Source organism: Trichosurus vulpecula, chromosome 2 (genome assembly GCF_011100635.1).
Source record: "Trichosurus vulpecula isolate mTriVul1 chromosome 2, mTriVul1.pri, whole genome shotgun sequence".
Classification (NCBI taxonomy): domain Eukaryota; kingdom Metazoa; phylum Chordata; class Mammalia; order Diprotodontia; family Phalangeridae; genus Trichosurus; species Trichosurus vulpecula.
Genome location: NC_050574.1, coordinates 6726841 through 6787788, shown reverse-complemented (window position 1 = coordinate 6787788; position 60948 = coordinate 6726841). Strand labels below are relative to the sequence as shown.

At 41.2% G+C, this 60948-nt stretch overlaps 1 protein-coding gene across 1 annotated transcript; it reads left to right on the top strand.

Annotated features, from left to right (window-relative positions):
• Nucleotides 1-4637: 4637 nt before the first annotated feature.
• Nucleotides 4638-27797, top strand: LOC118836170 (zinc finger protein 2 homolog). The gene is made up of 7 exons (XM_036743532.1): nt 4638-4682; nt 12755-12833; nt 13392-13549; nt 18074-18200; nt 19140-19235; nt 24764-26680; nt 27616-27797. The coding sequence occupies exons 3-7, from the start codon at nt 13517-13519 to the stop codon at nt 27795-27797; spliced, it is 2355 nt and encodes a 784-aa protein (XP_036599427.1). The 5' UTR covers nt 4638-4682; nt 12755-12833; nt 13392-13516.
• The last annotated feature ends 33151 nt before the right edge of the window (nt 27798-60948 follow it).

The window sequence follows — 60948 nt, the reverse complement described above, 5'->3', positions numbered from 1 at the left end:
CTATACTTTGTTGCATCTCAGCTTCAGAGGCTGCATTGAGTGTACAATTCTCTATGAATAAAAAAATCATACACCAACTCTCCCTCCACTTTAGTCTTGGTTTGTAGCCTTTTCAAATTAAATAATTTACCATCAGTGAGGTAGCTGATCTTGATGCCCTGTCCATCTTCATTGAATGCATCTGACAACATGGCGGAAAACATCATGCTAAAAAGCTTGGGAAAAAGCACACAGTCTTGTTTCATTCCACTGGTGACTGGGACAATGAACATTATCCATTATCCAGAAACCAGGAAAGCATGCTGTCATGAAATTGGTGAGCAATACTGATGAACTTCTCTGAACAACCAAATTTTGACATAATTTTACATGAGCCCTCATGACTAACAGTATCGAAAGCCTTGGTTGGATCGGCGTATATTGTGTATGGACCTCTGTTTTATTCCTGGCGTTTCTCCTAGAGTTGTCAGGCAGCAAACACCGTATCAACTGTACCATGGCCCTTCATGAAGCCACATTGGCTTTCAGGTAGATGACCATCTTCCAAATGAAGGATCAGGCTATTAAGGAGGACTCTGGCAAGAATCTTACTGAAAGCTGTCCACTCCTTTTCTGCTCCACTGTTGACAACCATATGTTGGCTCAACTTTCCCTCCAACTTAGCAAAGAACTATTCCTGCTCAAAGAAGTGCTCTAATTGGTTGACATTAAGTCTTCTGGTAGTCATCTTGCCTTGGGACTATGTTTTTGTTGGATAAGACTATTTAGCTTAGAGAGGATGTCTATAATCAGTACAGCCCTCCGCACCACACATTGCCTTCATCACTCTCACATCCTGTCTCTTCTCCTTTCAGTGACATAGTCTATTAAATGTGAATGTTTGCTGTGAGGGTGCCATCTGTGGAGTTTTATTGTATGTAGGTAAAGAAAAGACAGTGTTGGTGATGAGAAGGTAATGAGAAACACAAGTATTCAGTAACAAGTGACCGTTGCTGTTGCTGTTTTCAATTTCATTCTTCCCAAGGACTCCCTGCTGAGTCTGGCAGTCTGAGTCTACCATAGCATTAAAGTCATCCAGAATTATAAGCTAGTTCTCTTTTGGCACATTGATGATAAGGATCTCCAGGTCCTCATAACATTTTTCTTTGAGGTCATCAGAATTTGTTATGATGGGAGCATAGGCACTGATAATGGTGGCATGGCACTTTCCGGCAAGTGGCAATTACATGGTCATGAGGCTGGAGTTCACTCCTTTTGGCAGGCATACAAGCTTGTTGACTGGATTAGTTTTGATTGCAAAGTCTACATCAGCTTCAAGGCACTTCCCTTCACTGTGGCCACTCCAGAAAGACTTGTATCCAGCTCTGACTTTGGTAAGCTGGACTTCATTTGCCAGCCTTGTTTTAATCAGGGGTACTATTTGGATGCGACACCTACTGAGTTCTCTCACAACAAGAGCCATTTGTCTTTCAGGTCTACTAGATTTTGTGTTGTCTCTAAGTGTGTACAAATTCCATGCACCAATGGCAAGTGGAATAACCTTTGCAGAAGTTTTTGTACATTTTTTTTTTATTTTGACCACAGGGTGGGATCTCAACCTGCCATGGTAAACAGGCCAGGGTTGGGTAAGCAGAAAATTTTTAGGGTATTTTTTTCTAGCCTTGTCATCACACCAGGAGGTGACCAGCGTGGCCCTTAAAAGGTTGCTCAGACACCCAGGGGGGCTGCCAAATCCCACTGCTGCTTCCAGTGAGAAGATGACTCTGCGGCTTGGGCCACCTGTGTGCAGGGTTGTGACTACAGCTCCCAGTGCATTCACACCTGCTGCTTTATCACTTGTCTGTCCCAATAGGACTTTGAGGTAGGTATAATGGTAAAATGGTATAGGTGATGTCTTTTGATTGGTGCATAAAGTTGCGTGAAGTCATTGGCCTCACTCTCTATTCTAGAGTCATCATAATCCAGCGGCAGGACAGAATCAAGACAACTGGTGATGGCTCAGGATGCAGGGGATGCCCTTGGCATCTTTGATGTCTAACTAAGCTCTAAGTGCTCCACAGCACTTGCTTCAGCTGCGTTCATGGCCATTGAAACAAATTGTTCTCATCCATCCATCCCACCAGGGAAGTCTTCACACGCTTGGGGTAGATACCCCCAACTCACTGATGGATTTGAGACCCCTCAGTTACCCTCAACCTGGGTCAGCTGAAATAGTGTATGGGGGTGTGGCCACTTCGTATGCTATAGCTTCTTGGAGCCACAGGTGAGAGTTAGGTGGATCAGGTAGACACCAAAGATGGAAAGCAGCCCCAAAAAGGGTGGGCAGCCCTCACGCCAGAGTTACTGGTCTTCCCTGAACACAACCTACATGCCAATATAGGGACAGCTGCCGCTAATAAAGAGGAAATTACTGGTATTACAAAATTTTCTTCAATCCTCCCTGAATTTTCCTTTGTATTTGAAATTTTTGCTAAAAATCTAGTGGCGCAATCAATTTTAAGATCTTTTAACCACTTTTTGTTGCATTGTTTCAGTTCTGTCCAACTCTTCACATTCCCATTTGGGGGTTTTCTTGGCAGAGATACTGGAGCAATTTGTCATTTCCTTCTCCAGCTCATTTGACGGATGAGGAAACTGAGGCAAACATGGTTAAGTACTTACCCAGGGTCACACAGCTAAGAAGTGTCTGAGGTTGAATTCAAACCTATGAAGATGAGTCTTCCTGATTCCAAGCCTAATGCTCAAATCACTGTGCCACCTAGCAGCTCATTTCAATTGTATTTGTACAATAACTGTCTATGTGACCTAGATACTTTCCTAGTTGGTCTATTGATAAGGATCTCCCATTCAAGACTTACCTTGGCTCAAAGAAAATCTGGCTCAAGGAGGGAGTCCTCTGAGAAGAGCTCTTTGGAGAGGCAGTCCCAGGGGCTGGAGGCCCTCACTCAGGCCTCATCAGGGTTTGCCAATTGTTGAGGTAAAAATCTACAATAAAGAGAAATGGAAGCACCAAGTTCCAGCTCTGATCAATTTATTAGCAAGGCTGGCAATTGCCTATAAATGGGGTTCAAGGACCCTCAATAGCCAGGGACCCACCTGCCAGTCAGAATGTCTTTTCTTTCACACAGTTGGTTCCATGTGGTCCAGCGATGCAAATTAAATTAAGACTGTGATTGGTCTATAGCAGAGGTGAAGAGTGGGCTTATATTTTGCTTAACTCAGAGAAGGGATTTGCAAGACTCATGGCAATGGGAAAACCACAGAGTTGGCTAGCAACCTCTGGAAAGTCTTGTGGTGGACAAGCCTCCTATGATCAGGCTGAGTCACAACCCCTCATGGACAGCAAAAACTCACAAAGTCAAGTCTTTGTGGTGGGTTACTACCTACACTAGAGTGGTCCTGAGCTAGGCAAAACTAAGTCTGCTAACTTCCCCTTTTTTCTTGGCTCCCTTTCAGGGTGAGACAGATTGAGCCCAGGCTCTAGCCCAGAGAAGTAGGAAGTTCGGCTCTTACAAATTCTACTACTGAAGCCTACACAATTAAATCTAAATCTAATCAATAAGTGTTGATTCCAGTGATTACAGTTCTCAATAAATAATCCAAAATAAAGAAGAGTATCAATGTTCAATTTCACATCTAACAGGAGCAGGAAAAGCTGTTTTTGAGGTGAGATTTCACTGGAGATTTGAAGGAAGCCTGGAGACCCAGGCGAGGAGGGAGGACATTCCAAAGCCTTGGCAGTCCTTTGGTCCTTAGCCTTGGTCACGCTGCTGCACTTCCCCCATTTGGCAGGATGAAGTGAAGGGCGTGAGGTCCTGGAACCCTGCCAAGCCCTCCTTTGTAATATGGGCTGGGGGCGCTTCTGAAGGAGACATTCAGGGCCCCTCCAAAAGGCAATGGGTTATGAGTTCGAGTTTCCAAGAGACAAAATGGAGTCAAGTTGGTTATCCCCACTATGGACAGTCTTCACAACCAAGGAGGGGGTTGCGCTTATTATCTTTATTTTACAGTTGAGGAAACTGAGTCAACAGAGGTGAAGTGCCTTGCCCAGGATCACTCATGTACTGAGTGTCTGAGGCCACATTTGAACTCGGATCTTTCTGGTTCCAGGCTCATTCTGTCCCTGAGCCACCAGACTCCTCTGACTAGGGAGAGGTTTTCCCTCCTTGGGGGGGTTCCCCTACTCCCCCAAAAGAAAAGGGTCGTTGGAGTCTTTTCCCAAGAGCCCAGAAGGAAAGAACTGATCCCCCTTTCATCCACCAGTCAGCTGTTAGCTTCTGCCTCAGTTTCCCTCTGTGTAAGAAGGGGATGATTACAGCAGCACCTCTCAGGGTCCTCTGGGGATCACTGGGGCAGTAAGCACACATTGGGCGCCAACTGTGTGCAAAAGAACGGGCCTAGCCTCCAGGCACTTACACTCCAAGGAAGACCGCTCAGAACCGGAAGCAGAAAAGGTGGTGAGAGGAGAAATACGTCACAACTCCCACCCCCCACCCCCCAGAGGGGATTAAGGAAGGAGGCCTCCAGGTACCGGAATATCTGCGCCGTGACGTCATGGTCCTTGCGGACCCGCCCCCTGCGGCCTCAGCAGGGCCCCAGGGTATGCTGGGAACCTGGAGGTGCGCAGGCGCAGTTGCCCTGGAGGACCCGGCTGTTCGTTCGGCAATTTGTCCTTAGAGCTGGTGAGTGGGGGGAAGGGGCAAAGGGAGGAGGGTCGGAGGGACTCAGTGCGCAGGCGCGCCCGGCTCCGGGCATGGTCGGGGAGCCCCTCCTTCCTCCCCAACCCCCGGGGCGCCCTTAGGCTCGCGACCGGCTCGGGCTCGTGTGCGTGGGAGCGTCCGTGCAAGGGTGCGGGCTCCGAGTGTGCGAGTGCGTGTGCAAGAGGGGGAGGGGCCGGAGTATTCGCGAGGGATTGCGCGAGCACGTGTGTGTAAGCTGGGCCGGCCGTCCCGAGGGGGCAGAGAGAGGGGCGGGGCTCCTTTCCTGCCGCCCATCCCGCCCCCCGCCTTCTTCCGGTAACGGGAGGGGGAGCAGCCGCAGCCCGGCATCCCGCTGTCAGGGGAAGTCACCGGGCCCCGGAGTCACAGTGTGTCCTGGCTCTGTGGCCCCGTTTGCCTCAGTTTCCTCATCTGTGAAATGGAGGTGACAGCAGCCCCTCCCTCCCCCTCCCAAGGTGGTTGGGAGCATCCAGTGAGAAGATCACGAAGCTCTTAGCACAGCGCCTGTATACAGTAGGTGCTGCATAGATGTTAGCTCTTACTGTAAATAACCCCCTCATTTCCCTGGAGGAAGTGACGGCATCTGAAGGAGTGGGGGTCCTGGAGGGACCCCCCTGAGGAAGGAGGGGGTGGGGGAATAGCTGGAGAGCTCCTGGGGAGGGGTCAGGAGGGAAGCCCTCTCCCCCCAGGGTGCTGGTCGCTGTCTTGGCATCCGGTCCTTCCTGGCCAGCTCTGCCCGGGGTCTGGCCCTCCTCAGACCACCCAGCCCTTCTGTCCCTGGCCTCCTTGGGCCTCAGGCAGCATTGCTCTGTCCCTTATTCAGGAGGACAGCTGGCATTTCTGTGGCCCTTTGGGTGCACCTCGGACTTTACAAATCTCATGTGCCTGATTCCTTACAGCAGCCCTGTGAGGGAGGTGCCCATTTTACAGAAGGGAAACTTGAGGCAGCCAGAGATGAAGTGACTTGCCCAGGGTCACACAGCCAGCTGGTGTCTGAGGTCTGATTGGACCTCAGGTCTTCCTGCTTCCATCCATGTTCCCCTTCCAGGGATTCAGATAAAGGCCCTGTGATCTTGAACCCAGTCCTGCTGGGGCCCCAGGAGCTGGCCCACAGTGAATGTGCATGAAGCCATAGGGAAGGAATGTTAAATTAGCAAAGCTGGTCACATGCTTGGGGTCCTAGAAGGGCCTTCCTGCCACCCCAGCTGAGGCCCAGGCAGGGAGAGTGACTTCCTTCCAGTGACAGGTAATAAGTGGCAGGGACAGGATCTGAACCCAGGACTCAGCATTCTAAGGCCAGTGGGCAGTGGGTTTGCTTCCCATTGCTCCATGCTGGGTCCCACACATACAACATGTGTATGCCTGCAGACGTGTGTGTGTGCTGAGGGAAAGCACATGCCACCGTCTGAAGGTACAGGCCAGTTTTAGAGCCATTTTCATTCAGGAGGTTCTTCAGGCCCAAAGCTGCCTTTGTCTCAGGGATGCCCTTGGGGAGAAGCACCCAGGAGTTGGCCAGGACCAGCTGGGGGAGACCTTGGGCCGGGGCCTCAGGCTTGTCCACTGTGGCCCATGAGGAGGAAGAGGCCCCTGGGGGAGGGGTCCCCAAGGCCCCCCCTGCAGTCTGGGCAGGGAGGGCTCAGGATGACATCATTAGGACTCCTTTTCTGAGGGACCTTGGGGAGAGGCTTTTGTACTGGTAGAGAAGTACAGTCACTTTTACATTGCTGGCCGACTTCCAGAGGACCAAAGGGAGTGGCTTTGACCTCATTCTGAGTATTAAGTGCTTACTGTGTGCCAGTCACTGTGCTAAGCACTAAGGATGCATATGCCAGGAAAAAGAAATATAGTCTCTGTCCTTGAGGAAGATGCATTCTGAGGTGGAGGGAGAAGCTGGTGGGGAGTGGAGGGGTCGGGATAGGGGTGAGAACACCTGGAAGGACAGGTGAAAAGGGCGAGACAAGGAAGAGCCATTGTAAGGCCCGGTGGCTCTGTCTGGGGAATGAGGGGTGACTGGGCTGGGCCCTTCTCCAAATGAGAGAATGGGCCACCAGGACTGGGGTCAGGAGGCGCTGAGGGGTGCAGATGTAGTCAGAGGAGGGCTGGGCTAGGCCCTTCCCCAGAGTGGATGCTTGGGTCAGAAGCCACCAATGGGAGAAAGCAGCCACCTTGAGCAGTCAGGAGGCAGCTGTGGGACGCATGTGAACACATACCTTGTCACTAGCTCAGATCTTGGGCACAAAAGAAACATCATCACATTTCCCCAGCGCTGGCTTGATGCCCATCTCCGCCTCCACATTACTAGTGCACTCCTCCTGGGAGTTTCATTAGTCCACATTTTTCTTTCAATCCCATTTCTGGCAGCTGTGATCTGCTAACCTCTGTCATATGCTTCTTTCTTTCTGACTACTGTGCTAAGTCCAAAGTCTTTCTGTCTACCTGAACATACTTAGATATGCTCCCTCCAGAGTCCTAACTTTCCAGGTCCACACTCTCCTCACTTCCCGTCACCTGCTCCTCCACTTCACCAGATCTACTCAGAAACATGTTCATGCCCTTGATCTTGCCACCACCCACAAGTGGTCCACTTAAATCTTCATGGACTCTTAGGTTTCTTTATCTAATTACAATCTTATCACTTCTTTTACTCTACCTTGTAATCCTAACCATGTTCTTTGTCCTCAATATGATCACCAAACCTTCTACCTTTCATACATTCCCTGGCCACCCTTTCCGTCCCTTGACTACTTGGCCAATCATTTCCAGTTTATATCATCCTCTATGCTCTAGTCCCTTGTGCAGTCATCTGTCACCCATCATGCCTTGCCAGTGGCCAGTCTTGGATTACTCTCTTCATCTACCATCTAGACTCCCAGTTCCGTACGGCAGAACAGTGCTGGAGAATGTCACAAAAGTATAATATTTGGGTCATCTATAAATTTAGCTTACACAATCTCTCCTGGGTTGTCACTGAAAAAAGGCAAAGGATTCCCCGCTCCCATGTTCCACAGTATCTACTCCAAAAATTTTCATACCATCTTAGAGTCGTATAGCTCATACTCTTCTCAAATAGACTCATCAAATGGAAATGATTAGAAATTATGTTCTCTCAAAAATTCATTGTAACAGCCTTTCCCCACTTGCTATGAAAGCCTCGGTGATAAGTGTTGGGGAGTATGAGTGTGAGAGTTGTGATTGTCCTTCTCAGAGTTAAAAGAGGAGAGCAATTGGGAGGTCATGGCATAATGATGACCAGAAAGCAGCAGTCAGGGTATATTTGGGCTGGAGAGGAGACCTCTCCCCAATCAGTGCCTTTGGATGGGAGAGGAAGCATGCTGTGAAGATGGCATCAAGGACCACTTGTTCTTAGAAGACTCATCAGAGTGCAGCCTGGCTCACACCTACCTGACACCTGCAAGAACAGAATTTTTAGGAGACAGTGATCTCAGCTAAAAGGGCTGCTGCTTCCAGCCAGGGGCTCTGCCAGGAGGTGCCCGTGGTAGCTTGCCTAGAAAGGTGGGCCATGCGGGAAGCCAAAGAGGTAACAGGGGCTTCATGGAGCTAGGCCCTCTGTGGGAGGCTCCCTGAGGCCCTCAGGTCCCAGAATCATCCTCCTCAAGGCCAGGACTTTAGCTCCCCGCCTTCATCTCTGCCCCTAGCCCTGACCTTCATCAGCTGAAATGTTAGGGCCATGGGAATGACCCCCTTTTGCCTTGGCCTTCTAGTATACCACCTTCCACCCAAGGGCCTGAATTCCACATGGGGCATCCCAACAACCTGTTCATCCCTTGGAGTTCCTCTCCCTCGTCTGTCTATCCCCTCCTATTCTCCCTCCTTCAACCTGCTCTGGGTGTCAGACTCTGTTCCATCTGAGCAAAAAGACTGCTTTAATAAAATTTGGCTGTAGACTAACACAGAGTAGTGGGAATTATAATTTGAGATCCTGGCAGCGAATGACTCTTTGGGAAAATTGAGATTCTTCATGATCCTGTTTGTAAATATGAATCCAGTTTTGATGGTACTGAGTTTGTCCTAAACTAAATTACAAGATGGTCTTATTTAAAGTTATATGTGTTCTCATCTTAAGATAATTGTGGGAAGGCTAGGTGGCACAGTAGATAGAGCACCAGTCCTGGAATCAGGAGGTACTGAGTTTAAATCCAGCCTCAGACACTTGATACTTACCAGGTGTGTGACCCTGGGTTAGTCACTTTTCCCCAATTGCCTCACCAAAAAAAAAAAAAAAGATAATTGTGAGATTTGAGCCTCTATAGTCAGGTCACATCTTAATGCAAAATACACTTAAATTTTGGCATTAAGGCAATATGTTTAGAGATTACAGAGATAAGAAAAGCATCTTTGGATCAAAATTACTCTGTACTGATATCTGAATGTAATGTGGAATGTCAAATCAAGAAATGGAGTGTATGACAATTGAGAAATGCAGTCAACTGAATTGATGCTATCTTCTTGGCAATACGTTTGGTTTCAAATCCTTTTTGTCAGAGCACTAAGATTTGTTTTAAATGTGTATACTATTATGCTTGTAATTTTTTGTTGTGATTTTTGGGAAATCATAGTGTAAGAAATATTGTTTACTTGGGAAAAATTTTCCCAGAGGCTAATACACTTGTATCCTTGGGATATTAACTCCTCTTTTGAGCTAGATGCTGTGAAATGATGAATTAAGCTGTTAGAGAATGTGGTTACAATATTTTAAAAACTGTTTTGTACCTAATTGGGCATATTTTTCTGTATAAGTAATAATAATAACTTTCTCTCTGGGAAAAGTATAGAAGTAAATCCTCCCATCTGGGAAGTTTTGGGGTGACCTACTTAGTGCCTTGGAACCTTTTTTGGGCAAGGTCATAAAGTCTTATCAGCCTGGGCATGGAGTTGCTGAAAGCAATGAGGTGGTTTATGAAAATTACATGATTCCACCTAGAATATCATGTGTGGCAGTTATACCTATGAGCTAACTCAGGCTCAGCAGACCCCAGCCTTGATTTAAACTGGGACCCCTTCTTTGAATACAGTTGATCCTGCCAGATCTGAGAATGCAAAAAATAAAAGAGAATGGCTCCCATCTCCATGACCTGGGGACTCAAGATAATTCAACAAGTGGCTGCAGCCTGCTTTCTCTTCTCTCCCTCAGCCCCTGGTCCCAGCCCCTTCCTCAGTCCTGTGGGAAATGATGGGAGGAGTTTTGTTTCCACAGAGTTCAAAGTATCGCGCCCCCCCCTTTAGCAGAATATAAGTCAGATGACAGACCAGGCTTCTGGTCAGGTGGAAGGTCAGAGGCTTGTACACATGCTTGAATGGGACATTTGAGGAGGGTATGATGCAGGCAGTCAGGGGGTTGCATCTGGCCGATGAAGAGCCTGGCAGGAGATTCAAAGTGGGGGGTCAATAAGAGGACCGGTGTCCCTCTGAGTCCTTGTACTCCCCTTACTCTGTTCAGGGGATATATCCATTTATTCAGATCGAATAAATGTAAAATATAATTAAAACCTTCCTGGCTTCCCAACGAGTATTGTTTATTCCTAGACAATGTCTAGATAATAGTCCCTTGCTGTCAGGGCCATGGCTGCTAGGCCACTTGGGCCCCAGCCCCAGGAGCCCGGGGAGGGGCCTGAGCAGGAGTGGCCGACCTGCAGTCCAACCAGAATTGCAGAATTTCTGAAGCTGAAGAGACATAAGAGGATATCTAGGCCAATGCCTGCCTAAACAAGAATCCTCCCTATTGTAAACCTGAAAAATAATTATCCAGATTTTGCTTGGAGAAGTCCATCAAGAGGGAACCTACTACCTTCCCAGGTGGTGTGGTTAGAAAACCTTTATGGAAGTTCAGTGGGTAGTAATGGAAGATGCTGTTCCAATAAATAAGATCAACATGGATTCCTGGTTCTTTCTAATTTTGCTCAACAGTGGCCTGACATGCCTCAGTGCCAGCGATGCCACAATGTTTGCCGTGTCACCTTCAGTAGGAGTTACCTCATTCACATCTATAAGATCAGTTAGAGTCAGCCACAGAGCCCGATAAAGGGGAAACCATGCGCTCCAAGGATTTCAGTCCAAACTCTTCATTGACTGCTCTTTCTACAACACCAACAGTCAGCCCACCTGTAATCCTGGAACCTAATTCTATAACAACTATCTCCTCCTCAGACTCTATTATCAATGTGACTACAAGGACAGAGGTGGCAGAGCCAAGTGAAACTTGGCTTTCTGATCCTGGGTTTACAGAGGCCGAGACAGAAGCCTGGGAGCAGGATTTTAGCACTTCAGTAACAACACCAGACACCTTCACCGCTTCAGATAAGATGCCTATCATTGCAGTGATGGTGGCCCTGTCCTCCTTCTAGTGATAGTGTTTATCATCATTGCTCTGTAACTGTTAAGGTTCAAGAAGTACAAGCAGGCTGGGAGCCATTCCAATTCCTTTTCCTTGTCCAATGGATTCACTGGTGATGTGAGCCTCAAATCATACCACTTCTGGCCAGGTCTCCAAGCGCCAGTAAGAAGTAACCCCCCGCAGCCAGTGGACAAGCTGGAAGGGATTAACCGACACATGGCTGATGATGATAAGTTCTTCCAAGAAGAATTCAATGCTCTCCCAGCCTGTCCTATCCAGGCCACCTGTGAAGCTGCTTCTAAGGAAGAAAACAAGGAGAAAAACAGATATGTGAACATCTTGCCTTATGACTATTCCAGATTATACATGACACCAGTTGAAGGGGTTCCAGATTCCAACTATATCAATGCCTCATTCAGCTCCCTTCATCACTCACCTGAGTGGCTGCATGTCACCACAGCCTGCCTGCCCCTGCCCAGCTTGCCTGGGCATGATGTTTGTCCGTTTGCCTGTCTCTTACTTGTGGTACCTTTGCAGTGGCCAGTAGGGAAGTCACTGTTTCCCTGTAAATAGAGACTCTGGATAAGGATTGGTATCTAAAAAGACCTCATCAAAATGCAATGGTGCCCAAAACAATAAGACATCAATTGATTGATGAGGGGAGGAGCTGGGAAAATGCACCAGGAGAGCTTCTGAGCAAAGGAGTAGAATTCCTAATACCTCAGGGTTGCCCCCTAAAACCCTGAGGAAAGAAGTAGTCAGCCATTCTGACAGCTAAAATGTCTAAGAGTTAGGGTTTGAAACAAGACTCTTCTGACTCAGAGTCCAATGTTCTTTCCACTATGCCATCCTGCCTCACTTGTGACTCCTCCATCCTATGTATAGTAGATTATTTTAAACCTAAATCTACTTTACATTTATCCCAGCATTATGGCCTTTGCAAATTTGATAAGCGTATCCTCTATCCATTTGTATAAGTTATCACAGTCTGTTTCCAGATTTAAGGAAGAGACACAGCTCAAACTCAAAATAAACATGCCAAGTCACAAAAAAAAATTCAATAAGTGTTTGTGAAGCACTGATTTGTACCAGGCAGGGGTAACAGCAAGCTGAAGCAGTCCCTTAGTCACTTAAAGAAGTCAACAAGCTTTTATTAAGTACTGGTAGGAATCAAGCAACTCATAGACTCTTGGGATTCCTAGGGAGGAAAAAGAAAACGGGTGACAGTTTGCAAATAACTACATACATAATCAGAAGTTATGTGGTACAGTAGATAGAGTTCTGGGCTTGTCACTTGTCTTATTGTATTTACAACCTATTCACTTAAGAAATTCCTTTCTCATATCATGGTTAACTATATAGAGACTATAATTGTGGCTGACACAGGCATCCTGAGCCAGGAAGGGAGGGAGGGGGCCAAGGGAATTGCTCTGAAGATCTGAGGTCTGCCTTGTCTGTCCATCCTCGAGTTCATTGTCTTATGATGAGCCCCCATGCTTCTCTCTATGTGCATGTTCTGCAACCTTTGAGGGAAATAAACACTCATATTCAGACTAGTTTTGTTGGTCTTTCTGTAAACGAACTTAGTAAAGGTTGACAGAGGTGACATCTCTGCCTTCTCTGGAAGCCGATATCTCTCGCCTTCTTCCTTTTGAGCTGAGGACTCTCTGCCTTTTTTCCTCAGAGCTAAGATCTCTCAGCCATCCCTCGGAAACAAGATCTCTCTGCCTTCTGGAAGTCAGCGCTGCCTGTGCAGGTCCCAGGTAAGTCTCAGGGAGGACCCCTGCCTGCTCCCCCACCCCCTGTCCAGGCTTCTGCTGGCTGCCCTTTCCATTGACCTTGTCTCATCTGTCCAAACTTGGTAACTGTCCTCTGGTTTTGCCAGGAGCAGGCCCTCCTTCCCGGCCTGGCTCCCAGGGCAGTTCCCTGCCATTGCTACTTGTCCAGGCTCTGCAACTCATCTGAAAGGTCATGGGCACCATCCCTACCTTTACCATCGAACGGCTGCCCCACCTTCATGTCTTACCGGTAGTATCAGCGGGAGGCAGATCTTTGGGTTGGAAGCTGCTGAGGCTCTGCCTGGTCTTATTCCTCTGGGATCCCAAGTCCCTTTTACCTCCTGGGTCTGTGTAGGAGGATGGGGGAGGGGCCTGAGGCCCAAGAGAAGGCATTCCGGGGCTGGCAAGTAGTCTGTTTGCAGACCTTCTTTCCCCAGTCTGGCACTACCTGCTGCCCTCCTGTTGGTTGGAGTCTCTCCCCAGAGGCCAGGAAGAGGGCCTTTGGAACTCCTCTTTGATTTTACCTTCCGTAAATGCCTGTAGGCCAGCCTCCTGCCCAGGAAGAGAAGGGAAAGACATCTCTGCCCCTCTGGAATCCTTGTCCTTCCTCAGTCCAGTCTGCAGAGGAGAAAGGCCTGGCCCAAGCAGGGAGCCCAGATCCAAAAGGAATGGCCCCTGAGACTCAGAGACCCCCACCCCAGGTAAGTGTAGTCCATCCCTAGGCCTGACCAGGATCTGCCAATATGACTATTTCTATCAACATGGAGGATTGTCTTTGAGGCTGGCCATCTCTCTTACCTATGGATTGTTTCTTTACAAAAACTGATACAAAATTGAATACATTAGTAACCACACTGCCCTGCTCTTTTCTTCTCTGTTTTGAAGTGTATCAGTGGCACTAACCACCATCAGTATCCCCCCCCCCCAATTGCTGCCCTCTGTGTGTGTTTTTTAGGTTCTCCCACATTACAATTGACCGACAAGGGCAATCACTTCACTCATTAGTCCCTCTCTATAGGCATCATGTCTTTTCTCTCTTCTTGCCTGCCTAGCCCACCTCTCCATACACACACATCCTACCCCCTACTCTGTTTCTTGTGCCCAAGCTCTACCCTGTAGCAACTGAAGGTCAAGGAAGACCCATTCACACTGAGTCTTGTCCAGACAGGCCTGGAGCAGAGGCCTGAAGGCTTCCCCGCCCTTGTCTTTGACTGTGTTGTCTTCAGAGCCAAAATTGTCCTCCTGGTCCTGGACACAAACTCTGCCTGGGCTCACACAAGTCTTCCCAGGAATCTCTGAATCCCTCCATTTACCATTTCTTAGGTCAAGTCAATAAGCATTAGAAAGTGGCTTCTCTGTGCCTGGCCCTGTTTTAGGTCTTGAGAATCAGCCAGTGCCACAAGTCAAGGCTTGATTTTCTAGACACAAGAAAGTGACGACCATGATGAACACAAACCTTAGACATGTGTTGTTTTATAGTTGTTTCTTCTCAGAAAGCTGGGTGTTCAGCCTTTACTAGCACACTGCTGCCTGGCTCCATCCTACTTTGGAGGCACCTACCTTATGTTTGTGTGCTATAGGGATCCCAACAGACCCCCTTCCTCCCTCATGTGAGGCCATCAGGACAGCTGCTCCTCCCTCATTGTCTGGACAAGAGGAGATAGGAGGCAAAGCATGGAAGAAGTGGAGAGAAGGGCACTGGTAGCCCACTAGTGGAAACAAAAGGGGGAAGGGGCAAATGGCAGGGATGGGGAGAGAGAATGGCCACATACAGATCTAGGCCGCAGGCCCAAGGTCAGCTTTGGAGAATAATTGAGAATGAAAAATGAGGAAAAGGTCTGATGAAATGACCCAGTCCATCATCCAGTGTGTCTGATGGGACTCCTCTGTGCCAGCACCGGACTAATTGTGAGGGGGAAAGCTACAGATAATGGAATGATCCTTGCTTACATTCTAATGGAGGACACTACAAGAACCCCTAAAGACGAAGAGAGCGCACTCTCAGGAGAGTGAGGGGGAAAGCCAGTTTGTAATGGGTTAAGGACCAAATGCCAGACAGCAGTAGAGAGTTCAGACAGATTTTCAAGGAGTTTGGCCAAGACAAGGAGGTGAAATAGGATGATAGCTGGAGGGGTGGTGAGGGTTTAGGGAAGGTTTCCTTAAGAATGGGGGCATGGGTACGTTTGAAATCAGTAGGAAGGAGACCAGCTGATAGAGAAAGGTGGAAAATTTGAGACAAGGGGAGGGGAGGTAGGGGTGATTGAGGGAATATTGGAGAAGACAGGAAGGGGCAGAGACATCAAATGGCCTTGTAGAGGGTTGGCCTTTGTGAAGACAAGGCTCCCACTTTCTTACAAAATGGAGGAAAGAAGCCAATGTAAGGTCACATGAAGAGGTTTTGAGGAGAGAATGCAAGCTGTTATTCAATAAAAATTTATTAAGTACCTACTGTGTGCTGGGCACTGTGCTTAGTGGTAGGCATGCAAAAAAAGGCAAACAGCAGTGTCTGCCTTTGAGGGGCTCACAGTCTATTGGGGGAGACAAGAGGCACACAAATATGTACAGACAAGCTATAGATAGGTCAATGGGATAGAATGAATAAAAGGAAGGCACCAGAAGGAAGAGGAGCTGGGAAAGGCTTCCTGTTGAAGGTGAGATTTTAGTTGAGACTTGAAGGACCCCATGAGGCTGAAATGAGAAGGCAGAGAATTCCAGCCATTCTGGAGAGCCAGAGAAAATGTCCAGAGTTAGAGATGGAGTATCTTCTTGGGATAACAAGGAGGCCTGTGTCATTGGATTAAAGAGTAGGTAGTAGGAAGTAAGGTGTCAGGAGAATGAAAAAGTGGGTGATATCTAGTTCATGCCAGGCTTTTAAAGTTGTGTTGTTGTGTTGTGTTTGTCCTTCATTTTCAAGAGGACCATGGCATCAGGGAAATGATGATATGACTTGCAGTTGACTTTGGTTTGAATGAGGAGGGCTGTGTGTGGTCACCAGCCTCATTTTCTCCTCCAGAGCCATCTGGGTCCAGTGAGCTGATATTCATTAGAATGACTGTAGATGGCCCAGGATGCAGTGGGAGACCCTGGCCTTTGTAGGCTCAGGCCTTTTCATGTACTCACTTAGGTGATGTAATGCCCATTCAATGAACAGGCCTCTTTAAGAAGTGTGTCAAGGGATGGCCACTTTAATTAGAAAAAAAGAAAAAATAATAAGCTGTGAGGGGAAGACCCTCAGGGTTACTGTTCCAAAGAGAAACAGTTACCATTGACATTCACTCTAAGCCAGGAGGGCCCAAAGTGCAGCCATTAAGTGGAGCTTGGGCAGGGACATATTGTGGTCAAATCTGTGACCTTCAGAGTGAACTGGACTTAAGGTTTTGAGGAAGGAAGGAAGGAAGGAAGGAAGGAGGGAGGGAAGGAAGGAAGGAAGGAATGTAGCTAGTAAATCCCAAGTTAAGTGGGCAGCTTCTTTTAAAGTAAAATTAGAAGCAAGATACTCGAATGAGGGTGCTTGGGTAGTCAGTGGTTAGTAGGCATTTATTAATCTCCTACTATGTGTCCAAAACTCTACTAGGGTCTGGGTTTTCAAATACAAAAAAAACCAAAACAAAACAAAGATGGTTCCTGCCCTGAAAGAGCTCATACTTTATTGGGGAAAGGCAACACATAAAAGAAAGTTAATGCAGGAAGGGAGGCAGAAGACACCAGATATTGGGTCATGGTGAAGTTAGTCAGAAGGCCCAAAAGAGTCAGCGAGGTGAGAAGTGGGGAGATCTGTGAGCTGGGCCCCCTGCTTACTTGGAGGTTTGCACTTCTCAGCCCCACCCTCTCCTCAGAGACACAGAGGACAGTGATGAGATTTAGTACCAAGGCTAATGAAGTGTCACAAGATGATCCCAGTGAGTGGAGAAGACTAATTAAGTCCAAAGATGATGGAGCTGCGTGAGAAATCTCTGTCCTTAAATGAAGACTTGGAGATCATGGCCTCACCCCATGGTGGTTAAGGATGGATGTGGGAGGATGGAGAAGGAAAGAGGGTTGCTTCTATTGGGAACCAATTAGAGATTAATTATCTGTCAGTGAAAGGACAGTTTTCCTATAGTGATTGCTCACACTATGAGTAAATATAGTGTAATGAAGAATTGTGACCTCAGGAGAGAGCCCAGTGAAAAGTAATGTTTTGTAAATTCTTGGGAATCTCAAAAAGTATGAAAAGACTCATAAATCATTATTCAGAAGCTCAACAATAGAAATAAAGGAACCTCAAAATGAAATCTAGGTTACAAATAGAACAGAAATCAGATGTTTTAAATAAGAAATTAAAATGGTGAAAAAGTAGAAGATTTTTATCTACATGAAAGAGAATTGCTCCAAAACAATAGAACCTCTGAAAAAGTGAATCATATTCTCCTAGAAATGGAAGAGCATCAGATACCAAGTGCATCGATCAAACATGTGTAGCAGGTGGGAAAAGTAGCTAACCCCTCCCATGTTTCAAAGTATTTGTAGATGTGGCCTCTTGTGTGTTATTTAAAAGTCTGCCTCTTAACTCATTCTCTTGATTCATGATTCCCAATGTTCTGGAGTTGTAGGGGTGTGTTTAGATAATTTATTTTTCATAAATGTGCTGTCAGTGTTTTATAAATTAGCTTAATCTCCAACCCCAGTTAATGAGATATTATATTTTTAATAAATGAACAAACTCTCTTTTCCTTATCATAGTTACTCTTCTGTCCTTTTCCTTTACTCAACAGTGATAACTGTTAATTTTCTTGTTTCTTTTTCCCTCTAGAATACATAGTACTTGCCAGCTTCTCACAAACCCTTCATAGAGTTTTCTTAACATATCACTTATGACACTTCTGATGAGGTGGAATTTCATGCCACCTTCTCTTTTTCTCCTCCACAGATTCTCATACCTCACTGATAGAGCACATACCTTTTCCCTGATTCCATAAGAAGCATTTCATAGTAAGAAATTCATTTTTCCAGCTTTCATTAATCCAACGTGATTCTCACTTAAAATAGAAAATGCTTTTCTAAATATTCTATTGGGCTAGTATTGACTGGTTTCAAGTGTGGCTCTGACACTCATAAAGATGATAGCAGTCTTTGGCAAATCCCTTCTGTGCTTCAGTTTCCTCCTGTAAGTTGATGAAGGTTGGGCTAGTTGAATTCTGAAGTCTCTCTTTCAGCTACAAATTGTGTGACTTTTGATGGTTTAGGAGTTGGTGACATTCCAGGATGTGGCTGTAGACTTCACCCAGGAGGAGTGGGGCCTCTTGGACCATTCTCAGAAAGAGCTGTACAAGAAGGTCATGCTGGAGAATGTCCAGAACCTGCTGTCCCTGGGTAAGGAGCATTTCCTCAGGTAACTGAATCTGCCATCAAAGGAATGTCTTCATTCCTTACCAATTGTGCAGGGTATGACCTTTATTAGTTATTCAAAAGGCAAAAGTGGTGGTCTCTCCAGGGTCCTCCTGATGCCTGGTTTTCCTGTGAAAGGTCTTTGAATCACATTATTGGAGGCTGGGACTTTACTATGTTGCTCCTGAAATTGACTGTTTATTATTTTGGGAAGCTTGAGGACAAAACTCAAACCGGTTTTACAGAATATCATACATGGAGCCAATCTCAGAGGTTATCTAGGCTATCTCCTAATTGGATATGAGTTTTGTCTGTGAAGATCACTCGTGCAGCTTTTCCTTGATGATAGGCAGTGAAGGTTGCCTTTCAAGGCAACCCCTTCTGCTTTGGGATGGGTCTAGACTTTAGAACAGTCTTCTTGTTAACAGGCATCAATCTGTAGCTCCTTGCTCCTAATCCTGCTGGCTATTATCATTTGATCCTTATAACAGCTCTATGAGTTTGGAACCATTATTATCATCCCATTTCATAGTTGATAGAACTGAGGCCAACAGAGGTTACAGAGCCTTCCAGGGGCACACAGCTGCCATGTAGCTGAGACTGGTTTGGACTCTTCCTTTTGATTCCAGGTTCAGACCTCTTAACACTGCAGTAAGAGGGGCCTTTAATTTCTAGATAATGGAAGCTATGGAATATGTCCATCCTTCTGCGAAAGAGGTGAATAAAGCTGGAATTTTCTGATTCCAAATAAGCTGCATGATCTGTGCCCCATCTCAGGACCGCAATGATCAATACCATGGGAACCATCCTTGAGGTGTGCTGGGAACCATGTTGTGGACCCTGTTTGCACATCTCCTTTCCCTAAAGAGGACTAAATTGTATATTTCTCTCTATTCTTATCTCTTTTTTATTCTATATTCTCAGGGCTTCCAGTTTCTAGAGAAGATCTGATCTCCCCTTTGCACCAAGGGGAAGCACCAGGGATACTAGAGCAAAAAGACCCAAGGAAGTCCTGGCCAGGTGAGTGAGATGAAGCAGGTGTATGAGGGCTGTTATCACAAGACGCATCATTGTGTTGTAACAAAGGGAATGCTACACTTGGGAGCAGGCAGACTTGAGTTGGAATTTGTTTTTAGACACGTTTCAGTACTGGCATCCTGGGCAAGTAACTGAACCTCTGAGCCCCAATTGCCTCTTCTATAATGCAGCAGAGGGTCTCAGATTCCTTGGCCTTTCAGTTCCCTTCCAGTGATAAGTCCATGATCCCCTAAGAAATCGTTGTTTGGAGCTTTGAGCATCGAGCTCTCCTAAAAGCATCCAAGAAGGGCTGAGGGTATCCAATCCAACATGAACTCTTTCCTAGCTTTTATTCAAGTAGTAAATACCTACCATGTGCCAGACCCTGTCCTGAGTACTAGGGATACAAATGAAAGCAGGGGACAAGCCCTGCTCTCAAGGACTTCCCAGTCTAGTGGTAAGACAAAATGCAAACAACTCTATCCAGACCTACTACATGCAGAATAAACTGGCGCTAATCAAGAGAGAAAAGGCACTAAGGCTAAGGAGGACTGGAGAAGATTTATTGTGGAACAAGGGGTTTGGGGTGGGACGTCAGGGATACCAGAGCAAGCGTGAGGAGCAGCCAGAGAAAACTTGGAGTCAGAAGATGGAGTGTCCTGGTCAAGGAACAAAGAGGAGGCCTGTGCCACCGATTGTTGCATGTGTGGAGAGGGAGTAAGGTGAAAAGACTGGGGAGGCAGGAGAGGGGCTGATGATGAAGGGTTTTAACAGCCAAGCAGATGATTCTGTATTTGATCCTGGGGATAGGGAACCAAGGGAGTTTATGGGGTAGGAAGTGACATGGAGAGAACAACATTTTGGGAAGATGAATTTGACAGCTGGATGGGGCGTTGAGTGTATATGGGGGAGAGAATTGATGCAATGAAGCCAACCAAAAGACTTGCAGTAATATCTCAGGTGTGAGGTGATTGCTGACTGAACCAAGAAAGTGGCAATGTTGGGAGACAAGGGTATGTATGGGAGAGATGTTACAAAGGTAGAATCAACATGGCTTTCTACCATGTTGAATATGGCTGGATGTGAGTGTGAGAGATGATGATGAGTGGGTGACACCTAGGTTATGCACGTGAATGGTTGGAAGGTACTGCCCTCAATAACAATAAGAAAGTAAGAAGCAGGAGGGTTTGGGGAAAGGTGATAGAATTTAGTTTCAGACCTTGTAGGATGGGAATCAGGAAAAAGTATTGTCACCAAAACCTAGAGAGAAAAAGGGAATAATTGACTGTGTCACAGACTGCAGAGAGGTCAAGAGGGATGAAGATTGAGGGAAAAAAAACCATTGGATTTAGCAATTAGGAGATTTTAGATAACTTTTCAGAGAGCCGTTTCAATTGAGCAATGACATTGAAACCTGGAGTGCAGAAAGTTTTGAAGACAGGAAGATGAAAGGAGTGTGAAACACTGATTGTAGATGGCCCTCTTTATGTATTTAGCCATGAAAAGAAGAAAGGATTCAGGTCAATATCTAATGGGAATGAGTGGACCATGTGAGGCTTTTTTTCAGGATCAAGGAAACATTATTTTATTTATGAAAATAGGGAAGGAGCCAGTAAAAAGAGAGATTGAAACTTTCTGAAGTAATTGGGATGGTACAGGAAGCAATATGCTGACTAGGAACAAGAACAATATCAAGTGAAAGGATAACATTCTGTAATACCTTTTGGACCTATGTCCCCCACTCATTCTGCTGTGTGCCCTTTGACCCAGTGATAACCACTAGATCAGGGATGGGGAACCTGTGGTCTCAAGGCCACATGTGGCCCTCTTGGTCCTCAGATGACAAGTTGACAATCATTCAGTCAAAGGGTGGTACTTGAGGACCTAAAGGGCCATGTGGCCTCACGGCTGTAGGTTCCCCACCCCTACGCTATACCTATAAACAAAAGAGATCATGGAAAGAGCAAAAAGACCCATTTATATGATATAACGTACTTTTTAAAAATTATTATTGTTGCAAAGATCTGGGACCAAAGATGATGCCCATGTATTGGGACATGACTGAACAAATGATGGTCTAAGAATATAATGGAAGATTATGGAGCCATAAGAAGTGATGAAAGGCATAGCGTCAGAGAAACTTTTAATGAGTTATCTCAACTGATGATCTCAACTGAGAGAAGTGACCAGAACAAGAAGAGTTTATACTGTAGCAACACCCATCAATGTAATGAACAACCATGACTCCAGAGCACTAGTTCCCCAAACCTTTTATTCTTAAAACTTGTTTCAAGAACAAAAAGTTTGTTGTGAAGCACCCCTCCCCCACCCCAGTCATTTATTCTATACATCATAATATTTTTAATTTATACATCAAGAGCTTACTATAATAAGTTGGATGACTTTTACCCCACAAATATCCAAATTGTTACTTTCATTTCCCTGTGTAATTATAAAAGATAACATTTCATCCTACTTGAAATTATGAAAATTTACTGTGGGGCTTTTTAAAAATCCAATAAGACCTCATGCTTACTGTTAACTGCAAGACTTCCCTTCAAATTTATCTTACAAATGTTGTTGAATAGGAAGAACATTTTTAATCAAACACAACATTGTACATGAAATTAATTTCATAGTACGACTTTTTTCTCTGAATAAAAGTTTGCAGCATTTGGTTCAGTCCCTGACAAACCCAGTCTTTGGTTTGGTTTCTGTATCAAGTGGCTTTAATAATAATGAGTACAACTATAATTAGCATTTCTGTTTGCTTGCTGTGTGCCTGTTACTGGGCTGAGTGCTTTACAGCAATAATCTCATTTGATTTTTCACAACAGTGCTGGGAGGTAGATACTGCTATTATCTCCACTTTACAGTAAGGAAACGGGCAGGCAGAGGTTAAGTGAATTCCCAGGGACATAGTGTTGGTAAGTTTCTGATATGGGATTTTAACTTGGCTCTTGCAGGCTGCCAGGCCCATCTCTCTATCCACTGTGCTAACAGATGTACAAGCAGTTCTCACTTTACATGAATTGCATTATGTAAATTCAGCTCCCCGGGGACAGGAGGACCCAAGTGCAGCTGCACCAGGGGTCTGCTGCTCGAGGCAATGAAGTTGCTCTGGCTGTGGGAGCCCAGGTATTGGAAGCAACTCCAGCCAAGAGACCACAAAGCTGTGGGGGTGGCAGGTTGGCCGGGGATGGTCTGTGGAACAGTCTACTTACCTCCAGAAGAACTGGCTGTATTTTTATTTATACCCAAACTGCAATGAAAACATTTCCTCACACACGAATGATATAGAAAATGGTTGTAGAATTTTACAAGCTCACTTGTTGAGAGATGGAAATTAATTTTTTTTAGCCTTTAGGGCAGCCAGCAAAATGAGTGGCTAGTTATTATATAAAAGATTGATTTTTTTCTGTTGGCTAATGACAAGTAGTGTATTAAATGGTAAATGTACTTCAAATTCAGTTTTGTAAGGAAAGAACTCTTCAGACCCAACTTTCTACCACCGGCACACTGGCCACACTCTCACAGAAACTCTATGGACAGACTGACCTGGGTTTCCAATCAGTTCCTTTGAAAATTTGCTAGATAGAAGAATAGCAGCATGAGCAGAAAAGAAGTTCAAATCAGAAAGTAGCCTTCACACTGAGATGAGAGACAATGGAAGGAATGTTTCTAGAATGTGTGTGATGGTTCATGATGGTTCAAGATGGCTTGTAATGTGTATGCCTGGTGATCATATTTTTCAAAAACCTTGCCATCTGTACTGGAAAACTGCAAACATTTTTAACTTCTTGATGTGGTGATTACAACACTGATTAGACAAGATTACTAGGTAAGCTTGGACTGAAGCAGCTATTCTGGTGCAGTGTAAAGAATGCAATTGAGGATATGTGCATACCTGTGATCATCCACTGGGAATTAATTTGCACTTGTATGTCAGACATCTATGGCAATGAGAACACCATTTGAGGGTAGGGTGAGAAACCAAAACAATACGTTGCACTTAGCAGTGATCAGAGTCCGATGGAATCAGTGCATGAACACTAAAGTAATTTTCTGCCTTATCCTAGTGGTTTGGAATCACTGCACAAAGAAACTTATTGTGCTTCAAACATGCATATACTTCCTGTCCCAGGGGAAAAATATATTCATAACTCTATTGTTAATGTATTTTTGCTTAATGAGAAGATCTTTCCCATCCATTAATAGGCCCATCTCACCTGCTTAAGTCACATGGAAACCTAAGTCACATGAGTTTGAGTCACATGAAGCCTGTGGTGGGAGGAGCTTGCTGAATGAATGGAGCAGGAGGGGTGGAGCAGAATGGAGGAAGTTGGTCAGAGCAGTTAGAGCTGAGGAAGAGAGAGGAAGCAGGCCAGCAGGCAGCTAGCTGTGAGTTTTCATTTGTGGGAGAGCCCTAGCAGGGGGAGGTTTGGGAATGGCGGTGCCCCCTGCATTGTTATTGTGCGTGCATTTCTTTGTTGCTCTGATGAATTCGGCTTTCTGGTGTTGGGATTTGGCTTTCTGGTGTTTGAATAAATGTTTTGGTTCTGTCTTCCTTATGGATAGTCTATTATGGTTTGCAATTCAGAAATATGCCAGCATATTCATAGCTGCCATAAGTGCTGTGAATATTGTATTGGTGATACAGTAACAAAACTGAGCAATTCTTTACTACATAAAGTGCCATTAAAGATTTTTTACCTAAAACCCCTTGGACATCATCATGAATCTCCAAAGGTTGTATGAACCACTAAATGGGCCATGGTGCTAGAGGACCAATAGTGAATCATGCTGTTTGCTTCCTGACGGAAAGATAATGGATTCACGATACTGTATGAAGCATTGTATATGATAATAAATTTATATGAATATTTAGTATATGTGCAGCAAGTGGCATAATATCTCTAGATCTGAATGGAAAAGAAGAAAAGTTGGGTGTAACACTGAAAATTATTACATAATAGTTAAGGAGAGTAAACCTGTTTCTCAACTTAGCATATGAAATTTACCAAGAATGACCATGTGATAGCACATCCAAACTGGTCCATACAGAGTAGCAGGGAGATTACCTGAGACTGACAAAATTATAAGTATAAGCAACAACAAGTACTGGAAGAAAAGATAGAAAGGGAAATGGAGAAAAACCATCAGGTACTGTGGAAAGAGCACAATCAGTCACGAGGTTTGAATTTTAGTCCCAGCTATGAGGACAGTGGCCAGGTAACTCAGTCATTATGAGTTCTTAGCCTGAATTGTGAAGGGGAATGAGAATGCTGGGTGTACCTATGTGTCACAGGTTTGTTGTGAGGATGCAATATTATTGTATGTGAAGCTCTTTCTAACCATCTGGGAATGTGACGAAAAGGCATTTCCAAACATTGATTCTGCCTGTTTAAGTTTGAAAATTCTTCTTTTTCACTGGGGAAATAGAATATAGATCAGTTTATTTTCTGCCACCAGAGGAAAGAATATACATTTATGTATGTCTTTCATTGTATGTGATTACTTGTTTTCTTCAGATGCAGAAACCAAGTTTGAAATGAATGAGACAACTACAGAGCTGAGAATTTTTATGGAAGAATCTGGTCAGCAAAGATTCATGAGTGATGGGCCATGTGACTTCAATTTGAGAGAAATCCACAACTCTAATATGAAAATGGATAAAATTTCGAAGAGTCACTGTGAAGTTGATGAAATTGGAAAGAGAGTCAGACAGTCTTCAGTCCTAAATAACTGTAAGGAAATGACCTCAGGGAATGACTGTCTTCAGGATAGTGAATATAGCAGATGCTTTCCTGAACAAGTAGAGTTTTTTCAGCCCCAGGAGAAGCCTCCTGAAATGCAAATATATCAAGGTAATCAACAGGAAATGGCCATTAGCTGGAGTTCAGAGCTCATTAGAGATCATGAAAATACTGGCGAAATGCTTTATGTAAGTAATAAAGGTAGAACGGTCTTTAAGCAAAACTCTAACCTTATGACTCATCAGAAACTTCACATTATAAAGGAGCCTGATGAATATAATGAATGTGAAATAACCTTATCCCATCACTCATCTCTTCCTTACCATCCTAGATTTCATACTGGAATGAAAACATATGCTTGTAATCAGTGTGGGAAGGCCTTTGATTGGAACTCAGATCTTATTAAACATCAGAAGATTCATATTGGAGAGAAGTTTTATAAATGTAATGAATGTGGAAAGGGTTTCTGCTACAAATCAGTCCTTATTGGCCATCAGAGAATCCACACTGGAGAGAAATCTTATGAATGTAATCCATGTGGAATGACTTCAGATACTGTTTTACATCAGAGAATCCACACTGGGAAGAAAACCTATAATTATAATCAATATGAAAAGCCTTTCACACAGAGTTCCAATATTGCTGTAAATCAGAGAATCCATGCTGGAGAGAAACCTTATGAATGTAATCAATGTGGAAAGACTTTCCGAAAAAAGTGCCATCTTGCTGCCCATCAGCGAATCCACACTGGAGAGAAACCTTTTGGATGTAATCAATGTGGAAAGACTTTCAAGCAGAGCTCCAATCTTACTGTACATCAGAGAATTCACACTGGAGAGAAACCTTTTGAATGTAATAAATGTGGAAACACTTTCCGAACAAACTCCCATCTTGCTGCTCACCAGAGAATCCACACTGGAGAGAAACCTTATGAATGTAATCAATGTGAAAAGGCTTTCAGAAAAAGCTCCAGTCTTGCTGCACATCAGAGAATCCACACTGGAGAGAAACCTTTTGAATGTAATCAGTGTGGAAAGGCTTTTACACAGAGGGCCAATTTTGCTACACATCAGAGAATCCACTCTGGAGAGAAACCTTATGAATGTAACCAGTGTGGAAAGGCTTTCACAGTAAGGGGCAATCTTGCTGCACATCAGAAAATCCACACTGGAGAGAAACCTTTTGAATGTAATCAATGTGGAAAGGCTTTCAAATACAGCCCTAGTCTTGCTAGACATCAACGAATTCACACTGGAGAGAAACCTTTTGAATGTAATCAATGTGGAAAGACTTTCAGATACAGCTCCAGTCTTGGTAAGCATCAGAAAATCCACACTGGAGAGAAACTTTATGAATGTGATCAGTGTGGAAAAGTTTTCACAAAGAGCTCCAGTCTTGCCAGACACCAGAGAAGCCACACTGGAGAGAAACATTATGAATATAACCAATGTGGAAAGGTTTTCATACAGAAAGCCAATTTTGCTAAACCTGAGAGAATCCACACTGGAGAGAAACCTCATGAATGTAATCAATGTGGAAAGGCTTTCACAGGAAACTCCCATCTTGCTGTACATCAGAATATCCATACTGGGGGGAAACATTATGAATGTAATCAATGTGGAAAGACTTTCCAAAAGGACTCCCAACTTGCTGCCCATCAGAGAATCCACACTGGAGAAAAATCTTATGAATGTGAGCAATGTGGAAAGGCTTTCACAAAGAGCTTCTATCTTGCCATACATCATCGAATCCACACTGGAGAAAAACCTTTTGGATGTAATCAATGTGGAAAGGCTTTTACACAGAGGGCTAATTTTGTCACACATCAGAGAATCCACACTGGAGAAAAACCTTATAAATGTAATCAATGTGGAAAAGCTTTCTCAGTGAAGGGCAACCTTGCTGCACATCAGAGAATCCACACTGCAGAGAAACCTTTTGAATGTAGTCGATGTGCAAAGGCTTTCAAATATAATTCCAGTCTTGCTAGACATCAAAGAATCCACACTGGAGAGAAACCTTTTGAATGTAATCAGTGTAGAAAGGCTTTCACACATAGGGCCAACTTTGCTAAACTGGAGAGAATCCACGGTGGAGAGAAACTTTATGAATATAACATTTAAAAAGTTCAATAGACATAGTTTCTGAGTAATTAATATTTTTTTAAAAATAATGCTAGTATTCTATTAATAAAAGGATCAGTGATACTCTCAAATGCCAAAGACCATTTATGGTGGTGGGCTCACAGTTTATATTCCCTTGGAAGAATGGTTGTTCCTGAGGATGGCAATCAACTCCGATTGGTTAACAAGTGATGAGAAAGAATGAATATTATAATGAGGGGCTGAGAAATGTAAATTTGATTGATTATGTAGTTTACTTTTACATTGCTCATCCTTGGGCAATCTAATGAAAGAATTGATTCCCACCCAAACCTGTGTAGAGTACCATGGGCTTCCGCACCTTAGATTAAGTTCCTTGTAAGGCTGGTAGTGTTTTACCATGATTGAGGAGAAAGTTCAACCCTCGAGACTGAGCTTTGAAATGAGGACTTTAGCAAAAGGGGGAACTTTGGATGTCCCCAAATCATTGGTTATTTATAATCATTTCTCTCAAAATGCTGTCAGTGTTGAAAGAATTTCACAGTGAATGGCAGTCTTGTGGCAATCAGAGAATCCACACTGCAGAGAAACCTTTTGAATGTAAGCAAAGTGGAAAGACTTTCACCCAGAGCTCTAGTCTTGCTCTAGTTTCCAGTCAGAGAATCCACACTGGAGAGAAGGCTTATGAGTGTCACACATATACATGACAGAGCTTTTAGTTACCACTCTTAGCTTATTTAACTTGGGAGAATTCACAGTGGAGAGAAATCTTAGGAAAATAATGTGCTGAAGGCTTCACTTCTTATTTCTCATCAGAAAATTCATATCATATAGAAATATCATTTATGAATGAGGAAAGGTTTTCAAATTGAGTTCACATCAGTATTAGAAAATTAATTCTCATGAGCAGCTTCATAAGAACTCAGTGTAGATGGCTTTCAGCCAGAATTCCTCTCTTACTTTATATCAGAAGACTCAGTGGAGAGAAGCCTTAAAAATGTGTGCAACGAGGATGTGTTTTCCTCTGGAGGAGGGTTATCAGTACGTAACAATATTCATACTGTAATGAAGGCATACAAAAGCAGTAGTTGTGGAAAGGGCTTTACCTAGAACTCACACTTGACTGTCCATTGGATAAATCATTCTGGAGATAAAACTTAGGATCTTTTTTTTTAACAAGGGAAGTTCTCTAGCTGTAGCACAGACTTCGTTAGACCTCTCAACAAAAGAGACCTTGTTAAATATCCCAGATTTGAAACTGTGCCAAAAACACTATAATGAATTTTTCTCAGAAATCTTAATGCTTGTCATTACTCCTCAAAATTCGTGGCATTTACATGTTATAATTTCTTCAGTCATTCCCCATTTAATTGGTACTTTGTTTCGTGGCCACAAAAAGTTCTCATATAAATATTTTGGTGACTGTTGGACATCTGTTTCTGTAATGCTTTCTTTAAGGAGCTAGGTAGATCAGTAGATGAAATGCTGTGGTTGGAGCCACAAGACCTGAATACAGTTTCAGTCTCTGGGACTAACTAGCTGGATGGATGTCCCTGGGTAAGTCATGTAACCTATTCCTACCTGAGTTTTTCCAGCTGTAGAATGGAGCCAGTAAGAATACCTACCTCCCAGGTTTGAAATGAGAATTAAATGAGACTATTTGTAAAATACTTTGCAAATATTAAATCACTATGGAAATACTTTTTTGGGGGGAGTGATGATCATTCCTTGAGTCTTAAGGCTCATAGTAAAGTCAGAAAACTAAAACATATGGACAATTTACTCATTTTTCTTTAAATTCAAATTGATATTCAGAACAAAGTAGAGGAAGGCACTAATTGAAATGGACAATGAGTTCAGAATCAGGGAAAACAAGTTCAAATTCTGACTTTGATGCTCCCTAGCTGTATAACTGGGCAAGGAACAGCCTTGTAAGAGTAAAGTGAGGAATGCCTCACTTTACTCATCTCTAAAATGAGGAGGTTGGATTCAGTGCCTTCTGTGGTCTCATTCCAACTCTAAATATCTGTTCTCATCAAAAGTACATTCATATCTCTCTTTCTCATAGCCTCTTTCAATACTCTAGGAAGCAGGATGTAGCTGGACCAAATCTGATACCATACTAGAAAGTGGTAGTCATCTAAACTATTTTATTTTACTTAAAAGTAAGGATCTCAAGAAACTGACCAGATGTGTAATATACAAAAGAAAATAGATATAGTAACTTTGTCTGTAATCAATCCAAAGACCTCAACTATAGGGCCAGTACTTAGTAACCATCACAAAATGCTGGAAACACTGGAAATTAGTCTGGCAGAAAATAGATGTGGATCAGTCTCCCACACTATCAACCAAGATTAGGTCCCAATGAATACATGACTTAGCTATAATATATCATTTCAAACAAATGAGAGCAACCATGAAGAGATACTATTCTGGAAAGTGGAAGAGTTCATCTACATGGAATAGAGAGGAACACAGAAAATAATATGGGCAATTTTCATCACATTAAAAACATCTAAAATTTAAAGGGAAGCAATTAAATGGAAAACATTCTTAGCTAGTTTCCCTCACAAAGGCCTCGTGTAAGATATGTAAAGAACAGCTACTGGTTATATACTAAAATGTAAAGAAAGGATGTAGTAGACATATGGTCAAAAGCTATGTGCAGGCAATTTTGAAAGGGATAATTGCAAATTATCAATCTTTTTTCTGAAAAAAGTTCTACCTAATTTCTATTACAAATCACAAAAAATTAGAAGGATTTTCAGATCGATAAAGGTGATAAAATGAGAATCATAGATGTAGGGAATTTGTTTTTCTCGATTGGTATTTGTTATAAGAGTTTTGTATTTTTTTTTTCACCTGAAAGAGGGCAGATCAGTGGGGGAGAAAATGAATATAATTAAAACGAACAACAAACTTAAGCAAGAATGCTCCAAATCAGTAATTAGATAAATGCAATTAAATGAATTCTCAGGCTCACCCTCACCCCCATTCATTTGACAAAGACAACAAGAAAAATTTTGAAGAGTCTAAAGCGGTGGAGAAATAATCACATTAATTATTTTGCTGTTAGTAAAGCTGTGAAGCCCCTCCCCCCCACCTCCCAATTACAGTATTGAGTATACTCTTTGACTCTGTGATACCACTTGATATATTTCCTTAAAGGAAAAGGAACCAAATACACAAAAGTATTGATACCATCTCCTTGTATCATGTCAAAGAAAGGAAGATGTGATATCGCATAATAGGACAACGGCTGAATAAATTTTGGTGTATGAATGTTATGGAGTAGTAATATGCTATAAAACAGGCAATTTCAGTGAAATCAGGAAGATTGGCATGGACTAATGCAGACTACAGGGAATACTTGATAATAATAACAACATTATGAAGGCCAACAGCTTGGCAAGATGTCACACCTCTTTGTAATAATCGACCACTATACCAGGAAATTATCAGAATCTGTGCAACTTGCCTCCTAACCAAGAGGTGATGGATACAAGATGTAAAATAAAAAGTATATTTTGGGAAATGGACAGTGTGGCAATTTCATTTCCTTGACTATGTGCTTTCACTACAAATATTTTGTTGCTTATTTTTTTTTATTTAATATCTTTAGTTTTCAGCATTGATTTTTCACAGGAGTTTGAATTACAAATTTTCTCCCCATTTCTACCCTCCCCCCCACTCCAAGATGGCATATATTCTGGTTGCCCTGTTCCCCAGTCAGCCCTCCCTTCTGTCACCCCACTCCCCTCCCATCCCTTTTTCCCTTCCTTTCTTGTAGGGCAAGATAAAATTCTATGGCCCATTGCCTGTGTATCTTATTTTCTAGTTACATGCAAAAACTTTTTTGTTTTTCTTTTTAAACATCTATTTTTTAAAACTTTGAGTTCCAAATTCTCTCCCCTATTCCCTTCCCACCCCCCCTCCCTAAGAAGTCAAGTAATTCAACATGGACCACATGCGTATCATTATGTATAACCCTTCCACAATACTCGTGTTGTGAAAGACTAACTATATTTTGCTTCTTCCTAACCTATCCCCCTTTATTGAATTTTCTCCCTTGACCCTGAACCTTTTCGAAAGTGTTTGTTTTTGATTACCTCCACCCCCATCTGCCCTCCCTTCTGTCATCCCCCCTTTTTTTTATCTTCTTCCTCCTTCTTTCCTGTGGGGTAAGATACCCAATTGGGTATGTATGGTACTCCCTCCTCAGGTCAAATCTGATGAGGGCAAGATTCACTCATTCCCCCTCAACTGCCTTCTCTTATCTTCTACAGAACTGCTTTTTCTCACCACTTTTATGCGAGATAATTTACTCCATTCTATCTCTCCCTATCTCCCTCTCTCAATATATTCCTCTCTCATCCCTTATTCATCTTCAACTCACCCTGTGCCTGCTCTTTCTCTCTCTCTCTCTCTCTCCATATATATATATATATGTATATATATATACACACACATACACACATATATATACACATATATACACATACATATATACATACACATTCACATATATATACACATATATAGACATACATATATATATATATATAGATAGATATATGCATATTCCCTTCAGCTACCCTAATACTGAGGTCTCATGAATCATACACATCATCTTTCCATGTAGGAATATAAACAAAACAGTTCAACTTTAGTAAGTCCCTTGAAATTTCTTTTTCTTGTTCTTTTTCTTGATTACCTTTTCATGCTTCTCTTGTCTTTTCACTAAGAAAGCTTGAAAGCCCTCTATTTTATTGAAAATCCATATTTTGCGTTGGAGCATGATACTCAGTTTTGCTGGGTAGATGATTCTTGGTTTTAATCCTAGCTCCATTGACCTCCGGAATATTGTATTCCAAGCCCTTCGATCTCTTAATATAGAAGCTGCTAGGTCTTGGGTTATTCTGATTGTGTTTCCACAATACTCAAATTGTTTCTTTCTGGCTGCTTGCAATATTTTCTCCTTGATCTGGGAGCTCTGGAATTTGATGACAATATTGCTAGGAGATTTCTTTTTGGGATCTATTTGAGGAGGCGATTGGTGGATTCTTTCAATTTCTATTTTGCCCTGTGGCTCTAGAATATCAGGGCAGTTCTCCTTGATAATTTCTTGAAAGATGATATCTAGGCTCTTTTTTTGATCATGGCTTTCAGGTAGTCCAATAATTTTTAAATTCTCTCCCCTGGATCTATTTTCCATGTCAGTGGTTTTTCCAATGAGATATTTCACATTGTCTTCCAATTTTTCATTCCTTTGGTTCTGTTTTATAATATCTTGATTTCTTATAAAGTCACTAACTTCTACTTGCTCCAATCTCATTTTTAAGGTAGTATTTTCTTCAGTGGTCTTTTGAACCTCCTTTTCCATTTGGCTAATTCTGTTTTTCAAGGCATTCTTCTCCTCGTTGGCTTTTTGGAGCTCCTTTGCCATTTGAGTTAGTCTATTTTTTAAGGTGTTGTTTTCTTCAGTGTATTTTTCAGTATTTTTTTGGGTCTCCTTTAGCAAGTCATTGACTTGTTTTTCATGGTTTTCTCACATCCTTCTCATTTCTCTTCCCAATTTTTCCTCTACTTCTCTAACTTGCTTTTCCAAGTCCTTTTTGAGCTCTTCCATGGCCTGAGACCAGTTCATGTTTTTCTTGGAGGCTTTTGTTGTAGGCTCTATGACTATGTTGACTTCTTCTGTCTGTATGTTTTGGTCTTCTTTGTCACCAAAGAAGGATTCCAGAGTCTGAGACTGAATCTGGGTGCATTTTTGCTGCCTGGCCATGTTCCCAGCCAACTTACTTGGCTCTTGAGTTTTTCAGCGGGATATGGCTGCTTGTAGACTAAAGAGTTCTATGTTCCAAGCTTGAGGGGATGCGCCAGCTCTGCCACACCAGCACTCTTTCTTCCCCAAGAACTCCCAACCTGAACTGGACTTAGATCTTCAGCAGGCTCTTCACTCCTGCTCTGATCTGCCGCTTAATTCCTCCCACCAGGTGGGCCTGGGGCTGGAAGCAACTACAGCTGTAGTTCTGTAGCTGCCCCACCTCCGCTGCCCCCAGGGTGGTGGCTGAACCACAAACTCTATCCCCCTGTCCCCAGCAGCTTTTCCCACTAACCTACTCTGTTGTCTTTGGTGTTTGTGGGTTGAGAAGTCTGGTAACTGCTGCAGCTCACTGATCCAGGGTAGTAGAGCATGCTCCACCCTGCTCCTGATCTGGTTGGTCCCGCCCACGCTGGGCTCTGCTCCGCTCTGCTCTGCTCAGCTCTGCTCCCCTCCTCTCCCAGCTCCGTGTGGGATATACCTTACCCAGAGACTATCCAGGCTGTCCTGGGCTAGAGCCCTGCTTCCCTCCGCCACTTTGTGGGTTCTGCAGTTCTAGAATTGTTTCAGAGCCATTTTTTATAGGTTTTTGGAGGGACTTGGCAGGGAGCTCACACTAGTCCCTGCTTTCCAGCTGCTATCTTGGCTCCGCCTCCTTGTTGCTTATTTTCTATCTGGGGTAGGAGAAGATAGCAGTGGGAGGCATACTAGGAATAGGATATCCCTCTGGTCACCCTCCTAACCCCGAAATAATAATGAAGGAAATTGATGAATTGTAATAATACATGCAATAGAAGAGAAGCAATGAAAACAGTTTTGAATGTGCCATCTTGAATTTTTTATTACCCAAAAAGAAAGTCAAACTACATATTACAACTTGTTTCATGTACAATCCTCTTATTCTGTTTCATGCTGTGTATAAAATGTTCATTTTTTTCACATTTGTGAATTTTGAAATTAAACAATCAAATATAGGTGGTTTTCTTTTTGTCATTTTCTTTTTTTTAATTCCATATTGTATTATTTAATATTTTTTAGTTTTCAGCATTGATTTCCACAAGGTTTTGAGTTACAAATTTTCTCCCCATTTCTACCCTCCCCTCTACTCCAAGGTGGCGTATATTCTGATTGCCTCATTCCCCAGTAAGTCCTCCCTTCTGTCACCCCACTCCCTGCCCCAACTCTTTCCCTTTACTTTCTTGTACATTTCTATGCCCCATTGCCTGTATATCTTATTTCCCAGTAGCATGCAAAAACTTTTTTTTGTGAGCATCTGCTTTCGAAACTTTGAGTTCCAAATTCTCTCCCCTCTTCTCTCCCCACCCACCCTCCCTAAGAAGGCAAGCAATTCAACATAGGCCACCCATGTATCATTATGTAAAACAATTCCACGGTACTCATGATGTGAAAGACTAACTTTATTTCCCTTCATCCTATCCTAACCCCCTTTATTCAGTTTTCTCCCTTGACCCTGTCCCTTTTCAAAAGTGTTTGCTTTTGATTACTTCTTCCTGGTATCTGCCCTCCCTTCTATCTTACCCCCTTTTTTATCCCCTTCCCCCTACTTTCCTGTGGGGTAAGATGCCCAATTGAGTGTGTATGTTATTCCCTCTTCAAGTCAAATTTAATGAGAGCAAGATTCACTTATTCCCCCTCACCTGCCCCCTCGTCCCTTCCAAGAGAACTGCTTTTTCTTGCCACTTTTATGTGAGATAATTTACCCCATTCTATCTCTCCCTTTCTCCCTCTCTCAATATATTCCTCTCTCATCCCTTAATTTTATTTTTTAGATATCATCCCTTCATATTCAACTTACCCTGTGCTCTGTCTACATATACATATACATACATACATACATACATACATATATATATATATGTCTACATATACGTATGTATATGTGTATATTTGCTTCAACTACCCTAATACTGAGAAAGGTCTCATGAATTACACACATCATCTTTCCATGTAGGAATGTAAACAAAACAGTTCCACTTTAGTAAGTCCCTTATGATTTCTCTTTCTTGTTTACCTTTTCATGCTTCTCTTGATTCTTGTGTTTGAAAGTCAAATTTTCTATTCAGCTCTGGTCTTTTCACTGAGAAAGCTTGAAAGTCCTCTATTTTATTGAAAATCTATATTTTGCCTTGGAGCATTATACTCAGTTTTGCTGGATAGGTGATTCTTGGTTTTAATCCTAACTCTTTTGACCTCCAGAATATCATAATCCAAGCCCTTTGATCCGTTAGTGTGTAAGCTGCTAGATCTTGTGTTTCCATAATACTCAAATTGTTTCTTTCTGGCTGCTTGCAGTATTTTCTCCTTGACCTGGAAACTCTGGAATTTGGTGACAATATCACTAGGAATTTTCTTTTTGGGTTCTTTTTCAAGAGGCAATCGGTTGATTCTTTCAATTTATATTTTACCCTCTGGCTCTAGAATATCAGGGCAGTTCTCCTTGGTAATTTCTTGAAAGATGATATCTAGGCTCTTTTTTTGATCATGGCTTTCAGGTAGTCCAATAATTTTTAAATTCTCTCTCCTGGATCTATTTTCCAGGTCAGTGGTTTTTCCAATGAGATATTTCACATTGTCTCCCATTTTTTCATTCCTTTGGTTCTGTTTTATGATATCTTGACTTCTCATAAAGTCACTGGCTTCCACTTGCTCCAGTCTACTTTTTAAGGTAATGTTTTCTTCGCTGGTCTTTGAACCTCCTTTTCCATTTGGCTAATTCTGTTTTTCAAGGCATTACTCTCATTGGCTTTTTGGAGCTCTTTTGCCATTTGAGTTAATCTATTTTTTGAGGTGTCAGTTTCTTCAGTATTTTTTGGGTTTTCCTTTAGCAAGTCATTGACTTGTTTTTCATGGTTTTCTCGCATCATTCTTATTTCTTTTCCCAATTTTTCCTCGACTTCTCTAACTTGCTTTTCCAAATCCTCTTTGAGCTCTTCCATGGCCTGAGACCAATTCATATTTTTCTTGGAGGCTTTTGATGTAGGATCTTTGACTTTGCTGACTTCTTCTGGCTGTATGTTTTGATCTTCTTTGTCACCAAAAAAAAAAAAAGATTCTAAAGTCTGAGTCTGAATCTGAGTCTGTTTTGACTGTCTGTTCATGTTCCTAGCCAACTACTTGACCCTTGAACTTTTTGTCAGGGTATGACTGCTTGTAGAGAGTACTTTGTCCCAAGCTTTAAGGTCCAAGCACTGCTGTTTTCAGAGTTACTTCTACACAGCAAGCTCTGCCATGGCAGTGCTCCTCCTCCCCCAAGAACCACCAACCAGTACTGTGACCCGCTACTTAATTCCTCCTACTGGGTGGGCCTGGGACTGGAAGCAACTGTGGCTGGACCACCTCTGCCACCCTTGGGGCTGGGGCCAACCTCGCATTCCACTCACTTAGATCCAGCAGTTTTTCTACTAACCTGCTCTTTTGTCTTTGGCATTTGTGGGTTGAGAAGGTTTGTAACTGCCACAGCTCAATGATTCAGGGCCTTAGGGCCTGTTCCTCCTGGCTCCCGGCCTGGTTGGTAGTGGTGTGGCCCATGCTGGGCTGTTGTCCGCTCTGCCCCCAGCTCTTTGTGATAGATCCTTCCCAGTGACCATCTAGGCTGTCCTGGGCTGGAGCCCTGCTTCCCTCTGCTATTTTGTGGGTTCTGCAGCTCTAGAATTTGTTCAGAGCCATTTGGAGGTGTTTGGAGGGAGCTGGGGGAGAGCTTAAGCAAGTCCTTTCTTTCCAGCTGCCACCTTGACTCTGCCCCCCCCTTTTTGTCATTTTCACTAGTTATTGAAGCAATTCCTCTCTCTTCCACTTTGAATTATTTTAGTTTTTCATTCATTTCATTTTCTGTGCCTTTTCCTTGAAAGGATCTCCCTCTATTTCTCTTCTTTATCTTCTGTTTTTGTCCACTCTTTTATTTTTGGACCCATAACACTTAGACTTTATTCTCTGTATTCTTTGTGGCATTAATAATTTGGAAGCATTTATTTTGGCTTTCTGCTTTTAAAGAGATTCTGCTATTCCCTCCCTTTGAGGTATTTTCCTTGCCCCTTCCTGTCTTTTTCTATTATTCTTTATTCTCAGAAATATGAATTCTTGCAGGTGATAGAGAGAATATCATCCTATTGTACAGATCTTTCCATGCCCTGATTATTCAGTTCAGTATTGACTATTTCCCTCCTCGTGGTCATCTTTCCCATTTGCTTTGACAGCTCTTTCCTGGGTCCATACCCTCCTACTTTTCTAAGTGTCAGTTACTAAGCTCTGATTTCCTTTCCCTCAGACAGTATAAGTGACCTCTGTAAACAACAAATCCCTGAAAAGAATAGCCATTTTGAGTTCCAAATCCCCCATTACAAGATATTGCTTTATTCCATAGTTGTAACTATCAGTGGTACCCCCAGCAAATATTGAAACAAAGTTTCCTTCTCTTCTTTTTCCCATTTTCTTTTCTTTTTAAAATTATTATTATTTATTTAATATTTTTAGTTTTCAGCATTGATTTCCACAAGAATTTGAATTACAAATTTTCTCCCCATTTCTACCCTCCCCCCAGTCCAAGGTGGCATATATTCTGATTGCCCTGTTCCCCAGTCAGCCCTCCCTTCTGTCACCCCACTCCCCCAGCCCATCCCCTTTTCCCTTAATTCTTGTAGGGCAAGATTTCTATTCCCCATTGCCTGTATATCTTATTTCCCAGTGGCATGGAAAAACAACTTTTTTTTTAACATCTGCTTTTAAAACTTTGAGTTCCAAATTCTCTCCTCTCTTCCCTCCCCACCCACCCTCCCTAAGAAGGCAAGCAATTCAACATAGGTCACACATGTACCATTATGTAAAACCCTTCCACAATACTCATGTTGTCAAAGACTAACTATATTTTGCTCCCTCCTATCCAGTCCCCCTTTATTCAGTTTTCTCCCTTGACCCTGTCCCTTTTTGAAAGTATTTGCTTTTGATTACCTCCTCCCCCTATCTGCCCTCCCTTCTATCTTACTCCCTTTTTTATCCACCTCCTTCTTCTTTCCTGTGGGGTAGGATACCCAACTGAGTGTGTATTATTCCCTCCTCAAGTCAAATCTGATGCTTTCCCCCATTTTCAATCCTTCCCTTTTCTGATTCACCCATTCTCCTGTAGGTTCTCATTTTTGGATTAAATTTCCTTTCATTATTAGCATTTAACTTGATTAAGGTACATCACATACTCTCTTCTATGATTTTCTCTTTTTTAAAGCCTTCTCCCATTCTGTAATTTAGTGTGACAAAAAATATCAGTTCATCTGGAGGATGGTGTGAAGATTAGTCCATGATCTTTCAAGCCTATTTTTTCCACTATCACTTCTTCACTTTTGTTTTTATCTTTCTCTCCACATGTAATTAAGAAACGATTCGCTTAATCATTATTCTTTTCTTGTTTTTTTTTTTCTTCCTCTTTGGTTGTTCTGTGTGGTATACCTCTATTACCTCAGTGATTTGAAAAGCAAATAATGTATCCCAGTCTGGTTTTCTTTTTAAGTATATTTTGAATGCCTGTTTCTTATTGCATGTCCATCTTTCTTTCATTTATATTTGGCTCACATTTGTAGGGGAGGACATTTTGGGATTCATCTGGAGTTCCTTTTTTAAAATATTTATTGTTTATTTGCTTGGTGTGCCATCAAAATTCCTAACTGCCCTGAGCTCTCCCAAATTCTTCTCCAAACAGCTTTAAAACTTCAAAATAAATTCTTGAGTGGCAGAAAGGACAAAAGGATAGAGTGAGACATTTTTCCAGCCCAAGACACCTTAGATGGTTCGTAGGAAAGGTCTGTTGCGTAGGGGTGAGAGTAGAACACACTCCAGCTTAGGATGTGCTAGTGTACACTACACCACCAGGGAATGAGCCCCGGGGGTGACTGCATCAACAGATAGTAAGGCGATTGGACGCGGATCAGAAGGAGATTACAGTGGTCTCTTTGCTGGCACTGGGTGCAGGACTCTGACCATATGTCGATCTGGGTTGTAGTCTTGGGTTCCAGGGCATGGAGGAGCAGGAGCACATGAGAGCTTACAGCTACAGGGGAGTGGGGACCCCCAGGACAGAACAGAGGGTTTGCAATTGCTCACAGACCAGAACACAGGCTAGGAAAGTAATAAAAACATCTCTTCTTAAATCATACCACCTTGGAGAAACTGAAAAATTACAGTCCCCAAAACTAATTGCAAACAGCTGCACAAAAATCCTGATGCTTAAGACAGTGCACCCTCCACCTCAGGAGAAAAGTCCAACTTTTATAGAAAGTTAAAAGCCAAGAAATAGGCTGGGAAAATGAGGAAAAAACAACAACAAAAAGATCCTGACCATAGAAAGTTACTATAACTTAGAAGAAGACTAACAAAGTCACAGCTGCTACATCAAAGAATAATGTGAATTGATCTCGGGCCAAAAAAAATCCTGGAAGAGCTTAAAAAGCATTTTTAAAAGTCACATAAGAGGTAGGGGAAAAATTGAGAAGAGAAATGATAGTGATGCAAGAAAATCATAAAAAAGAGTCAATAGCTTGGTAAAGGAGTTGCAAAAAAAAAAATACAGAAGAAAATGGCATCTTAAAAAATAATATCCCGAATGGTAAAAGAGTCACAAAAATCTAATGAAGACAAGAATGCCTTAAGAAGCACAATTGGCCAAGTGGTGAAAAAAAGATATACACAAATTCTCTGAAGAGAAAAGCCTCTTAAAAAGTGGAATTGGCCAAATGGAAAAGGAAATACAAAAGCTCACAGAAGAAAATAATTCTTTAAAAATTAGACTGGGGCAAGTGGAAGTAAATGACTCCATGAAACAACGAGCAATAAAACAAAATCAAATTAATGGGAAAAATAGAAGAATGTGAAATATCTTTTTGGAAAAACAACTGACTTGGAAAATAGATTGAGGAGAGTTACTGAACTACCTGAAAGCCATTAAAGTATCAGAAGGCTTAGAATATGATATTCCAGAGGGCAAAGGATTTAGTATTGTAATCAAGAATAATCTACCAAACAAAATTGAGAATAATCCTTCATGGGGGGAAAAATGGATTTTTTTTTTTATATTTTTTTTTTCCTTTATTTATTATTAGTTTACCACACACGGTTCTACATAGTTTTGAGTTCCAGTTTTTCTCCCCTCCCTCCCCCCTTCCTCCCCAAGACGGCATGAAGTCTCATATAACTGTCATGTATAACTTCGCATTGAATTAATTTATGCTCTATTCAAGTCGTGGAGAAGAATTTTGACCAATGGAATGAATCATAAGAAAGAAGAAACAGAACCAAAAAAAAAAAAACAACAAAAAAAAAAAAACCCAAAACCAGAAACAAAAGAGAAGCAGAAAAGGCGAGCATGTAGTGTGCCTCAGTCTGTATTCAAACTTCGCAGTTCTTTCTCTGAATGAAGATAGCATTCTCCATCGTGAGTCCCCTGGATTTGTCCTTGCCCCTTTAGGTTGCTGAGAGAAGCGCAGTATGTCAGGGTTGGTCCTCACGGAATCCACATATCTGTGGCTGTGCACAACGTTCTCCTGGCTCTGCTCCGCTCACTCAGCATTATGTCGTGTAGGTTTTTCCAGGTTGTTATGAAGTCTGCATCATCCCCATTTCTTATGGCACAATAGTATTCCATCACCTTCATACACCACAGCTTGTTCAGCCATTCCCCAATTGATGGGCATCCCTTTGCTTTCCAATTCTTGGCTACCACAAAGAGAGCTGCTATAAATATTCTTGTACATATGGGTCCTTTTCCCGCTTGCGTGATTTCTTTGGGATACAACCCTAGAAGTGGTATTACTGGGTCAAAGGGTATGAACATTTCTATAGCCCTTTGGGCATAGTTCCACACCGCCCTCCAAAATGGCTGGATCAGCTCGCAACTCCACCAGCAATGCAACAATGTTCCAATTTCCCCACATCCTTTCCAGCATTTATCATTCTCCTGATTTGTTATTTTAGCCAATCTGACAGGAGAGATGTGGTATCTAAGAGTTGTTTTGATTTGCATTTCTCTAATCAGCAGCGATCCAGAGCATTTTTCCATATGCCTGTAGATAGCTTTAATTTCTTCCTCTGAGAACTGCCTGTTCATATCCTTTGACCATTTCTCAATTGGGGAATGGCTTGTATTCCTATATATTTGGCTTAGCTCCCTGTATATTTTAGAAATGAGGCCTTTATCAGAGATACTAGTTGCAAAGATTTTCTCCCAATTTTCTGCTTCCCTCCTAATTCTTGTTGCATTGGCTTTTTTTGTACAAAAACATTTCAATTTGACATAATCAAAATTATCCATTTTGCATTTTGTAATGCTCTCTATCTCTTATTGGGTCATGAATTCTTTACTTTTCCACAAATCTGATAAGTAAACTATTCCTTGCTTTCCCAAATTACTTAGAGTATCAACTTTTACTCCTAAATCATGAACCCATTTTGACTTTATTTTGGTATATGGTGTAAGATATTGGTCTATGCCCAGTTTTTGCCCTACCAGAAAAATGGATTTTCAATGAAATAGAGGCCTTTCAAGCATTTTTTTTTGTGAAAAGACCAGAGCTGAATAGAAAATGTGATTTTCAAATACAAGACTCAAGAGAAATATAAAAAGGTAACCAGGAAAGAGAAACCATAAGGAATTCAATAGGGTTAAGCTGTTTACTTTCCTACCTGCAAAGATGCAACTTATAACTCCTAAGAATTTTCTCATTATTAGGACTGTTTGAAGGAGTATACATAGAAAGAGGGCACAGATGTGAATTGAATATGATGAGATGATTATCTAAAAAAAATAAAATTAAGGGGTGAGAAAGAGGAATGCATTGAGAGAAGGGGAAAGGGAGGGAGGTAGAATTGGCTAAATTATCTTGCAAAAAAAGAGGTATGAAAAAGCTTTTATAGGGTAAGGGGGAAGATTGGGATGTGGGAGGAGTGCTTGAACCTTAGTCTCATCAGAATTGTCTCAAAGAAGGAGCAATGTACACATTCAGTTTGGTATATAAATCTATCTTACCCTACAGGCAAGTAAGAGGGGAAGGAGATAAGAGTGGGCATCATGGGGGGAGCTGACAGAAAAGTGGGTGGATTGTGGGAGTCAGTAGTCAGAAGCAAAACACTTTTAGGGGGAACTGTTTGAAAGGAGAGAGAATAGGATAAATGGGGGAAATGTTATGGAGGGAAATAGCAATCATAACTTAAAAAAATTATTATAGCAGATTTCTCTGATAATGGCCTCATTTCTCAGATGTGTGGAGAACTGAGTCAAATTTGTCAAAATAAGAGCTATTCCTCAATTGATCAATGGTCAAAGATACAAACAGGCAGTTTTCAGACAAAAAAAAATCAAAGTTATCTATAGCCACATGAAAAAATTCTCTAAATCACTATTGATTAGGGAAATTGAAATTATAATGACTCTGAGGAACCACTACACACCTATCAGATAGGCTAATATCACAGAAAGGGAAAATGACAAATGTTGAAGGGGATGTGGGGAAATTGAAACACTGGAGTTGAGAATTCAACCATTCTGTAGAGCAATTTGGAACAATGCCCAAAGGATTATAAAACTCTGCATAACTTTTGACCCAGCAATAGCACTACTAGGTCTATATCCCAAAGAGATAAAAAACAAAAAGTAAAAGGACATTTACATTACAAAAATGCTTATAGCAGTTCCTTTAGTGGTGGAAAAGAATTGAAATTGAAGGGATACCAATCAATTGAGGAATGGCTGACCAAATTATGGTATATGATTTGATGGAATACTATTGTGTAATAAGAAATAATGAGTGGATAGATTTCAGGAAAACCTGGAAAGATTCACATGAATTGATGCAAAGTGAAATGAGCAGAACCAGGAGAACAGTATACACAGTAACAATAATATTGTATGATGATCAGCCACAAATGACTTAGCTATTCTCAGAAATACAGTTATCCAAGACAATTCGGAAGGACTTATGATGAAAAAAAATGCTATCCATCTCCAGAGAAAGAACTGTTGAAATCTGAATACAGGTTGAAACATTATTTTACTTTATTTTTCTTGGTTTTTTTGCCCATGTTTTCTTTCACAACATGGATAATGGGAAATATGTTTTCCCTGTCTGCACATATATAGCCTATGCAAAATTCCTTGTCTTCTCAAGGAGGGAGAAGGGGAGGGAGGGAGAGAATTTTGAACTCAAAGTTTTAGAAACATATGTTAAAAATTATTTTTACAGGTAATTGAAAAAAAAAATTTTAAACAAAAGAAAACAAAAACAAATGGAAGGACTAAATCACATACACTCCCAAAATGCATTAGTGCTCCTGTCCAACCATGGCAATTTCATCTCTGTTAACAATTGTCTTTTTTTGCCATCATTGCCAATTTTATGAGGATGAGTTGGAAGTTTTAACTTGCATTTTTCTTATTATAAGAGATTTGGGACTTTTTTATATGTCTTTTGGTATTTTGAAATTCTTTCTTTGAGAAGTGACTCTTCATGTCCTTCAACCTTCTCTATTGGAGAATATCTCTCATCCTTATGTATTTTATTTATTTTTTTATGTATCTTGAGTATCAGACCTTTGTCACAGAAATTTACTACAAAGATTTTTTTCTGTTGTCACATCTTCTCTTAGTATCCTTACCCTCATTTACCAAAGAAAATAGTAAAAAGAAGAAAAGTAACTAGCTGTAATGGCAAGCAAAGTGGGACTATTTGCCGTTTTTTCTTTTGGAGTGCTTCTCAGCACTAAGGCAATCAGGTGCCTTTGACTGAGTCTTGCTTTTGTTTGAATCAGGAGTCTTTGATTGAATCAAGAGTCCTTGATGGAAAACAGTATATATACTCTGAGGTTAGCATTTTGCTTTAGGGCTCATTCTTTGGAAGAGTGTTTGTATTTGGCCAGGTGAGACTCTGGGTAGCCATGAAGGAGCCCACCCCCCACCCCCAAGCTTTGAAAACCTGGATGTTGGTGCTGCTCTCTCTGGTAACTTTATGTATTGCTATAGTCAGACAGAAACCTGTCTGTTGATTTGTGTTAGTTTTTTTTGTTTGTAATTTCTGTTTGTATTCGCTCTGAAGTTCAGGGTGCTGACTTTTCCCCCTGAACTAAGTGAATGATATATGTATGTTTAATTAAAGAAGATTGTTGACCCCTGAAACAGATATCTTTCCTTAGTAAAGCAGACAAAAGAATCTGCACTAGCAGCCATCTTGGGTATGTCAGTGTGGTTGCCCTTATACTAGCATCCACGTTTTTATCACAGAAGCTATCTCTATTCCACTGCCCCCTCATTAATTCAATTCGCCCAAAGTCTGGCATTCTCAAACAGAATGGGATTGGTTCCAAGTAGTGATGACACTCTGTTGACACATAAACAGTCTGGTCAAACAAGCCATGATGACCATTATATTATTCACACCAGTAACAGCTTTAGGAAATTACATCACTTCAAGGTATCCCAAGTGTGGGTAGTCTTGTCACATACTTCCAAGGCCAAAACCTACTACTGACTATGTATTTTCTTCAAATGCTTCTCAGAAAATTCGGAATGCACTAACCACTTGTGCTCCACTGTTCAGGCTAGCAATGCAATCCACATTCTCAATTTTTATGGTTGCCTTTGTGCAGATTCTTATGAGAATAGCTGGAAAAGTGCCAGTGGTAATTGTTGATAAGGTCATTATCTGCACTTGATGGGAAAGGGGTAACATCCCCCAGCCCAATTTCCTTTTCTGTAAGAAGACTATTCCTGCAGCCCTCAGCTTCTGTAGTACCAATCTCCCATTCTGTCTGCAGGTGTATTAACTGGTGTGTTAGAATCAATATCCTGATAAGATTGTCAATTATTACTTTGATAAGCTAAGTTAGAATTTAAGTGAGATACATATATCTTGATATAGAAAAATATATTACAGTATTAAGTTGGATATTTATACAATTTATGTTAAGAGCTAAGTTCCTCTATTTTTTAGCAGCAAGGGTAAGTTCCTGTTGTTTTTGTTTTGTTTTGCACAGCTCAGTAGCTGCAAAACTAAGGTCGATATAGAGCCACCCTTGCTTTCCTACACTGAGTTACTCTCTGTGGTTAGCTAAGATAGAACTCCAGACCACATGTACTGCGGCTGTAGAGCTTTCCAACAACAACGATCACCTCCAAATAGCAGGATGATGGATGTAGAGTGCTGCTCAATAGAATAATGGATCTAGTAAGTGTCCCACCCTAGATACACCCCATTAATCCCCTGACATGTCCACATCCCAAATTTTGGAAATAATAAGTTATGCTCAGACTATTCCACAGTGTACTCAGCTCAACCACAGGTCGAAGGATTTGCCTCGTCCAATTGAATTATGTTCAAAATAACTTTTAAGACACCTGTAACTTGTAATTCCCTTTTCCTATGATAAAAACAAACTCTGTAAATTATTTCTTTGTCTTTGACTGCTGAGGAATCAAATGACCTGATTTGTTGGTAATTGCTGCCTTGCAAATAAATCATTGAGCTCAGGACTTTGAGGACTACATTCTATTTCAGATAATAAATGAATAGATATGTAGTGGTTTTCTTCACCATTGTAACACAAGTCAAGTTTAACTCTATGATCTTACCCAGATAATTCTGGATGCATGTCAGTTTCTCATGATATTATGAGAAACAAAAGAAGGAATTCTGTTTCCACAGGATTAAAAGTACTCCCAGCTTTGAGTGATAACAGAATGTATGTCAGAGGTGACTGGTTCTAATCAGAACTGTGACCTAGCAGAACCAGGCTTCTGATCAGGTAAAGTGTCAGAAGCTTGTGTTGATATTTAATGAGCTGTTTGAGGGGGAACATATCAAAGTAAGAGGATGTGAAATGGGCAGTTCAGGAGGTTGCATGTAGCAAATGGAGAGCAAGGGGGGAAATTCAAATTGGGGAACAGCATGAAAAGGCTTGCATTTGTCTGATCAAGCGTACTCCTTTAGGGAGCTACCCGTTCACTAGGAAGGTAAAATAAATAAGAACTTCCCTGGCTTTACAATGAGTGAGCACACTTCTCACAGTATCATTCCATCTGTTCAGGAATTTTCTTTTCTTTTTTATTTAAATGTTTTATTAATGTCTTTGTTGTTTACATCACTATGATTTTCCTCACTAGAGAGCCATCCTATGTAACAAATAGTCTCTTAAGGACAAAAATGTGAGAGTTAAAAAAAAAGACACAACTGATAAATACATTGAAAAAGCCTGAAAATGTCTTTATTGGGCAAGAGGAATGAATGGGAAAAACAATGAGAAAGAAAAAAACAAAACAAAACAAGAAAATACTCTGCTTCGCTCTGCATTCAGACTCCATAGATCTTTCTCTAGATGTGGGTGGCATTTTCCATCACGAGGCTTTTGGAATTGTTTTAGGTCTTTGCATTGCTGACAAGGGTTAAGTCTATCAAAATCAGTCCTTGCACACTGTGGCTGTTACTGTGTACAACATTCTCCTGGTTCTGCTCACTTCACTCAGCATCAGCTCATAGAAGTCTTTCCAGGTTTTCCCGAAGTCCACCTGCTCATCATTTCCCATAGCACAATAGTATTCCATTACATTCACACACCACAACTTGTTCAAGCATTCCCCAAATGATGGGCACCCCCTCAATTTCCAGTTCTTGGCCACCACAAAAAGAGCTGCTATAGATATTTTTGTACATGTGGGTCCTTTTCCAATTTTTATGATCTCTTTGAGATACAGCCCTGAAAGTGGTATTGCTGGGTCAAAGGGCATGCACATTTTTATACCCCTTTGGGCATAGTTCCAAATTGCTCTCCAGAAGAGGAAATAGACTATCTAAATCATCTTTTTTAGAAAAAGAAATTGAACTGGCCCTAAATGAACTTCTAAGAATAAAGTATCAGGACCAAATTGTGCTCCTTAAATGGACATAGGGAGTGGGGTGCATGGAGGCTTGATGTTATTTCTTTTTTCTTTTTCTTCTTTTTCCTTTTGGGATTTTAATATTTTTTCAATTACACATAAAACAATTTTTAACTTTTATCTTTGACAATTTTCAGTTCCAACATGAGGTCTTTGTCTTTTCTTTTTCCATATTAGCCCTGTTGTGAAAGAAAACATGAAAAAAAAACACACAGAAAAAATGAAGGGAAAAATAGTAGGCCTTGATCAGCATTCAGAGTCCATCAATTCTTTCTCTGGAGGTGGATAGCTTTTTTTTGTCATGAGTCCTTTGGAATTGTCTGGGATAATATTGCTAAGACATCTATGTCATTCACAAAATTCATCTGGAAGATCAAAAGGTCAAGAACATCAATGGAATTAATGGAAAAATGCAAAGGAAAGGGGCATAGCCATACCAATAAAAGTATATTATAAAGTGTCAATCATCAAAACTATTTGGTACTGGCTAAGAACTAGAGTGGTGGATCAGTGGAATAACTTACGTAAACAAGACACAAGTAAATGACTATAGTAAATCTACTGTTTGATAAACCCAAAGACTCCAGTTTCTGACAAAATTGGTAAAATTTGAAAATTGCATGGCAGTAACCAAATATACCCCAACATCTCACACTTTATACCAATATAAGGTCAAAATGGGTACATGATTTGGACAAAAAGAGTGATATCACAAGCAAATAGGAGAGCAAGGAAAAGTTTAGCTGTCAGATCTGTAGAGAAGGGAAGAATTCATGCCCAACAAAAGACAGAACACACTATGAAATGCAAAATGGATAGTTTTGATTACTTTAAATTTTTTTATAAAGTTTATATACAAACAAAGTCAATGCAACCAAGATTAGAAGGGAAACAGAAAGCTGGGAAATTATTTTTACAGCCAGTGTTTCTGACAAAGGTCTCATTTCTCAAATAGATAGAGAACTGAGTCAAATTTTTAAGAATACAAGCCATTCCCCAATTGATAAATGGTCAAAAGATATGAATAGGCAGTTTTCAGATGAAGAATTAAAGCTCTCTCTAGTCATGAGAATCTTTCTGAATAAGTGGGTAGCCCCCTTAATGGAGCGCAAGGACTCAGACAAATGCCAGCCCTTTTCAGCTCCCATTTCAAATCTCCTGCCCTGTTCTCCATTGGCCAGATGCAACCCCCTGAAATCATACCCTCCTTGAACAGCTCATTAAGCTTGCATACAAGCTTCTATCCTTTCACCTGATAAGCTTTGTTCTGCTAGGTGATAGATCTGTTAGAACCAGTCACCTCTGACTTACATTCTGCTATCACTCAAAGATTGGAGGATTACTTTTAATCCTATGGAAACAAAATTCCTCTTATTGTTTCCCAAACTACCCACCCTGCTGTTGAGGGTTGGGGAGATGAGGTCCAGGAATCCCAAAACTGGAGTTCCCAGACAGGGTAGTTAAGGAGGAGTACCCCTCAAGGACCTGAGTACTGGAGAGGGTTGGGGCCAACTGGAATGAGTTCACAGACCCAAGCATTCTTTAAGTCAAGGTGGCAAAGATTTATTACTCTTCAGCGGGCAAGGGTTCTTAGGGAACCTGAGACCTTACAGGGATGCAAGTAAAGTTTTTATAGGAGATTTTGGGGTGAAACATGCCAAATATGTTGATCAGGTGTTTTAAGGTGGGATTAGGAAGTGATTAAGGGGTGGTCAGTTCTTAAAGGAACATGCACTTTTTGTATCTACTGTGCAGGCATCTTACCCAGAGTTTACTGGGAAATAGTCCAAGGTGGGGGGGTGGAGGGGAGGGGGCTACCTGAAGGTGTAGTATTAGGCCTGAAACATCACTAAGTCAACTAACAATCAGGACTGACTGGAAATATCCAGGCTGCTTCCATCAATGTCTTGTTAGGCAAGACAAATGTAAAGGAGTATACATATGTCTGAGTCTAGCATTCACAAGATAGGCCAATGAGTAGTGAATATCTTTATGACCCAGTACATGGCCAGTTCGGCATGTACACAGGGAGTCCAAATTAATAAATTCTATAGGTACAGCTGGCTGCAGTATCAGGAGGAGAGATAAAGTGTTTTCCTAGGGCGTGCTGTCCTGTTTTGCTAGAGAGAAACTGCTAGGGATAGTGTTTTGAGGCTAGGGAGAGAGGTGATTTTAGAACTGGGTGTGATTTTGGAACTGGGGTCCAAGCACAGGCACCCAAGCAGAGGCTAAGGAGAAATTTGATGTTAGAATTAGGGTCCAAACACAAGCACTCAAGCACCCCATCACTGCCACTTACCTGACCTGCAGAATGGAAGATCTATGTTCAATTTCCATCAAGACACCTTTATGTTCATTCTGGGCAAATTATTTGACAGTCTTCTGTAATAGTATGACCTTTGTCATAGAAACAAAGGTTTCTAAAAACCCTATGTCCAGTATAAATGGGATATTATGTCAACTAATCCAATCCCCTAATTCCACTAATTGAAAATTAAGGCCATAAGATTGAATGCAAGTGTGCTGCAGACCTCTCTATCCTTTTTCATTATTCCCCCTTCCAAGCACATCCTCCACTCATTGGCCTTTCCACCTCTTCCTCACCCTCCTCCAAAAAGAGAATAATCCCCAAGCTCTACTCCCTCCACCCTGGAAGGCTTTTCCTTCTACCCCTAGGCCTTAGCATCCTTCAATATGGAACTCAAATTTCCCCTTCTGCAGGCCTGCTCTGGTTTCTTCCTCCATCTCTGGCTGCTACTGCTTTCCTCTCAGAGATTACCTTCCATGTGTCTCCTCTCTCTAGAAGTTTTATCTAAGGAATTGTTTATAGGTTATGAATAGAAAACCACTCAAAAACCGAGAGGACCAGGGCGTGAACCTGGACTCAGACCCAGACTGGCATCAATGCCTTCATTAAGTCCCTGAGAAGAGATTAATGACCTGGAGTATTTCCAACATCCAGGGTAGCTCTGACATTCAGTGATCTCGACCATCTCCCAGCAGATAGGACACTCCACCCCCAGAAAGCTCCCCAATATTCATAAATTACATGGCAACCCTCTACATTTATTAGAATGTAACTCCCTTTGGGTAAGGAGTGTTTTTCTTTTTGTCTCCAGTTATTGGCTGGGACTGGAACAATGGATTAAGGAACACATCAATGGGACTATTGACCAGACGGAAGGAAGTGGATGGACTTGGGCTGGATAAATTCCCATAGAACCATTAGTATTTTTAAAGTTTCTGGAAGGTACTATTCCATCAGGTCCCCCAACAAGACTAAAAGGCAAAAGGGAGGGACTCCTTCATATTTTTCAGCAGAAAAAAAAATCCTGAGGGGATCTGGGCTTTCTGGAAGAAATTGGGTGAGTGTTGGGTGGGGAGCCAAAGGAATGGCTGGGGAGAATCTTTAACTTCCAGTCTTAGTTTCCAGCCCCTCCTGGTGGATCCACAAATGAGAGAAAAGACTGGGAGAAGAAGGGCTGGGGAGAGAGTGGAGGAGTGAAGGCCTAGAAAAATGAGGGAAGGGAAAATGGAATTCCAGAATCCCAGAGTGGGCAGGAATACAAGAACAAATGCTACTGTAACTGAGTGGAGGAAGGGTCAGAGTTGGGAGAAAGGGGGATAACCCAACCCCCACATCCCCATTCCATCTGCAGTCTGGGGCTCAACAATCAAAGGGAGTTGGACTTCAGGAACAGGTTTCCAAAGGCCAGTGCCTGTACTTAGGTGGGCTAATGGAGGGAAGATCTGTGCTCTGAATCTCCAATCCCTAGCACTTACTGCCAGAGTGCAATAAATGACCATTTATTGGTTCATTCATTCATTCATCAGGGGAGGTGAGAGGAATTGAAAACCAAGGAAAGACTGTTTTACAGTTTTTGTGGTTGTTGTGCAAAGCCTGTTAAGTTAGTGAAGTCAATCCAGTTAAGTTTCTGGACAGTCCTTCACCAATGTGGTGAACTGATTCATACTTTGGTGCATCTCAGCTTCAGAGGCATATAGTCATCTACAAAGAAGAGGTCATGTACCAACTCTCCCTCCACTTTACTCTTGACCAGTAACATTTTCAAGTTGAATAATTTACCGCCTGTGAGGTAGCTGACCTTGATGCCCCGTTTGTCCTCATTGAAGGTGATAATCATTTAATATCAATTTAGTAACTTCAATAAGGGCCAGAGCCTGAACTAATAATCAACCAGAAGAAGAGCCTGGCTCTAACAGCCTCTTTGTTCTCTGAGTTTACTCAGAGAATACCTCTTCCTATGTCAACAAGGCCAGATAGGGCTGACTTAAGAGCATTCTTTCCTCTGTCTGTGGCCATTGCAGATGAGAGCCTTAACCCAAGACACTATCTGGAATAATGTGACTTTTTCTTCTCTTAATATTTTATGGGTATATACTATGTTACAGCATATTAATGGTATATTAATGGTAAATTAAATACAGAGATCCTGGATTGTAATTCCAATTGACACTTTGTCAACTCTCTTATCTTATTGTATTTACAACCTATTCAATTAAGAAAAGTCCTTTTCTTGTATCATGGTTAAACATACATGGAGATCATAAATTTGAGTAACACAGACTCGCTCAATTGCAACTTTTCTAAAAAGGTATTTAAACCTTCTCATTCTTTTGTTCAGACAGTCAGGTTTCTTCTGGCTCCATACATGTATGTATGCTGCTAGCTTTAAGGGGATACATGATAGGAATTTATATATCACCTAGTCTGTTTGCCTCCTTTAACCAAACTCTCAGGTTGACAAAGGCATTTAATAACATGGTTGAAAATGTCATGCTAAAAAGCATGGGACCAAGCACACAGCCTCGTTTCACTGTTAATGATCAGGGAATTGTGTATCCAGAACCCCAGGAAGCATGTGGTCAGGAAATTTGACCTAACAATTAACGCCAAGAAAATACAGGTGCTCTACCACACAACACTACACCATTCATACATGGAACCAACAGTTACAGCAAATGGAGAAGTTTTAAATGTTGTGTATAAGTTCACTTACTTTGATAATGATATTGATGTACTCATTGAAAGAGCTAGCTCAGTGTTTGGGAGGCTCTGAAGGAAAGTGTTGGAGAGAAGACCAGTGTGAGGAACTTGCAGCCTTAAGGCCACATGTGGACTTCTAGGTCCTTGGGTGTGGCCTTTTGAATGAGTCCAAGTTTTACAGAACAAATCCTTTTATAAAGGGGATTTGTTCTATGAAGTTGGGATTCAGTCAAAAGGCTACACTTGGGGATCTAGAAGGCCACATGTGGCCTTGAGGCCATAGGTTCCCCATCCCTACTTAGACTGACTACCAAACTGAAAGTCTACAGAGCTATAGTGTTTACTTCCTTTTTTTATGTCTCTGAAAGCTGGACAGTCTACCAGCACTCATAGGAGTATAGTCAAATTCTGAAACCCTCAGCTTAAGGATAAAATATTAAAAATATAGACCCCTCCCCAAACCATTTGGAACCCTGAAGATCTGAGAAAGGCCTAAAACTTTGATCGGCTAATCAGGAGAAGCATTATAACCCACTCTGAGCCTAATCTACCATAATGCTTTGCATTTTCTGTCATTACAGACATGCATTGCTCTCTGAGTGAACTGAAAATACCCCTTCCTGGATCGACAGATGAAGCTGACCAGAGCATTCTTCTGTTAATGACTATGAAGGAGAAGGCACCTTGACTAGATATTAACTTGAATAATGGGACTTATTTTAATATTTTATGGACATATGTTATGTCATGTTAATGGTAAAGGAAACACCTATACCCTGGGTTGTAATTTCAGTTGACACTCTATCAACTGTCTTAACTTATTGTATTTACAATTTTTTAATTTAAAAATTCCTTTCTCATCCTATGGTTAAACAAATATGGAGATCATAAATTTGAGTAACATAGACATCCTAAGTTGGGGTTATTCTAAAATGTATACAAGACTTCTCATTATTTCTATCAGGCAGTTAGAATTAAAGCTCTGACTCCATGTACATGTCTGGTAGCTTAATGGAATAAATAATATGAATTGATATATCACCTAGCCAAACTTTTTTAACCAAACTTTTTTTTTAACCAAAACATTCAGGTGAAAAAAACAAGAAAAAATCAATTTAAATATGATGTTGCCACAATCATACAAGACCTAGCAGTGGAAACCCTAAAGGACCATGGGTCTTAAAACACTATATATCAAAGAGCAAAAGAACTGGGGCTCTGGCTAAAAATATCATACCCATCAAAGTTATAATCCTGAATGAAAAAAAATGGATAGTTGATCAATTGTCAGACTTTCAAGACTTTGTTTAAAAAGAAAAACCTGAACTTAATAGAAGATTTGACATACAAGAGCCAAGAGAAACATAAGATACATACCAAAGAGTGATTATAAGGGATTCAATAAGGACAGACCATTTACTTTTTATATATGCAAAATACAAAACATATGTCTTACTAATAATTGGGTAGCTCACAAGAAAGATTCGGGTAAACCTGAGTATGATATGACTTTCAAAAGTAAAACCCATTAGGAACAGCTGAAAAGAATAATTATTTTATACAAATGAGGAGCAAGAGGAAGAATTGATACAGAGGAATTAGATGGGGGAGGAGGCCTGGTAGTTCCAATAACCTTCTTTCATTGGGAGTGGGTTTAAGAGGAAACAATACATCTGTATTTAGAAGAGTATAAAATTCCTTTAAATTCAGAAGAAATAAAACAGCAAGGTGATAGGGAGGGAGAGAGGACAAGGGAGGGATCTTTAGAGGGGACCATGAAGGGATAGGTTATAGGGGGCAATAGAAGGGTGTTTAGATTTATGGGAATGGGAGGATAAGGGCAGGATCCTTGAAGTAGGGTAGGCAAGTAGTAGGAAGGCAAGGTAGCAGGTAGAAGTAAAGTAGAGGAGATAGGAGGGTTAGGAAACAAGAGATATGAACAAACATAAAAACAATGATAGGGAGTACAATTTGGGAAAGCATATGTCTATATATGTATGTATATATGTATATGTATATAGCTATAGAGAAATATATCCTCACTTAATTGTGGCCTTGCTGGGGCAGAGGGGAAAAAAAGAACAAAGTAAAAAAAGTGCACAGCAGAGAATGAAAGAAAACTTACAAAAAAGCAAAGAAAAGATGGATAGCTCTCAACAGATTTATTTTGTTATATAATATATTGTTGAATAGTATTTATCATACAGGCTTTCTTGAAATGAAAATTTATTGTTACATATTTTGAACCCTCTATTATGTTCTGCTATGAACATAACATGCTTCCCCCCCTACCTTTTTTACTTTCTATTTAAGTTCTGGTATTTAAGTTTATGATATGTATTTGTTTCTTTTCTCTATTCTGTATTTGTGTTCTGGTATTTGAGTCTAAAATATTTTAAAAAACAATAAAAAAGAGAAAGAAACATACTGGGTGTGGACGTGGAACATGCAACATTGTGCTATGACTGACTTTGACAGACTTAGCTCTTCTCTGCAATGCAAGGATCTAAGACAATTCCAAAAGACTCATGATGGAAAATGCTATCCACGTCCAGAGAAAGAACTTTGGAGTCCGGATACAAATGGAAGCATATTTGCTCCCCTTTTCATTTGTTGTTTTGTTTTGTTTCTTTTCCAAGGTTTCTCCCATTAGTTATAATTTTTCTTTACATCAGGACCAAAGTGAAAATACGTTTAGTATGAATGTATATGTAGAACCTTATCAGATTGCATACCATCTTGGAGAGAGGGTAGGAGAAGGAGGGAGAGAAAATTTAAATCTCCTCCCCTGCCCCAAGTACCATCACCAACCTCATAGTAGTCTTGGGAAGACAGTAAACTCTTCCTTTCCACTTCTGTTGGGGGCAGCAAGGGAATTTAGGGGATCATTTGTTTAGGCTTTGACAATTAGAAGGCAAGTGCAAGCTGCTTGGAGGCCCTCACAATTCTGATTTTTTTAAGGATGTAAACAGTTTAATCTTATTGAATATCACAGTATTTTTTCTTTCCTGTTTAACTTTTTATGCTCCTCTTGAGTCTTGTATTTGAAGATCAAATTTTCTGTTCAGCTCTAGTCTTTTTATCAGAAAGGTTTGAAAGTCTTCTATTTCATTGAATATCCATCTTTTACCCTGGAAAATTATGTTTACTTTTGCTGGGTAGTTGATTCTTGGTTGTAATCCAAGCTCCTTTGCTTTCCTGAATAGCATATTCCAAGCCCTCTGATCCTTTAATGTATAAACTGTTAAGTCCTCTGTAATCCTGACTGTGGCTCCTTGATATGTGAATTGTTTCTGGCTGCTTGCAATATTTTCTTCTTGACCTGATACTCCTGGAATTTGGCTACAATATTACTTTGAATTTTCATTTTGCAATGCCTTTCAGGAGGTGATTGGTGGATTCTTTCAATGACTGTTTTACCCTTTGTTTCTAGAATAACGGGACAGTTTTCCTTAATAATTTCTTGCAAGATGCTGTCCAGGCTGGTTTTTGATCATGGCCTTCAGGTAGTCCAATAATTCTTAAATGATCTCTCCTGGATCTATTTTCCAGGTCAGTTGTATTTCCAATGAGGTATTTGACATTTTCTCGTATTTTTTTCATTTGTTTGATTCCATTTCACTGGTTTTTGATGTCTCATAGAGTCATTACCTTCCACTCGCCCAATTCTAATTTTTAAACAATTATTTTCCTCAGTTGGATTTTTTGCCTCTTATTCTATTTGGCCAATTCTACTTTTAAAGCAGTTATTTTCTTTGATGGATTATTTTTCTTCCTATTTGGTCAATTCTGTTTCTTAAGGAGTTTTCTTTTTCAGTCAATTTTTGTGCTTGCTTTTCCAAACCATTGACTCTTTTCATAATTCTCCTGCATAACTCTTATTTATTTTCCCAATTTTTCTTCCACATCCCTTAGTTGATTTTCAAAATCCTTTTTGAGCTCCTCCAAGACGACTTTTTGGGTTTGAGGCAAATTCATATTCCCTTTTGAGGCTTCACATGGAAGCATTATGGCATTACTGTCTTCTTGTGAGTTTGTGTTTTGATCTTCCCTGTCTCCATAGTAGCTTTCTATGGTTAGAACTTTTTTCTATTTCTTACTCATTTTTCAGCTCACCCTTATACATGAAACTTCTATACATTATCTTCAAATGACAATTAAGTGAGGGAGATGCTGTTATTATCCACATTTTACAGATAAGGAAACTGGGGCTCAGAAAGGTTAAATGACTTGCCAAGGACACAGAGTAAGTAAGTATCAAAAATGGAATTCATACTTACCATATTTCCCCATGTATAAGACACTCCCCTGTGTAAGACACATCTTAATTTTGGGGCCCAAAATTTGAAAAAAATGTATTACATAAAGTTATTGAACTCAAGTTTTATTCATCTGCTCATAGCTTTCAGGCATCTTTTGAGCAAGTCTGGTACACTTACGCATGCTTAGTCCATTCCATTTCATGAACCTGAAGCACCAATTGTGTTCTCCTTTGAAATCAGTAACTTCTTTTTCATCAGCAATTCTTCTTGCCTCATGCTGAACCATCTTTGTGGACACAGGAATTCCAATTGCCCTTTGTTCTTCAATCCATATCTTCAATTCCCTCTCTAAATCAGGCCATTTTGCTGACTTGCCTCTCATGGCCTTCTTCTGCCTTGGTGTTTTCAGTAGGGTTTCTTCTTCCCATAGCCAGTCTTGGATTGTTTTCTCAGTTGGAGGAGGACCAAACTTATGTTCAGAAGCATGATTTCCATTCACTTTTGCAAACTGGATCACTTTTATCTTGAATTCAGCACTGTACGAAAATCTTTTCTGAGACATTTCTGGGCAGAATGTGGCAACACATAACCTAATATACCAGTAACAAGTGTGAAACAATGAGTGCAAAGACAACAAATGCAAAAAAGTGGGAAATGGAAGTAAAAAAATCTACAACCACTGTATAAGACCCACCCAGTTTTTACACCCCAAAATTTTTTGAAAGGGGGTGTGTCTTATACATGGGGAAATATGGTAAGTCTTTCTGACTGTAGGTCCAACCTGACAATCACTAAGCTGTAATGCCTATCAGGATACTGGTAAGTCTAAGTAAGCTACCAACAATGACCTTAATATGTAAGAAATGTCATGGGACCACAGATCTAAAACTAGAAGAGACTTCAGAGGACATCTAGTCTACTTTTCATTTTACAGATAAGAAAACTAATGCCCAGAGAGAATAGTTGATTTTCCTAAGATCACACAGTCTGTAATTAGCAGTGGGGCTGGGTTTAGAACTCAGGTTTTGTGACTCTGAATTTATTACTCTTTCCATTGTAATATGAAACTTCCCACAAATGAGGACCTGACTGAAAAATAAGGCTTACCTGTTACCTACCAAGCATGGAGGAAACGGGATAGCCCGAGGATTACAGGGCATCCCCAAAATGTTAATAAACAAACAAACAAGCAGACTAAAGTCTCCTGTGTATCTCTGATAGATGACCTATGAGAGATTTATGGAACTGCATAGTCAAGAATGACATGAGAGGAGCAGCAGCTACTCCTTGAGCTATCAGCCCACAGTCTAAAGGTTTGAAACTCACCTTCTTGACTTCTGGGAGCCATGATGACTCAGTAAACTCTAAGAGCTCTAGTCCCTCCCTTGAATAAACCCGGAGAATACTGCCATAGGAGAAACCTTGGAATAGAGGAACCAAAAGTGGGGGTTCAAAAGTCTTTTAGCTCTGGAGGCTGGGGAGACAGGCCCCTCTTGTGGTGACAGTAGGAGACCAGTGCAGGAAGGGAGGCATCCCTAAGATCTACCTTAGGAGACCAGCAGGAATTCCTGAGCCCCAGTGGGGTGCAGCTGGCAAGCGCCATCACCAGGACCCTAAGCATGACTTTGCACAGCCAGGGGAATTGGCAGACACCAGTGCAGACCTGTGGCTGAGACCACCTGTGCTATAAAGCACAGCCCTAGAGGAAGAGGAGATTCCAGCAGCCAGACCATTCCCTCCCCCACATCTCACACTGCAGGGAAACTCAGAAAGACTTCAATGGGCCTTGATTCTTGGCACACACCATTCAGTTTCAGATCAGTATCAGGTGAGCTGTAGCAGTATATAACTTCTAGCTGACAATACCAGAGGCCACAGTACGCAAAACCAGTAACTAGGCCCCTAGGTCCCAACACAAAATGTTTGGGACAGAGCCCTCTGGGCCCCAGAAGCAGAGATCCACTTAAACTGCCAGGAAAAAGGCAACTCCCATGAAGAAACAAGCTGTAAAAGTAAAAAAAGACCATTGAATCATATTACTGGGACAGAGAAGATCAAAATACGAATTCAGAAGAGGACAGCATTGACATTATACCCATATCTGAAACCTAAAAAGGGAATGTGATCTGGTTTCAAGCCCAAAAAGCATTCCTGGAAGATCTCAAAGAGAATTTAAAAAGGTCAAATAAGAGAGGTAAGAGAAGAATTACAGAATCTAACAGGAGAAAACGAATCATTGAAAAGTAAAACTGGCCAAATGGAAAGAGAGATGCAGAAGTTATCCGAACAAAAAATAATTCGTTGAAAATAAGAATTGGGCAAGTAGAAGCTAATGACTTTATAAAGCATCAAGAATCAGTAAAAACAAAATCTAAAGAATGAAAAAATAGAAGAACACATGAGATATTTCATTGGAAAAACAACTGACCTGGAAAATAGATCCCAGAGAGACCTTTTGGAAAGCCATTATGAAAAAAAAAAAAAGAACCTGGACAGTACATTCCAAGAAATCCACAAGAAAAATTTCTCTGAGGTCCTAGAACCAGAGGTAAAATAGCCATTGAAAGAATCCACCCATCATCCCCTGAAAGAGATCCCAAATTGAAAACTCCAATAAATATTATAGCCAAATTCCTGAATTATCAAGTCAAGGAGAAAATGCTGCAAGCAGCCAGAAAGAAACAGTTCAAATATCGTGGAACTACAATCAGGATCACACAGGACCTTGCAGCTTCTACATTAAAAGATAAGAGGGATTGGAATATGATATTCCGAAAGGCTAAGGAGCTTTGACTACAACCAAGGATCAACTATCCAGCAAAACTGAGCATGACATTTCAGGCAAGGAGATGGACATTCAATGAAATAAGAGAATTCCAGACCTTCCTGATGAAAAGGCCAGAGCTCAGTGGAAAATTTCATCTTTGAATACAAGACACAAGAGAGGCATAAAAAGGTAAACAGGAGAAAAATATAAAAAAGGAAAAAAACATTGTTATTCAACAAGGGCAAACTGTTTACATCCATATATGGGAGGATGACACTTGCTAATTTTGAGAGTGGCATAGTTAGTATGACATCAAAAAGGGATATACATAGACAATGGGTATAGGTATAAATTAACTCATGTGATGATAAAAAACTTAATTACGGGATGAAGAGGGATTGTAATGGGAGAAGAGGTAAGGAGGAGGCAGAAAAGGATAAATTACATCACATGAAGAGGTACAGAAACATATTATACTAGAAGGAAAGAAGGGACAGAGAAGAGCAGTGTTTGAGCTTTACTCTCATCAGATTTGGTTCAAGGAGGGAATAATATACTCGGTTAAGTATAGAAATCAAACTTGCCCTACAGGCAGTGGGAGGGAAAAGGGGAAAGAAAAAGGGGGGTTGGAAGGGAGGGGAAAAGTAGTAAGGGAAAAAGGTAAGATGGGTGGGGGCTCTGAAGGGAGGGAATATGGAGTGAGGTGGTGGTCAAAAGCAAAACTCTTTTGAGAAGGGGAAGGGAGAAATAAAAACATAAAGAGAGGGAATAGGATGGAAAAAAGACACAGAGAGTGATCATGACTGTGACTGTAAATAGGATGAACTCTCTCATAAAACAGGTGGATAGCAGAATGGATTATAAACCAAAATCATACAATATGTTGTTTACAAGAAACACATTTGAAACAGGGGGATACACACAGGGTAAAAGTAAAAGGCTGGAGCAGAATATATTGTGATTCAGCTGAAGTAAAAAAAAACAAGCAGAGGTAGCAATCCTAATCTCAGACAAAGCAAAAGCAAAGATAGATCTAATTAAAAGAGATGAGGAAGGAAACTATATCCTGCTAAAAGCAACATAGATAATGAAGTAATATCATTACTTAACATATATGCACCAAGTTGTATAGCATACAAATTTCTTAGAGGAGAAGTTAAGGGAGTTACAGGAAGAAATAGACAGCAAAACTATAATAGTGAGGGATCATAACCTTCACCTCTGTGAACTTGATAAATCTAAACTCAAAATAAACAAGAAAGAAGTCAAGGAGGTGAATAGAATTTTAGAAAAGGTAGATATGATAGACCTCTGCAGAAAATTGAAGGAGAATAGAAAGGAATATACCTTTTTCTCAGTGGTACATGGCACATACACAAAAACTGACCATGTACTAGGGCAGAAAAACCTCAAAATCCAGTGCAGGAAGACAGAAATAGTCAATTCATCCTTTTAAGATCATGATGCAATAAAAATTGTTTGTAATAAAGGACCATGGAAAGATAGACTAAAAATTAATTGAAAACCAAATAATCTAATCCTAAAGAATGAGTCAAAGAACAAATCATAGAAACAATTAATAACTTCATTCAAGAGAATGACAATAATGAGACAACATACTGCAACTCATGGGATGCAGCAAAAGCAGTTCTTAGGGGAAGTTTTATATCTCTGAATCCTTACATGAATAAAATAGAGAAAAAGGAGATCGATGAATTAGGCATGCAACTGAAAAAGCTAAAAAAAGAACAAATTGAAAATCCCCAATTAAATACCAAATTAGAAATACTGAAAACCAAAGGAAAGATTAATAAAATTGAAATCAATAAAACTATTGAACTAATAAACAAAATTAAGTTCTGGCTTTATAAAAAAAAACCCAATAGAATTGATAAACCTTTGGTCAATTTGATTAAAAAAAGAAAGAAGAAAATCAAATTACCAGAATCAAAAATGAAAAGAGTGAATTCACCTCCAATGAAGAGGAAATTAAAATAATAATTAGGAATTATTTTGCCCAATTGTATACCCTTAAATTTGATAATCTTAGAGAAACGGATGAATATTTACAAA

Excerpts from the sequence above, each read along its gene's own strand:
- LOC118836170 (XM_036743532.1), top strand. The coding sequence starts at position 13,517 with ATGGCCCCTGAGACTCAGAGACCCCCACCCCAG. Across the intron at positions 13,550-18,073 it reads CTCAGAGACCCCCACCCCAG|GAGTTGGTGACATTCCAGGA; the intron begins GTAAGTGTAGTC and ends TTGATGGTTTAG. Across the intron at positions 26,681-27,615 it reads TGGAGAAAAATCTTATGAAT|TGTTGAAAGAATTTCACAGT; the intron begins GTGAGCAATGTG and ends AAATGCTGTCAG.